At 43.3% G+C, this 72,089-nt stretch overlaps 1 protein-coding gene and 1 long non-coding RNA gene across 2 annotated transcripts in view; one reads left to right on the top strand and one right to left on the bottom strand.

Annotated features, from left to right (window-relative positions):
- Positions 1–16,606, bottom strand: part of LOC115640799 — a 24,684-nt gene extending 8,078 nt beyond the window's left edge. The window contains exon 1 of the long non-coding RNA XR_003997925.1: positions 16,567–16,606. This is a non-coding gene — a long non-coding RNA (uncharacterized LOC115640799). The remainder of the gene's footprint in view (positions 1–16,566) is intronic.
- A 22,415-nt stretch (positions 16,607–39,021) lies between these two features.
- Positions 39,022–71,445, top strand: FAM180A (family with sequence similarity 180 member A). Its single transcript, XM_030543787.1, has 3 exons — positions 39,022–39,183; positions 68,796–68,899; positions 69,920–71,445. The coding sequence occupies exons 1-3, from the start codon at positions 39,108–39,110 to the stop codon at positions 70,262–70,264; spliced, it is 525 nt and encodes a 174-aa protein (XP_030399647.1). The 5' UTR covers positions 39,022–39,107; the 3' UTR covers positions 70,265–71,445.
- Positions 71,446–72,089: the final 644 nt, after the last annotated feature.

The raw sequence follows: 72,089 nt of genomic DNA, 5'->3' as shown, positions 1-72,089 counted from the left end.
TAAAAAATATAGACTTATTTTTGGTGTGAAATCCCTCTCCCATTTTTTCTGATCAGTTCTAAAGATGACATTGATCAGGGCTAGATTTTCAGAACTGCATCAGGCTCACTGAGAGTTCTTAGCTGCTTTTGAAAATTCCACTCCTGAATGTGGCATAACTAAAGGAGGCTTAGGATGGGATGCTTAGCCAATTTTAAACTGTCACTGTTCTATTGTAAAGCACAGTAGAGCCCAATATCTTCAATAAATAAAAATAACATCCCAGAATATGACTAACTAAAAGTTCCTCCCTGGTAGTTTTAAACTTTCCAAAAATACACCCCAAGTCTCAGCCAGTCAATGGTCATTTTCTTTTCCTTCCCTGCTTTAGTCCCCAGTTAGAACAGTGCATTGCAACACTCAGGCCCTGATCCTCAATGATATTAAGGTGCCTAACTCCCACTGAAATCAATGGGAATTAGGTGCCTAAATATCTTTGAGAATGTGGGTCTCAGTGGCCATGTGTAGCACATCAGGGACAGAGGGCTCTGTGGAGTAAGAGGTGCTATATTTACTATTTCTCCCATTGATGTGATCCACTAAATAACCACTCCATAGGCTAGGTCTTCTGCCCCTGTAAATGATTTACACCAGCTAAAGAGCTGACCCATATTTATTCCACATTGTTCAAGTCTGGTAACAGCTATTCTGCTGTCCCTTTTCCTGGCGTGCACCGCGCAGATAGAGATGGATCTGAACCACAAAATTTGGATCTAGATCTGAACTTCCCTGAAGTTTGGGGTGGCAACTGGATATGCAGTTTTACTTTGGGCTTTTGTCCACTCACAAGGCTGGTACCTGTAGAAATAAAGTTTTTTTAAAACTGAAAATACATCCTAAGTTTCAAACAAGCCCATATGAACCATTTTTCGTTAAACAATCTTATTCATATAGTCTGGAATTTCAGAGCAGGTTAGCACCCGACTCCTATTTGCTTTCAGTTGGATTTGGGTGCCTAACTCCTTAGGTTCCTTTGAAAATGCCAGACATAAGATTTAAATGTAAAACCCCTTGTTCTAGGAAAGATCATCTCAGCTTCCTCTTCTGTCCCTCAGCACATCCCTTCTATGGTATCCAGTGACAAGCATCACTAGCTGACTAGTCTGGTTAAAGAAATACACTGCCTGGTTCCCTTGCAGCTGCCATTGCATACACCACGTTCCTTCCGACCTCCCTTTCCCTCTGTGTAGAGAAGCATGGTGAAGTGCGGGTAGAGTGAATATGTTAACTTCATCCTAGATGTGTGCTGTGGGGAGATTTCAATTAGGAATCCAGGCATTCAGTAAAGTAGCACTAATAAGGACTCTAGGCCAGCAGGAGCCCAAGAGGATTGCTAGCAGGTAAAAGGAAGAAGTAAGTATGTGGCTGGGGGTCCCCGGAGGTCTCAGATCAGAATTCAGAGACTCTGGCTGGTAAAATATAGGAGTTTTGTTTTTCTCAGAAAGAGAAAGTAGGTGACCTTGTTTCAATTCGCAAAAGTTTTCACAATCCGTGGTAAATGTTCTCCCAGCCACTGTACTGATAATGAGATCTCTTTTCTGCGTTAGATGAAGGGGTGATCCATACCGTGCTCTTTCTGTGCCTGGCTTTTCAGAGGCAACAATTAAATGTGAACTCTCCACTTCCTTTCCAAGATGGCACATTGTACATTGTATACAGTGTGTAATATCCAGATTTCAGTTTTACCCTACATTGCAGACAAGAAAAAATACTTTCATACTGCTGATGGCTGAAATTAATTCACTTCTGTGAAGACAGCCAGCAAAAGACCTGTGCACTCTTTAGGGCAAAGTGTGGCCTTGTGCTGAGCCTCTGCACTAGGGTGCAATTCATCTGATGTGTGCGTACTCCATGGGGATACCTGTAGAGTGGCCATGTGTCCAAGACAAAAACCCTCTGTAACTCAGTGCTGTTGTTTGCCTTTGTTCCCCCATCCCTTATCCTTTATGTACCGCTGCTTACTAAATTTACTTCTCATTCCCCCACTGAGTAGTGCAAGCAGGAGAAAGTAGGGTATTTTTACCCTGCTGCCAAAGTCCTCACTTCCTGTTTATACTTTCTATTCCTGGCTTCAAGTCCTACCATTATGCATTGCTGCTTTGGTCTACATCCTCTGATTTCTTCCCTGAGAATTTTCTATTCTAAAGTTATCTCTGTCCCCTCCATTTTCCAGATCTCCTTTGTCGTCCCCCAATACTCTTTTCCCACCAGTGCCTGAAAACACACCTGAATGTCCTCATCTCACTGAGCTTGTGGACTAGGAAATGGCATTTATGCTGCTGCTGCTGCTGCCACTGTGTTTCAGCTACAGCTCTCCTCTCAAATGTAGTTGAATTCTGTTCCTCCTTTGTTGATCACCTGAGAATCAGCCAATGCACAACAGATATGGAGGTGCAACTGAAGGAACTTTGGGAGGCATTGGTCTGTCAAGAACATGCTGGAAAATACTGAAAATTGAGGACACAGACAGGAAGCCCCCAGTGACTAGACAAATTGACAGAAGTACTGACTGAGAATTGCCCCTTAAAACCAGAGCAATCCTATTAAACCAATACTTATTCTAGCCTTCTTTCGTTCATTACTCCCCTTGGCTGCATCACTGACAAGTAATGAGGTCAGTCAATTTATGAAAATAAATGTGTTCAGATATGCATTCAGAACTCTGTACTCAGATAAATATACATCTGTAGCTAACAGATACATAAAAAAATCCGATTGCTAACAAATGAAAACAGTAGAGATGAGCTTTAACCACAATATCCACATCCAGATCAGGATCTGGACCTTCCTAAACTTTGTTACCAAACCTACAAAAATAAACTATATTTAAACGGTTATAAACTTCACTGGTCTGAGTAAGGACTATAGGATTTGGCCCCAGCAAGTCTGGTGACTCAAGAAATCTTGGCCAATTGCTCACCTTTTGGCTAAATGGTCTCCCTAGAGGAAGAACCTGACTTCAAATTCTTCAAAATGGGATTCTGATGGAAACTCTGGGACTTGGGAAATTCTACCACTTCAGTATAACCCAAATTAATTGATTAGATAATTGTTCACTGCTAATTTGTAAATCTCCTACTGACATGTTTATATCATTAAAACATGTAAGATTAACACTTAAATCATGCAGAAAAAATAGATACTATTGATTTGGGAATTACCGTATATACTCGTTCATAAGCCAAATTTTTTTAGTAAAAAAGGGAAGCACCAGATATGGGGGTCAGCTTATGAACGGGTATAGAGAAGAAGAGGTGGGACACAGTCCCTCCCTCCAACAAAGGGGGCAAGGAGAGGCAGCAGAGCCAGAAGGGATGATGCAGGGCCAGAGTCTCTCTGCTTCTGGCCACACTGCTGTCCCTCAAGCCATTGAAGCAGCTGCAGCTCCGGGGCTGGCAGGCTGCAGCAATGCCACTTGGCCCCACCCCCTAGAGCAGGCTGTGGTCATGCCTCCTGGGTGCTGGAGCAAGGTGTGGCCATGCTGTGCAGCCCACTGGAACATGCTGCAGCCACACTGCCTGGTCTGGCCTGCCAGAGAAGGCTGCGACCGTGCTGCCCAGCCTGCTAGAGCAGCTCCAGCCAGGCCAGAGGCATCCTCCCCTGGCCCTCCCCAGATAAGGTGGGAAGGGATGGGATGGGGAGAGTGTGGGGGTCCCAGGCTAGGGGTGGGGTCATGTGGGGGGTAGTCACAGGGGTTACTCCCCTGACTCCCAGCTTCATCCCCCCAAGAAATTTCCCCACCAGTTGCTGTCCCAGCCCATCAGGGCAAGCAGCTGGCATGCCAGGACACTTTGTTTACTTAGGTTTACCTCCGTGCCTGCGGATGCTCAAGGTAAACAAACTATCTCAGCCCACCAGCGCTTATCCTGATGGCTTGGGAGCCAAAGTTTGCTGACCCCTGAATTATAGGGTCGGCTTATGAACGGGTTATAAACAATTTCCATTTTTACTTATCCATCTTGGGTGTGCTGGATTATAAACGAACCTGCTTATGATAGAGCAGGAGACGGCAGCCTTTCAGAGGTGGTGTGTCTAGTCTTCATTTATTCACTGTAATTTAAGGTTTTGCGTGCCAGTAATACATTTTAACCATTTTAAAAGGTCTCTTTCTATAAGTCTATAATATATAGCTAAACTATTGTTGTATGTAAAGTAAATAAGGTTTTTAAAATGTTTAAGAAGCTTCATTTAAAATTAAATTAAAATGCAGAGTCCCCCGGATCCTGGCCAGGATCCAGGCAGTGTGAGTGCTGCTGAAAATCAGCTTGTGTGCTGCCTTCGGCACATGTGATAGAGTATATATGGTAATTGTCTTGGGTCTCGCTTTAGTCAATAATACATTGTTAATCATTCAGCAAAATAACGTTCAAATCAATGATAAAATTGTCATTCTCATCTCAAGCCTTGATCCTCACGTGTGACGTTACACTCTTGAGTAGAACGACTAAGTCTGTTGGACTAGTCATGAGCTTGAAATTCCATCTATGTTTCAGTCATTGCTGGATCGGGGGAGTAGACTATGTGTGTATTAGTAAAGTCGTAACAGTTTAAATCTATTTGAAATCAATCTAATTAAACTCATGCAACCCTCCTAAAATGGACGCTCTTAAATCTGTTTAACCCACTCTTAAATCAGTTTGGTTTGCATCAGTAAATCACTGAATTGAGATAAAGAGTATTAAGCAAGGGTTAAACCAACTTAAGAGTGTCTTCATTAGAGGTTTGCACCAGTTTAACTAGACGAATTTGGAACTGATTTAATTAAAACAGTGCAGCTTTCCTCAACAAGGAAGGCTTTAGTCTCTCTTCATAATTTGTGATCTAGTAGAATTATGTCAACACGTTGAAAAAACAGAGAACAACTGAAAATAGACAACCTTTTGGTTTGTAATTTTCTCAATATTTGTATCAGTTAAATAAGGGCAGGATCCTGTAAACCTTATTGGCGTGAATAGCTTGAGTTAATTTAGGACTGTTCACATGAATGAATAGAGCATGCTTACATAAGTAATGGATCGCAGGCCAGGCTCCTTAAATTGTGTAACTTGTCTTAAAATGTTTAAGATTTAGTTATAGGATAGATGAAGAAGCATATTCTCATTTAGCATATTTGTTAATAAACAATTCACCATTTTTTACAGTCAAATATTTGTCTGGGTTTCCAGCTGGAAATGATGGTAAGATTACATCAAAGTTAGTATTTTAAAAGAAAAAATATCTTGTTTGTTAATTTTGTATACCCAACAAAGAGAGACTGGATTTTAAAATCCTGTCCACAGTGCTGATCTAAATGTTTGAGAGATCATAAAATTTGTTTTCTTTTCAGGTATAATGCTTTCTACAACTAACTATAGACTATATATGTATTTGTTTGCTGAACTTAAACTAATAAATGAAACCTACTTGTTGCAAAGTACTGCCTCAAGACAGACTGGAATGGAGTAAAAGGACTCAAAGAACCAATCCCAGATAGATGAGACTAAGGCTAGAAGAAGATATAGGAAAGTCTTATAACCCAGTGTAAGATAACTTCATCTCACTGACCAATTCACATACATTATTCATAAAATTATTACATCTCCGTAGTCTCGGGTTATTACTTAGCAGCTCCTTGTCTGTCACTGTAAGAACAACTACATATATTTTAATCCATCATTTCTCAAACTGTGGGTCAGGGGCCCATTTTAATGGGGTCACCCAAGACAGGATTAGATTTGCTGGGACCTAGGGCTGAAGCTAAAGCCCAAGCTCCACCCCCACCTGAGGTAGTGAGGCTCAGGCTGTTGTCCCCTCTCCCCTCTACCCGGGGTGGCAGGGCTTGGATTCCGCTCCCCGCCCCTCTCACCTCAGGGTCATGTAGCAACTTTGTGGTCAGAAGGCGTTCTCGGTACAATTAGTGGAGAGCCCCTGTTCCAATCAATAGATTACTCCTGTACATTGTATAAAACTGTGTCTCATTTGGGGTCTGACTCTGAAAAGTGCTCTGTTGAAGTATCAAGTTATTTTGCTTATACTACTCAAGAAGCCTCACCCTAACACTTACATGAACTCATCTTGGGGGACCATCTGCATGTGAAAAGATAGTTCAGCCTCCATGTTGATTAAATACAGAGGATTTCCCAGATGACTGTGACTCAGAGGGATATTTATGGTTCTGAGTTTTGTTTATAACTTTCAAAAAATAATCAGAACTTTAAAAGTCCCCGTGTTCCCCCTATCCCTCTTGCTCTCATGAAAACACATTCTGACTTTTTGCTGACATAGCACAAATCAATTTACGTGCAACTACCTTTTGTTTCTTTTGGGCTTATTTAATGTTTTAGCTAAACCAGTCTGTTTACCTTCCTGGTCAGGTCTAATTCCTGCATACTTTAAACTGATTTTTCATGCTCTGACCTCTCACAAGGGCTTGTCTTTATCGCAACAGTTCGCTCAGATTAGTACACTCTAGTTACTCCAGTCAAGTTGCCTAGCTCAAGTGAGAGTGACTGCTCTGCAGAGGCAGATTAAGATTTACTGGGGTCCTGGGCACAAAAAACACTTGGGCACCAGAACCAGGGAGGGGGCCATGCTCTCCCACTTTTTAACATGGACATAGTAGCCTCGGGCAAAGTCCATGAAAGTCAGTACGTACTGTTTTCCTCTGGGTATCTTTTTTGGGAAAGGACCCAGAATATCCACAGCTACTCGCTGAAATGGGACCTCAATTATGGGGAGTGGCTGGAGAGGGGCCTTGACCTGGTCTAGGGGTTTCCCACTCTTTGGCACACCTCACAAGACCGGACATACTTGGCAACGTCCTTGCCCATCCCCTCCCAGTGGAAGGACTTCCTCAACCGGTCCTTGGTTCTGTTCACCCCAGCATGGCCACTGGGATGATCATGGGCTAAGCTTAAGAGCTTTTCCCAGTTGGAACCACCAACTGTTTTTGCGGATGCCAGTCTTCCTGGTGTCCACCAGAAAGAGTTTCCTTGTATAAAAGTCCTTGTTCTACAATAAACCGGGATCGATTAGAAGAGCTGAGAGGCGGTGGGGTGTTCCGTGCCGCTGCCCAAGCTTTCTGAAGGCTGTCATCTGCTTCCTGCTCAGTCTGGAACTGTTCCCTTGAAGCTGGAGACACCAGTTCTTCCTTAGACTGTGGACTTGGGCTTGGTCCCTCTGGAAGCGATGTAGGTGATGGGGTTGTTTCCGTTGCTGGTGAACCGCTCTCCACTGGTGCACCAGGGGGTATTTCAGGCTCTGGCTGAGCCTCTTGGGTGTGGTGGTCTGCTGCTTCTGCCGGTTTAGGCTCACTGGCACCCTCTGGCATTGGTGTTGAAGATGGATTTGCAAGCACTCTCGTCAGTGCTGGCACCGGTTCTGGTGCTGGCTGCTTTCCCAGTTCCTGGTCTGGGACTGGAAGCACTGTGGCTGTTTCCGTTGTTGGCATGGGATCCAGGTCCACTATCTCTGTCTGGGTCTCTCGTAACACAGACGGGGCCTCCGTGGACGGCTCAGGAACAGGAATGGGTCTGGAAGCTTGCCTGGTTTGGCTACATGTAACCATTCCCACTCTCTTGGCCCACTTCACCTGGTTGGCCAAATCTTCCCCCAGTAGCATGGGGATGGAATAATTGTCATAGACTGCAAAAGTCCACATTCCTGACCAGCCTTTGTACTGGACAGGCAGTTCAGTTATAGGCAAGTCTACATCTTGTGACATGAAGGGGTAAATGGTCACTTGGGCCTTTGGGTTGACGAATTTGGGGTCAACGAAGGATTGGTGGATAGCTGACACTTGTGCCCCCATGTCTCTCCACGCAGTAACCTTCTTTCCGCCCACTCTCAAAGTTTCCCTTCGCTCCAAGGGTATTTGAGAGGCATCTGGGCCTGGGGATCTTTGGTGTGATGGTGGTGTAATGAACTGCACTCGGTTGGGGTTCTTTGGACAGTTGGCCTTTATATGTCCCGGTTCATTACACTTAAAGCATCTTCCAGCTGACTGGTCACTGGGTCGAGGTGGGTTACTGGAGACTGGTGAGGTGGAAGAATAGGGCGTCTGTGGCTTTCCTTGGGTTGTCAGTGGGGTCTTGTGCTGCCCTCGGTTATAGGATTTATTGTCTGTGTGCCCCCTGGGGTATTCGCTCCCCTTGACAATAGCTTTTTTCTTTTCTGCCACTTCCATCCATTTGGCTCCAATCTCCCCCGCCTCAATTACCATTTTGGGCTTTCCATCTAGGATGTACCTTTCTATTTCCTCAGGAACACCATCTAAGAACTGCTCCATTTGTATCAGGAGGTGCAGCTCGTCCAGATTGTTAACTTTTGTTCCTGATATCCAGGCTTCATAATTCTTTGCAATGTGGTAGGCGTGTCGGGGGAATGACACATCTGGTTTCCATTTTAGGGTTCTGAACCGCCGACGGGCATGTTCAGGTGTTATCCCCATTCGGTATCTGGCCTTGGTTTGAAAAAGTTTATAATCGTTCATTTTCTCCTTAGGCATTTCAGCCGCCACCTCTGCTAAGGATCCACTGAGCAGTGGCCTCAATTCTACCATGTACTGGTCTTCAGAGATGGTGTACCCAAGGCAGGCTCTTTCAAAATTTTCTAAGAAGGCCTCAGTGTCATCACCTGCCTTGTAGGTGGGAAATTTCTTGTGCTGCAGAACAATTATTGGCGAAGGGTTGTTAGGATTGGCTGGGTTCTGTTGCTTAGCCTTTTCTAATTCCAGGGCCTGCTGGTAGGTCTTCCTCTGGAGTTCCAGCTCTCTTTGGTGGTCTGCATCTTTGGCTGCTTGCTCTCTTTTGTAGGCTGCCTCTCTTTCTCTTCCTCTTAGCTCCATCTCTTTTTGTTTTATTTCTAATTCTTGTATTTTTTTTCCATATCTCGCTTGTGCTTTGCATCTTTGATTTGTTCCTCTGCCTCCTGTCTCTCTCGCTCCTGTTTCAGGGCATCCTTGGTAGTCATGGTTCCTGCTTTCTTGGGTTGGGGTGCCTTTTGCTGGTTTACTGTCTGAATTACTGTTCCTCTGCTGCCTGCTCTGTTGCTAAGCAACAGAGTGTTTCTAACAAGCCTTCCTGAATTAAACTAGAACAAAAGGAAAATCTTCATTTGCATGTGTGTTCTGCTGGTGTAGTTGACTCACAGCTGGAGTTCTATTGTCTAACAAAAGACCCCTGTTAAACTTAATGGCCCTTGCCTGAGGCCATATCTATGCACAGCTAGAACGAAGCAAGGAAAAAAAAATTCTCTGGTTGCAGTTTAAAAAAATAAACCCCTTCCCTCTGCTTATAACCAGCTAGTAGAGAAGCAAATTAATAATCTTACTGGCTTTTGGATTCTTATCTTTCTCACACGCTGCCGCCATGTCATAGTATAATTCCCAAATCTGGACCTTAGCGTCCAGGATATGGGTACTAGCATAAAGTTCTCTAAGCTTAATTACCAGCATAGATTCTGTAGCGCTGCCACCAATCAGGAATTTTTAGGGCCTGATACCCTCTAGGCCCCCCAAACCTTCTCAGGGGACCCCAAGACCCAGATTCCTTGAGTCTCACAACAAAGGGAAATAAACCATTCCCTCCCACCTCTTTACCTCCTCCCAGATCTTTCCTGCCTGGGTATGCTAGGAGATACCGTGAATCAATTCCTTGAAACACAACACAGAGAGATCCAGTTTCTCTCTCCCCCTCACCCAGAGGCAATACAGATTCAAGCTGCGTGAATCTAACACAAAGAGGAAATTTACCTTTCCCTCCTCCCCACCAATTCCCTGGTATATACAGACTCAATTCCCTAGAGCCTCAACTGGGAAAAAAAATCAAACAGGTCTTAAAAGCAAAACTTTTAATAAAAAAAGTAAAAGGTTTATCTCTGCACTTTAGACGGTAAAAAGTTACAGGGTCTTTCAACTTATAAACAATAGAAAGATACGTTCTCCAGCAGAAACACAATTTAAGCTACTTCCAGCAAGTACACATATGCAAATGGAGAAAAACAAATTAAAAGACTATGACCGCCTTTTCTTACTTACAATTCTGAATAGATAAGAGACTGTAGCAGGGAGATTGGCAGAAACCTGGTTGCACCTCACGCCCCGTCCAGGACCCAGAGAGAAGAAAGCCAAAACCAAAACCCACAAACAAAGGCTTCCCTCCACACGAGATTTGAAAGTATCTTGTCTTCTGATTGGTCCTCTGGTCAGGTGTTTGCAGGTCACTGTTTGTTAACCCTTTATAGGTGAATGAGACCTTAACCCTTAGCTATCTGTTTATGACACAGCCTCATTTGCATTTCAGTAATGTGTCAGTTTGGGGCATTTTGGTTAAAATGCAGTTAAGTCTTGCCTTTCGGGGCAATGTAATACTATTATCTCTGTTGTGGGAAACGAAAGGCAAGAGATCTGTACCCAATGTACATGGGTTGAGGTGTCATTCTGATCAGATTACAGCGTGGTACAAATGGGTAAGGGAGATGAAGGAAAAGATTGGCTGGTTCTAATGATTCTGTTAAAGGTTTCTATGTGCACTATGGATCACTTTCTGAAGATTTAGTATAGAGGTAGCTTCAAGCCAGCAGATGGTTTTGAGGTGGTAGACTGAGCTGAGGTTGTTTCAAAGTAGGTGATGGTGCTCAAGTAGCTGGGGCTTGAGCTGTAGCTTATCTGAGGGACTCTGGTGTGGGCTCCTTACTATCCAGCAATCAAAGCTGAAATCACTTCTGCTTTTAGTGGGGTAGAGACTGGCCTGCTCGAATTCTTGGACTCCACTAGCCCTGCACAGTGAAGGGTGAGTGGGGGAGTTGAGAAAGAGGGAAGTGACTAGAATGTGTTAGCCTCTCACAGATGCAAGAGGAAGACTGAGGTTGGGACTCTTGGAAAGATACCCGGATTGGGGGAGAGGGGTTTTTGTTAAATAGATACTTTTAATCTATTGATTGCTGGCTTGCCCTAGTTTGGTCTGTTGTCCCTCCCCCAACCAGGGAACTCAGTGCTTGTGAATGGAGAGTATAGACACTCAAGGGTGCCCAGAGTGGTGTATATAGTTTCTCAGGTCCCTGGATAGGGACTCGGGCAGATGTTGTTTAAGTTTTCAGAAATACCCCCTAGAAAATTGAACCTGGCCCTTTTGGCTGCCAAATATATCTGGGTTACATAAGGATGCAAATGTTCTGCAGGTCTCTAGAATTGCTATAACTATACCAGTCTTGTACATTGCTATAACTGTACCACCATACAGAGCAGAATGAGCTCCATGTAATTATTTCACTTACTGATTAAAAGTGCTATATATGAGCTAGGTGGTATTATTATTAATTATTCCTACCTGAAAATATTTTCTTCTAAGCCTCCTTCCATTGTATTACTTTCAGGGGTGCCTGTGTAGTTGCAATAAAACAGTTCAGTTATCAAAGTGACTATTCTTTCCCAGAGTGCTTAGTCAAGACAGAAAACATTACACTTTAGGAAGCCGCTTACTAAGCCTATGGCTAAGGCCAGGCTGAGAGTGGGCAACCACTTTTGGGTGTTTATTTCTCTATGTACTGTCTCTTGGAAAATCAGTGATGATAGAAGGCATGAGTAGAATCAACACACTCTGTGCTATTAATCAGCATGTTGACATGTTAGCCCCTCTGATCCCAATGTTATATAAATGATGAACCTAGCCAAAATTCCTCTGATGTTTAATGTTAGGCTACGATTTTATCCCATCTTCTGTGAATACCCGTTTCTACCACAGAGGGGTCACAAGACAATAGTCTATTTTCTGCTCACTGAATTTTTCCACTATTATTCTTTTATCTAGCTTCATAAAAAGTAATTTTTAAAATCAGTTTACCGGACATGTGGAATGTGCAATCTGGGAGTGGAAATTGGCCTGAAAGGCAGACGGGGCTTAAAAAGAAAACTTGGAATTTTTTTTTTTAAAAAGGGTGGGGTTTGAAACTGAATTCTTCATTTTACCACATCAATTGTGAAACCAAAAGGCTTGAGGCGGCTGCTGCTTCCAATTAAAATACAAAATGAAGAAATACTTGAAGGGTCACCATGCTGGTGAAATATGAAGAGTGATCTAACTGCCAGATGAAGACCCATTTTAGTTTCTTTGCTGTGCTTTGTGCATGTTTGTTCTAAATTTGTTGTGATGCTTGATTCAGGAAAGCTTGCTGCTAAGAGGCTTTATAAAGACCATCTTTGTTTTGGCACTTACATTTTGTAATAAAGGCAATAATCTGATTTTTTTTACCAACCATGTCTTCTTGAGGTTAGGATATGAGAAAGTGACACATGTTGTCATGATTTCAAAGCCCACAAAAAAGTGTGAATAAGAAAACATCAATCACGGGGAAGCAGGAGTCTGGATCGTAAGGCCATATGGGAACAGTCCAGAAGACCTGTAGATGGTAGTCACACTTGAGCCACCCGTCTGACCAAGTGCGATGTTGATGGGCTCTGGTGAATGCTGCCTCCAAGTCCAAAACCCATCTTTGATGGAAGGCAGGATAGCCCAGTGTGGAACATTACAGGGTTAGGAGGAATGAAGTAAGAAACAGAAGGATCTTCAGTGGGGGAAGATGAAGTGCTTTGACCCAACAAAGTGACATTCCCTCTTGTCGTTACATATATTGTGCGGTTCAGAATATGTCACTATCCAGGACAGAGTTGTCTTACTATCAAGGTGGTACTTATACAGCCCCCATCATCACTAAAGTATCCGACTGCCTCACTAGCACTAATAAATTTATCCTCCCAACACGTCTGTAAGGCAGGGCAGTTTTGCTATCCTCATTTTACAGCTGAGTGCAGAGGGGCAGATTAATCCTTGTGCTGATACAGGTGGTGATGCAGGGATAGGGGAACATGCCTCTGCCACGCATGGTTCCAAGGCCTGGTGCAGCCTCAAGAAACTTTAAATTTCATCCCTGTTTCATTGCCTCCCGCCCCCCCCCCCCCGGGACTTGCAGGTGTGTGAATTGACTGAGGTGCAAGTTTGTCATGGCCATGGCGCTTTGAAAACAGATTCACATCTTCTCTCCTCTTGCCCATCCCTACTCTACCTCTTTCCCACACTGGAATGCCGTCAGCATGTTGCACAGAGGTCTTTAGTCTGCTGTATGTCCCCATTCTGCCAGCCTAGCTGAACAGGCCTGGGCAGCTCAAGCAATATTTTTTACTTTCGTAACTGATGTGGCAAGCCCAGAGATTGTCAGAGCTATGAACTGTCAAGCCCAAGGGGGTTAAGGCTCAGCCCTGGCACAAATTAAGGACTTGGCCTGGGGTAGCAATGTATTGGATCCAAAGTGACCTGCCTAACATCATACAGGCATAGGTAGGACTTGTACTCAGATCTCCTGAATCCTAGGCCAGAGCCTTAACCACAGTTCCATCCTTCCAAGTTGCAGTAGCCTCAGTACAGGGCCAGTGCAAGAATGTTTCACGCCCTAGGCAAAACTTCCACCTTGCGTCCATCTGCCCCCCCCCACGACCCTGCCCTGAGGCGCCCCCCTGCGGCAGCTCCCCCCCTCCGCCCTGAGGCATCCCCCTTGCAGCAGCTCCCCACCCTCTGCCCTGAGGCACCCCCCCGCCCCAGCTCACCTCTGCTCTGTGCACAAGCGCTAGCACCTCAAGCACGCTGTCGCGACTTCACTTCTCCTGCCTCCCAGGCTTGCAGCGCCTAAGCTGATTGGCGCCGCAAGCCTGGGAGGCAGGAGAAGTGAAGCAGCCACGGCGTGCTCGGGGAGGAGGCGGGGCAGGGGTGAGCTGGGGCAAGAAGTTCCCCTGTGTGCTGTCCCCCCCGCTTACTTGCTGCAGGCAGCCCTCCCCCCGCTCCCCTGCCCCAGCTCCCTCTGCCTAAATGCTGGTGGCAACTGGGGCAGCAGCCGCCACAGTAGGTGCCGAAGAAAATGGTGCCCCCCCCAAATCCTAGTGCTCTAGGCAACCACCTAGGTCACCTAAATGGTTGCACCAGCCCTGCCTCAGTATAGCTTGTTTAGAAGTGTTTTGTTTAAACATGGTTTATTGCACTTTGGCTGCTGCAGTTTCCTTGGCTCTCATTTTAACATTTCACTTTTCTGTTACTACAAAACACAAACGGATTAAATTACCACAAAAGTCCTAATATACCAGAAGTGTGAAATAAATTCTCTCTCTTTTAATGGGCCTAGTGATTGTCGTGCAACAAATAGAAAGAAGATTGGCTTTTTTGCATGCCAAGTAGATGGGCAGTTAGTTAACTTGAAAGACAAAACATAAGGAGTCTCCCTTAAATAGTATATCCATCTGAGAAAAAAACAAAGCAAGCACCAGAGCATGTACTTGCTGCCTGCTGCCATTTCTTTACTGAGATGTTTCTGCTCTTGCCTGACACAACCCTCTTTGGGTCAGAGGCCAGGCTAAATACAGCAGCTCCTGTTTGGGAAATTACAGTACTAGGCAAATGGAAATGAAGTTTGCGTTTTTGCACAGTTATTAGAGTAGGGGCATGAAGCCAAACCTCAGGTCCAAACAACTTTGGGTTCCAGGGAATTCAGCTCTGAACTTTGCTGCTCCGTGCATCACTATTAATTAACAATTGCTTTCTCATTACCAATCACTGACTGTACAGAGCTCTTTTCTCTAGTGAGCCAAGGAATTATTGATTCTAGACAACCTTGAGTAACGTCCTGGTAAGGGTGGAGGAAAGAGAGTGCTCTTTTAAAAAAAAAATTTCTGTTGGTGAATTACAGGTTATTGAAATTACTTTGAATTAAAGGACTCAGACTCAGCGCTTGTCTACAGATGAAAAACTGCAGATGTTACCTATGCTGATGGGAGGGATTTTCCAATCGTCATAGGTAATCTACCTCTCTGAAAGGCGGTAGCTAGGTTGATGGAAGATGAGGATTTAGGTTGGGCTTGGCATAACTATGCCACTGAGGGATGTGGATTTATCGCACCACTGAGGGATGTAGTTAAACTGACCTAATTTTCTAATGTAGACCGAGTCTGGGTAATGAAATATATTACTATGAGCTTTATTGATTATATCAACACTGTGTGAGGGTTCAACAGCACTATTCAAATTCTTAAGGCCCGATTCACCTCTGCCTTTCGCCTTCTGTAGTCATTTTCATCTGGGCAAAGTGAGTGCAAAGTGGATGTAAAATGCTACCAATTCCAATGGTAGTGTTATACACCTATTTTGTGCAGTTGTAAATGACTCCAGAAAGTGCAAGGCAGTCAAGACTCAGGTCTCTAAGTTCCTGCCCCACGTGCAGCGTGATAGATTGTCTGATGGTGAGTCTCTTCATCAGTTGTTCTAAGGTCCTCGTCAAAATCTGGAGAGAATGTCCCCAGAAAACTACATGTGTGTGTTCATGTTCTTTTTAAGGCAATGAATTCAGCAGAATGCCTTTCTCACTTGAGTAGGTGTGCGTTGGGGTCACACACTGGTGTATTCTGTGCTGTTGTATCCCTCTTATAAATTTATTTTCAAATTAAACATGCATGGAGCTTTATTTTTGACTTTTAACCTTTATCTTGGAAAGTGTTATGTCCACCACATTCAGAAAATTCAAGCATCTCCTCAGGATATTATGAAATATCTAGAGCATAGTTGCATGGACTTGTCATGTCTGACATACATACATGAGTCTGTATTTGGCCAGATAATTAGTGGTAGTGGATATGTTCTACTGATCAAAGCGTTCCTCCATTTCAGTGAGGACTACTGTTTATATGGAGGATGTGTGGCAAATGGAGCAGGAGAGTAAGAAACCATTGATACAGATTAACAAAGGATATGGTAAATTCTCCATCTCTTGCAGTCTTTAAATCAAGAGTGGATGCCTGTCTAAAAGATATGAAAGAAGGTGGTTGAAGTAGTATCTTTATTGAACCAACTTCTGCTACAAAAGACAACTTCTCAGAGCTCTTCTTATTGCTACAATAAGAATGCAAACAACATCTAAAAGATATGCTCTTATTTAACCACAACTCATTGGAGTAGATACAGGAATCACTGGGTTAAACTGTGGCCTGTGCTACACAGGAGGTGTCAGTCTAAAAGATTAAATGGTCCACTCTGGCTTTAAAATCTATTAAGTAAACACTAACAAGAATGTCTAATACCCATTTTAACATTTTACTGCTGGTCCTCATCCACACACCTCTTTTTCTATTGTTGTAACATTAATTGCTAAGATACACAAGTATTTAGCAGCACAGCAAATTTATTATGGACAAAATTAGAAAGGCCAAGGCACTAAACAAGATCAAACTAGCTAGAGACATAAAGGGTGACAAGAAAACATTCTACAAATACATTAGAAGCAAGACGAAGACCAAGGACAGGATAGGCCCATTAATGGGGGGGGAGGGAATAGTAACAGAAAATGTGGAAAAGGCAGAAGTGCTTAATGACTTCTTTGTTTCGGTTTTCACCAAGAAGTTTAGTGATGATTGGTCACCTAACTTAGTGAATGCCAATGAAAATGAGGTAGGATCAGAGGCTAAAATAGGAAAAGAACAAGTTAAAAATTACTTAGACAAATTAGATGTTAACTCACCAGGACCTGATGAAATGCATCCTAAAATACTCAAGGAGCTGACTGAGGAGATATCTGAACCATTAGCAATTATCTTTGGAAAGTCATGGAAGATGAGAGAGATTCCAGAAGACTGGAAAAGGACAAATATAGTGTCCATCTAGAAAAAGGGAAATAAGGACAATCCGGTAAATTATAGACCAGTCAGCTTAACTTCTGTACCTGGAAAGATAATGGAGCAAATAATTAAGCAATCAATTTGCAAACATCTAGAAGATAATAAGGTGATAAGTAACAGTCATTATGGATTTGTTAAGAACAAATCTTCTCAAACCAACATGATAGCTTTCTTTGACAGGATAACAAACCTTGTGGATAGGGGGAAATAGTAGATGTGGTATATCTTGCAGGGCCGTCCTTAGGCATAGGCAGAATAGGCAGCCGCTTAGGGCCTCACTCTCCCTGGGGGCACCACTCTGCAGGCAGCCCAGACAGTGTAGAAGCAGGGCTGCTGGGTCCTAGAGAGAGTCGAATGCAGCACAGTCTGAGGAATGGGATTGGCTGCTGGGGTCTCTGGGAAGGGGTGGGAGTAGGGGTTGGGAAAGGAGCTCACCTGTGAGTGTGACTCTTTCCCCCCGGCTGAGGTGAGGCGAGGCAGGCTCTGTGGCACCTCTCTCTCCCTCCTCCCTCCCCTCTGTCAGGGCTGGGTTGAGTGAGGTGCTCGTGGGGAGGGGAGGCTGGCTGGCTGCTTGCTGAGGAATGAAAGTGAAAGTAACTCACTTCCTCGGCAGGCAGCCAGGATTGGAATGTCACACAGGGCTGGGTTGGGATTAGCCAGATGTGTGAAAAATCAGGATAGGGGATTGGGGTACAGTGATCAGATATCCCTATTTTATAGGGACAGTCCAAATTTTGGGGTCTTTTTCTTGTATAGGCTCCTTTTACCCCCCCCCCACCCCCACCCCCACCCATCCCTGTCCTGATTTTACACACTTTCTGTCTGGTCACTCTAGGTGGGGGTAATTGGTGCTTATATAAAACAAAGCCCCAAATATCGGGACTGGCCCTATAAAATCAGGACATTTGGATCTGGCCACCCTAGCTGGGGAGCGCCTCTCCCTGGGCTGGCAGCTGCCAGCGATCCATCTCATCCGGGAGGAGCGGCACAGGGCAGGATGAGCTGCTGTGGCTCCATGGGTGCCCTGTCCCTGAGATCAGATGCTGTGCTAACTTCACCATGGTCTGTTGGGCTGGCGGCGGTGCCCATTGACGTGTGATTGGACCTGAGGGTTTGCTGCTGCTGTTGCCACTCTGCACCCCAAGAGGTGGATTTTGGGGTCCTGCAGTTTTCCACCTATCTCCTCCTCAACTGCAGCTGTTGGATCAGCAGGCTGGGAGGTGAGCCAAGCATGAAAGTAGTACTGTGTTGCCATTTAGATTGTCATTTAACAACTTTGTTTGCCAAAAATTCTTGCTAACAATCCTGAATCCAATTTCAATATTTTTTTTTAAATCAATATCTTAGCCAAAAACAGAAAATTAAGTTGTTGACAATGATTAGTGACAGGTTTGGTTTGAGACAGGGAGTGGGTCAGTTTTCATCAGAGAAACAAAAAATGTTGACTGACTTTGCTATAGCCTGTTACTCCTGATAAGAGCCCTCCAACAACTGTAATATGCTCATCTCCTTACTAGTGTATAAAGCAGGGTTTGGCAACCTACGGCACACGTGTCAAAGGTGGCAGGTGAGCTGATTTTTGATGGTATGCAGCAGCAGGCTGAGCGGCTCAGCCCATCACTGCTCTGGGATTCTGGCTGCTGCCCTATTGCCAGCTGGAATACCAGCCATCGGCCCCACTCAGCACCTGCTGCTGGCCTGGGGACCCCCAAGGAACCCCAGGCTGGCAGTGGGCTGAGCAGGCCAGTTGAACTACTCAACCTGCTATCAGCCTGGGGTTCCATTCACTCAGCCGGCAGCGGGCTGAGTGGGCTGGTGGCGGGCTGAGCAGGGCCAGTGGGGGGTTGAGTGGCTCAGTCTGCTGCCAGTCTGGGTTGCCAGCAGCACTCAGCCTACTGCTACTCCGGGGTTCCGGCTGCCGGCCCCTTGCCAGTCAGGAGCTCAGCCGCCAGCCCCACTCTGCCTCCTGCCAGCCTGGGTGAGCAGAATCCCAGGCTGGTAGCGAGCTGAGGGGGGGTTAGCGGCTGGGATCCTGGCTGGCAGGAGTTGGTGGTCAGAACCCCAGACCAGCAGCAGGCTGAGCAGGGCCTGGGATCCTTGTCTAGGGTTCCAGCCACCAGCCCGCTGCCGGTTTGGGGTTTCATTTACTCAGCTGGCAGTGGCCTGAGCAGGACCGGTGGCCAAGACTTCAGATAATAACAATAGTTTATTTATATAATATAGACATAGAGAGAAACCTTCTACAAACATTAAAATGTATTACTGGCACGAAAAACCTTAAATTACAGTGAACTTGGCACACCACTTATGAAAGGTTGCTGACCCCTGGTATAGAGTGACCATATTTGTACTAAGAGTCTCCTGCTTTTTTTTCCCCTTGTGAGTCAGTATAACTTTTGCCAGCCCAGAAGTTGGGCAGCCAATGTTTTACGTTTTCACAATGTTTTCTCCAACTTTCATAAGTAAATACATAGTTAATATGAGTTAAAAAGGCCAGGGACACTTCTTTGTGAAGAATCTGTACAGCAGGTCATGCCCATAGATGATCCAGAAAAGAAATTTGAGGTTGAATTTTTAATGTTGTGATGGATAAAGCAGTATCTGCTGCTGATAAAAGGTTTAATACCTTGCAAGTACACCATGAACAGTTTGGATTTTTGTATGACATAACTAAATTCAACGAAATAGGAAAACAAGAGCAACTAATGACAAAGTGCAAGAATCTAGAGAGCCTCCTGAAGCTTGGTGATAGTTTTGATTTAAATGGACTTGAACTGTATGAAGAATTGAGTACACTGTCATCAATGTTGCCACATGCAAAATCGGTGATGGACATTGTACAGTTTATTCATACCCGCAAACCTGTTTACATATATCCTAATGTGTACATTGCCACTCGTATTCTACTGACAATTCCTGTAACAGTAGCATCAGGAGAATGGAGTTTCTCAAAACTAAAGCTCATTAAAAACTATCTCCGCTCTACAATGAGTCAGGAACGCTTGACTGGTCTTGCTGTTCTTGTGATCGAACAAGACACGACTTTGTCTTTGTCATACGATGACATTATTACTGATTTTGCAGCCAAAAAAGCCAGAAAGATTGCTTTTAATTAAAAACAAATCTTTGTTTCAATACCTCTTCATACAAATTTTCAATAAAATTTTGATAAATTAAAAAAATATATTATTTGCATCATTCTGTCATATCAGAATTTTTTCTAGAGTGCTGCTTCTTTAGTGCTAGTCCATCAGCATTACATTGTGCTCAATTAAGTTAAACTGGTTTTAATAATCTGAATGTGGCAAGTTTTCCAATACTATAAGCTTATGTTTGTGTTGCTAAGAGCAGATCAGGCACAGGGGCACCAGTTTAATAATCTCGCCTAGGGCACCATAAATCCTAAGGCCGGCCCTGATATCTTGACTTTAGTAAAGCTTTTGATACTGTCTCGCATGACCTTCTCATAAACAAACCAGGGAAAGGCAACCTAGATGGAGCTACTATAAGGTGGGTGCAAAACTGGTTGGAAAACTGTTCCCAGAGAATAGTTATTAGTAGTTCACAGTCATGCTGGAACGGCATAATGAGTGGGGTCCCACAGGGATCAGTTCTGGGTCTGGTTCTGTTCAATATCTTCATCAATGATTTAGATAATGGCATAGAGAATACACTTATCAAGTTTATGGACAATATCAAGCTGGGAGGGGTTGCAAGTGCTTTGAGGATAGGATTAAAATTCAAAATGGTATGGACAAACTGAAGAAATGGTCTGAAGTAAATAGGATGACATTCAATAAGGACAAATGCAAAGTACTCCATTTAGGAAGGAACAATCAGTTGCACACATACAAAATGGGAAATGACTGCCTAGGAAGGAGTATTGGGGAAAGGGATCTGGGGGTTATAGTGGACCACAAGCTAAATATAAGTCAAAAGTGTAACACTGTTGGAAAAAAAAGCAAAATAATTCTGGGATGTATAAGTAGGAGTATTGTAAGCAAGACACGAGAAGTAATTCTTCTGTTCTACTCCATGCTGATTAGATATTAACTGGAGTATTATGTCTTAACAGGAGTATTGTGTCCAGTTCTGGGCAACACATTTCAGGAAAGATGTGGACAAATTAGAGAAAGTTCAGAGAAGAGTAACAAAAATGATTACAGGTCTAGAAAACATGACCTATGACGGAAGACTGAAAAAATTGGGTTTGTTTAGTCTGAAAAAGAGAAGACTGAGATGGGGCATGATAACAATTTTCAAGCATATAAAATGTTGTTACACGGAGGAGGAAGAAAAAATGTTCTTCATAATCTCTGAAGCTAGGACAAGAAGCAATGGACTTAAATTGCAGCAAGGGAGGTTTAGGTTGGACATTAGGAAAAACTTCTTAACTGTCAGGGTGGTTAAGCACTGGAATAAATTGCCTAGGGAGGTTGTAGAATCTCCACCAGTGGAGATTTTTAAGAGCAGGTTGGACAAACACCTGTCAGGAATGGTCTAGATAATACTTAGTCCTGTCATATGTTCAGGGGACTGGACTTGATGAGCTCTCGAGGTCCCTTCCAGTTTCATGATTCTATAATTATGGGGCTGTCTCTAGAACACCTGGAAAAGAACAAGTGTGATAGTTCAGGATGTATCTAGGAAATTCAGAAGCACAATATATTGAAACTTGAGGATATACCAAACTATGTGGCATTGCAGCAAGTGCATAGTATGGGAAATACCTAGAATGTTGGGTACAAGTGGGTGTGCAGTGTGTCATGATGTATCTGGAATATGTAGGAGCAGGAATGAAATAATTAAAGAGATGGGTACCGTCATACTTCATTTAAGTTCAGCTCACTTTATGGACATTATACTGGCTTTTTAATTAGCTTTTAAAAGTATACATTGTTTCCAGAGAGACAAGGTGAATGAGGTAACTTCAGTGGATCAACTTCAGTAGGTGAGAAAGACAACAGAAGTTGTTCCAATAACAGATATTACCTCACCCACCGTGTCTGTCTAATATCCTGGGACTGACACGGTTACAACAAAACTACGTACATTATTTCTGCTCATTTAGTTCAGTACATGTTACAATTTTGGAAGTTTCATAAGTTCCAGCTGATACAAAAGGCTCACTTATATGTCTTTCTGTTTTTGTTTTACCACATTGCACTTAGGGTGACTTTTTGTCTCGGTCAACTCTTCATAAAAGGGATAATATCAATTTGCAAATCTGAATGTAGTAATTTTTTTACAGCCCAAATGCAGAGTGCAGATCATGTTTTGTGACTAATAAAATATTTCAAATCAGGGCATTTTGATGTTTAAATTATAATTGTAGTGTTTCTCAGGAATTAGACTGTTAAGTTTTAATGAATGTGCAAAATATGTGTTTTTGTCTGGTGCTTGAATGAGAATTCAAATAAATAGCTTTGTTGCATAAAAGGTTTTCTCAAGATGACTTTAAACTGAGAGCAGAAAAGTGTATTAATTTTAAAATAATAGGAACATGAGATGTATTTATTTGTTTGTAAAGACAAGAAATAACATTCAGACTGAAATCTAAATAAGTCTTAATCTACTGTTAAAGTTCAGAATTGCTCAGTAGCCAGGAAATGCTGTGTTAAGATTGACATCTCAGCCTCAGCTCTGCCCCCATCCTCTTCACTTAAAATTTAGGCCCACTTTTCCTCTCACACCAGGTTTGCACTAGTGTAACTCCATTGACTTCAAAAGGAATTACTTCTGACTTACAGCTATGTAAGAGAGTGGAGAATCAGGTCTTTTACCATGATGAAGTATTTGTCAGCTAATATAGTCTATAATATAACACATGTTGGAATGTGTAACACAACCTTCCCTGCACCCTCCTTGCACGGCTAAAGTTTACTGGAATGTTGACATTGACCATAATGGAAGCAGATCAACCCCACTGACTTTGCTGGAGCTCTTTAAGTAACAGGATACTACCTAACATGAGCAAGAGTGACAAAATCATGACCGAAGTGATGAGAGGTTGACATGAGGCTGCTTGAATACAGAGGAAACCTATAATTTCATGTGAGTTAAAAGTGAAGGTGACTGCCATTTGCATCAGGCTATGCAAAGAAGGGGCATCTCTCAGGCTCCTGGCACAGACCCCCAGGTTAATTTAGAGCATCTGATATATTTAATTAAAATATCCTGGTATACTTCCCTCTTCTAGTTTCAGCTAGCCATGGTTGATGCCTGTAACCAACACTTGAGGTGTGGTGTGTGTAACACTAGCAGGGCATGGGACGTTTCCTGCCTTGAGACAAGCTAATGTAAAAGTCCAATGCTGCCACCTGGTTTCACAGATTCTTGGCTGGGAGGCTAAAGAAGGAAACAGATGTGGAGCTCTTTGAACAGTCTGGTGGCTGTGATTTGCTCAGAGCTGAGATCTGAGCAGATCTCCTTTCTTCTGTAAGCCCCTCCTGTCTGCTCCCCTCACAAGACCCTCTAATTAGGGTCTACAGCATCCTTACAGAGCCAAAGCAAGTAAGTTGCCTATTCTGTTAGCTCATTACATTCCTTGAGGTATTCCTTCTCTTAGCATTTTTGCAACTCTAGTGAATTTCAAAACATGCCAATGAAAGAATTGAAGGGATTATCTTGTTAATAATTCTCATCCTTTTACACTGTCAGGGAATTACCTATTCCAGCTCACTGATTTTGCTTCTGTTTATGAGACCTTTCTTGTACTCTGATTCCACTTTGATGAAGGGAGGAGATGGAAGTAGTTTCACTACTTTTGGTTGGTGGGAAAAACATGCTGTGAAGCCCTGTGTTGTCAACACAACTGTACTTATGTGTCTGTAGCCACCCTCTCAGCTCTTAGTCAAAGATTGCCTTACAAGTAGGCAGTCTTCCACTGAGATGAAAAGATTTGCTAATGATTAGCAGTGCTGATTCTAATGGCTTGAAAGTCCACTAAAAGTTGCAGGAGGGTGTCTCACTTGACTGTGAAGGTTTGCCATAGAACTGCCTGTTAAATTTAACACCAGTTTGCAATGTGCTAATAGAGATAACCTTAAAATTCAAGTTAACTGGTAAAAAGAATGAGGAGTACTTGTGGCACCCTAGAGACTGACACATTTATTTGAGCATAAGCTTTTGTGGGCTAAACCCCATTTCATCAGATGCATGGAGTGGAAAATTTAGTAGGAAGATATATATACACAGAGAACATGAAAAAATGGGGGTTGCCATGCCAACTCTAATGATATTAATCAATTAAGGTGGACTATTAGCAGCAGGAGAAAGAAGAACTTTTGTAGTGGTAATCAGGATGGGCCATTTCAAACAGATGACAAGAAGGTGTGAGAAACAGTAGGGGAAAAATTAGCACAGGGAAATAGTTTTACTTTGTGTAATGACCCATCCACTCCCAGTCTTTATTCAAGACTAATTTAACGGTGACCACTTTGCAAATTAATTCCAGTTCTGCAGTTTCTCGTTGGAGTCTGTTATTTTGGTTGAATCTGCCATCGTCAGTCATAAATTTATTAGATTTTCCATTGAGGCATCATGCAATGCTGTTTGTCATGCTGATCATAATTGCCTTACTTTTACCTTGTGCTCCCCACACCCCATCAGTTATATGCCCTTGTTATCTCTCATCTTATTTTTAGAGTGTAAGGTCCTGAAGACAGGGACCATCTTTTTGGTGTGAGTTTATACAGCACCTAGCACAAGGGTGCCTCATACACAGCCCTGAGCTTATGGCATGGCTTGCCCTTCCCATGGCTACTGCAATACAAAGAATGCTGCTTATTTGCTGAGCACTGATGATGTGTTCAGTCTAGTGCAAATACAGTACTTGGGGATGCTTGAAATCTATATCAATAGACTGTGATTAATCTGCTTGTGAGGCCCATTGTTCTATCCATAACCTGTCAGGCAGTGGAGTTTAAGTGACTCAAACTCTCTTCTCATTCAGATGCTATCTCTGCAACCAGTATATGTTAAAATATCATCTGACAATTGAAAGAAATGGGTGAGTGAAAAAGGCATAAAGAACTCCATGATAGAACATAAATTGAAAAGCACAAAAGAAACAATACATGCACATCCCAATGCACATTACTCTGATACTAAGAGAAAAAAAATCCTACTACAGTGATGCAAAGATTGTAGGACAAAGTATGTAAATATTACCTACTGCACAGATGAACAAAATCTCTCTCTTTCCTAGCCTGAAGGCTCTCCTGGTTTCTCCCTACAAGACAGCACTAGTCAAACGTTTTTGAAATTTAAAAAGAACCAGGGGAAAAGGTCTAATTGTCATGCCTCTCTGCCTTTTTCAACCAACTATAAAGCTATTTTTTAAAGCAGCTCTGCTCATTAAGTTTTATAATATAGCCCTCAAAGTCTGAAGATTCCTCTTCCTCCTCCTCTAGTGTCAGTGAAGCCTCTGCCCCTGTAACTTCAATGAAGCCAGGATAGTAGCCATCTTTTCTTTTGATGCATTTAGTAAATGTTTCTCCATTTCATTACACCTTTGCTTGAGTCACAGTAAAACAAGCATTTTCTTTCTGTCAAACAATTTAACCTTTGGCATAATAGATTTTTCATAGTGTATGTTAGTTCTTTGTAAACCTTTTCCAGTGTGTATCCAAATACTGCTTTATTTGTCACCAAAATTTTCCTTTCTTTTTACTGTGCCTGCTATAGCCTTCCTATGTGTACATGTAAAGTTTCCCCAATTTTTTAAATAGGGCCTCAGATCTGCATGCAAAATTTTACTCCTGCAATTAATTGTGTGCAAAGTTTTGCATCTACACTACAATTCATTCAGTCTTTTGCCTGGGCCTCAGATTGAGAATGCTGCTATTTATTGTGGTTGCACTATTTAATGGGCAACCAGTTTAAAAATGAAACTTCCAAATTCGTTAGTGTGTTGATTTCCTTAGAACCTCTGTTAAACAATGCTTCATTATCATGTAAATAGCAACAGCCCTTGGGCCCAGGCTAATAGTCATAACTAAGGCATAATATTGAGAATATAATACTAAATCCCCCAAGATTTATATAACAAATGCAATTCATATCAGGCAGCAAAATACCCTGCCAACTGCCATAGTTATGGATGCTAAGTATGAAAGGCCTTATTTCCCCCACCACAAACAGCCAGCTTAAAACAAAATATAAAGCTCTCCCTTCAAAAATAAACAGGGTGTACTTAAACGGGATTCCTAGGCTGCATGCCAAGTCTGAGGTTTTGAAGAGTTCATTTGTGGTTGTTTTCAGTGCCTCTCTCTCTCTCTCTGCCTAAATGCTCTAATTAGTTTTATCCATTTAAACAAACAAAAAAAAAAGCTCTGAACCAAAGTGAGGCTTCTCATTGTGGTTTGTTGTGGTTTCCTAGACAGGTTGCCCTTGTGAAGGACAAGCCATGCCATAATCCCAGGGCTGAGTGTTGGGTAGAGGCACATCCCACAAACTGTTTTTCCAGGGTTTCCTGATGCCGTAGTTTATTGATGCACAGATAGCTGCCGTGAGGAGACTTGGAAAATCATCCACTTTCCCCTCTTAGCCAATGGAAATATGCTTGCAGTAAAAATCCACAACATCGAGGCAGAAATGGCTGGGAAGTTGGGAAAGAAGTAGCCCTGGAATGATGAGGGGGTGGACAGTGGCTGTTGCCTTCTTTCAGAGTTGTGGACACCCAACAAGAGGAAAAACTCAGAATAATTGAGACAGAAACAAATAGAGTGTGTGTGTGTTGGGGGGGTGTTTACACAATTGCATTTATCAACCACCTCTTGCAGATATTTTGAATGGTTTTGCTGTTGGGAAGCAGAACTTTCTATTGTTTTACATGTGGCGCCTACAGGTCCCAGTTGAGAAGGGCCCCATTTTGCTAGTCACAGTACAGAGACACAATAAGACAGCTGCTCATCTAAAAAATGTATTTGTTTTGCCTTTCACTGTCACAGTGTTAAGGGCAGGGCAAAAGCTACTTACATATCAATAGACTTTGGATGAAGCCCTATTGTTTGGGCTGCCTGTCTTCTTCTGCCATCAGAAACAACCTCTCCTCCTCTTTGTCTGGCCCTGTCTCTCACACACATACATATAATCCATATGTTGCCTCCTCTGTCAGTCCTGGAATTCAGGAATGGCTTGATGTGCATACCGAGGACTGTTCAGGAAGCCGCAGGGTGATAGCAGACTCTGGCACATCAAATCTTATCAAAATGAACAAACTAATTAGAGCATTTAGGCAGGGAGAGACACTGAAAATAAGCTGTCCAAGACCTCAGACTTGGCATGCTGTCTATGAATCCCCTTGATTCGTAAATGTAAAGAAACTTTTGTGTTGAGCTGGATCTCAGTGGGAGCCAAAAGCGGAAGACAGCTTTCAGATTTAGAGTGGTGTGACAGGAAACCCCTAGAAAAAGCAAAATATGAATTTCTTAATTTATTTTTCCAAGGGACATTCAATGAAACTGAATGGCAGCAAAGTTAAGGTTGACGAAATAAAATACTGTATTCACTCAGTACACAATTAGCCATCAGAACTCGATACCTCATGATATCATTGAGACCAAGAGTTTAGCAGGAATCCTGAAGAAGGATTAGACATTTATGTGGATAATAGGAATATCCATAGTTCTAATAGTGAAATGTTTTTAAAGAGAGTGTTGGCAAGAAAATAAACTCATGCTTCAAGGCACAAGTCAACCCCTAACCAATGGGGGTTAGGCAGAACCTTTCCCTGGAGTCAATGACCCCATAACTAACTACTATTGTAGGCCTTCTTGCACCTTCTTCTGATGTCACCTTGTGCTGGTGGAGACAGCACACTGAACTAGATGGACACAGTATGGCAATTCCTCTGTTTCTATATAAAACCTAATTTCCCAGTCTAAAATCTCTTTAGCAGCTAAATGTTAATATTGGGGGCGGAAACACAAGATCAGGTGGGTGATGTCAGATATTCAAAGAGTGACTTTAAGGTCAGAGACGTGCAGCACAGCTCTTGCTGGCATGGTCACTGGCAGGCTTTTTGCATACCTGATAGAGCATTGGCCTGTGTATCACAGGGGTCTTGATTTGAGCCTTAGCTCTGGTAAGGTGAGCAGTCACACACAGAGCAATCCTGGCCACTGAAGAGAGTTTAAATCCATTTTGCTTCATGGCTGCTAGCTAGCAGGCAAACTAATGGACCATAGCCTCTGCTTCAGCATCTCCTTGCTATCCCTCCACCTCTGCAATCAAGCACAGATGAAACCGCATCATTCCCCACTTAAGAATTGTTAAGAGACCTGCAAACCATGGTTCTAATCCTGCAAACCTTATTCATCAGGATAGCCCTTACTGGGAGAGGAATCCCACTGACTAATATGGGACTCCTCTAATAAGTAAGGGCTCCTGGCACAAATAAGGAATGCAGGATCGACCCCTATTTTTCTAGAAGAAAATTTGAATAACTTCAGAGCTATTATCTCCCTGGGACCCATTTATATTCCAAGTGACTTTCTGGTTTCCAACTATTAGACCACAGAACATGCACATCATAGACGAAGGGGGAGGGAGGAGAAATAGAAGGAATGAAAGAGTGTACTGTTACAGAGGCAGTAACCTGAAAAATCTGTAAAGCTGCCTTCTTACTTTCCCTTTGTTGTTGTGTGTTTCAGTAACCCAGCTTGGTGGTTGGTGTTTTCCATTAGGCTTACTGTCAAAATAAAAAGGCGAGATAGTGGGTGAAAAAGAAGGAGAGAGGATCAGCCATCTTTATTTTATAATTTCAAAAAGGATTATGTTAAATTTTTGCTTCCCAAGTTGCTAATGTTTCTATTTGATCTCACTCTGAAACTGGCCAGCATCTGTTTTAGCATAATCTCTCTCTGTTATTTTGACTGAAATAAGGCACAGACATTAGAATCATTCCTTTATTTTTTTCCCCAGATTTACTGGACAGATAGAAGGAAAATTACTAAAAGATCATACTACATGTATGATCCATATTTTTGGTGCTCCATATTTTTGGTGCTGAGGTTTATTTTAGTGATCAAAATATTAGTTAGAACAGATTGAAATTGGTTTTACATTGCATCTTTCCTACACTGTTTTCCCCTATTATTTTACAAAGCCATGACTTAAAGACTGATGCAGACACTGTACATTCAGTAATAGCTCCTGCACTGCCTTGGTTTCAGAAGGAAATGTGTTTATTCCCTACTCTTTTTTGAAAAATCACTATAGGTCGCCAAAGCTTGTTCTAGTGTCAACTACATCACAGCTTCATTGACTTCAATGGAGCTGCACCAATTGACACCAGCATAGAATCTTGCCCAGGATCTTTAACATCCATCTTGAACCCCACAAGAGACTAGACCACAGTTAAATGTCACATTTAAAGGATGGCAACAGTGCAGCAGCAATTTAGCACTGCACATCATGGTTAGCACTGAGTGTGGGACTGACCCCACATCATAATGGCCAAAAATAGAGCGTGTTACCAACTCAGCCTCGCTGCCACTGTGTGAGTACATTGAATATGAGTGAGCGATGGATTTCAGACAGCTCAGAGTTCAGTAGGGGTAATCAGCAGGGATGTTGTCTATCGGAGGATACACATCATCATATGCATAGAAATGCCATCTGAAGTATAAAAGTGCATGCACACATTTTTAAGGGACTGATTCAATGCTGCATTGCTCTAGTTTACATAGGCGTAACTCTATTTACTCCTATTGGTTTAGACAGTGAGCACCAGACACATACTCTGATCTAATTATCTGTTTTGGAGTATCTGGGGATAGGAGAGATCTGTATTTTTGACCAGCTGGCAAGTACAGATATTCAGTTCTCTAGCCGCAGAGAGTGGGTGCACCACTGGTGGGACTGAAGCATGAATGGAGAGAAGGCAGGAGCAGTCTGCATTGCCCCCTATGCCAAGGTAGCACTGCGGTTATTTGTATTTGTTTCCCACCTCCAACAGTATTCTTCATTCTGGTTCAGACCTTTGCTTCTTAATAGGAATTCTTCCACTTTCCCTTCTCTATAGAAGCTTGTACCTCTGTTTGTCCCTTCTCTTTTCCTGTGCCTTGCTCCCTGGCTTAGAGTCTGCATTCCAACCTAATGGGAATTCCCCCACTATTTCATCAGCTTGTCTCCTGCTCTCCTTATTTCAGGTCTGCACTGCAGCATTACAGATGCAATGAGAGTTGTGAGAGAGTTATAAATTATGAGACACAGATCGGCAGTTTGCTTTGCATTTAATGTATGTAGGTAAAGCTAGTCTTTGTTAATTTAACACAAGTGATGCAGTTTAATGCCATAATGTATAAATCCTATATTCCTATATAGATATAAAATCACCACTACTTTATATGGACCCTGCCATATCAATGTTAGTTTAAAGAAAAGCCAAAATTGGAACCATTCATCCAACCCTCTGCTTAATTCCTCTGAGCTTTGTGGGCTCAGATAAAATGAGAACCAGATCCAAACCATCTCTGGATTGGATTTTAGAGCACAAAACCCCACCTGATGAGGTTTTTCAAACCTGGTTTTGCTCATCTTATCTCCAGTTACAAGGACATAATGTGCTCCAATAATTTTCCTGGGATTTGTCCTGTTTATAAGAACACTTTAAAAATTGAGACACCTATTTTCTCACCCTCCTTCTTTTTAAATATACTTTAATAGTATACTTCCTGCTAGTGACTCTTTCCTATATTTCACTAGCTATAAACCAGAGTCAGACAGGCCTCCCCTATTATCATGTATTATTTGTTTATTTGTATTACAGTAGTGCTCAGGGCCCCATTGCACAACAATTGTGATTAGTTCAGCTTGAAAACACAAGGGGATGCTGCAATTATCTCACACTGACCAGTGCCCTTAGTGTACTAGAGGTCTTTTCAACGAGCTGGGTGCTAATCAAACTGTTTTTGGTGTCTTGGCACATGAATATTCAGTATACAGTGCAAAAAGCTGCTGAGGTAATTTGAAGAGAACCGTGAATGAGGATGCAAGCTGCAAGGAGAGTTGAGTAGCTGCTGCAGTACGAGATGTTCCATACTACTGTACTTTCCACGCATAAGAACGCCTTTCATTGCTGCTAAGGGTGTTGCTATAAGCAGGATACTATATATAAATAATAATTCCACAGGAAAAATGGAGGTGGGATTTGCTGTTTTTTCCATTACATCAGCTTTCAAGCTCTTGTGCCAAACTGAGGGTGGCTGGGGAGGCAGAGAGAGAATCTGCGTCAAAAAGAAGTCAGCCCACGCCCTTCTCAGCAATGTGAAAGGTGGTTTGGGGGTGTTGCCCTCAGTACATTGCAGCACTGACCAGTGAGACCCATCTGCTATAAAACTGGGGACTTTGGTTACAATCATAACAAAACCAGCCAGTTCTTCAAAGGGTCATGAATGCACAGTATGGCATGGCATACTGCTTTGAATTTCCCCTGAGGTGACATGAATTATGGCAATAGCAGTATATTCATCCTTTAGGAACTGAGCTAGTAAATGTCCAGCTCTCTATCCCTAACTACTTCTGCTTTGCTAGTGACGATACTGGACCCAATTTGGCCTTAGTGTGAGTGAACACATCTAAAATGTCTGTAAACTTGGAATATTTTGGGTTAGAACTAGGCTAATTGTTCATATCTAATAATTTTTAAAGAAATGTAGCCCTCTTTTCTGTGTACACATTAGCCATTGAGAGATTTAGATTTTTATGAAGCGTTCATTATTTGAAAATGTTTCTATAAATATTTTATGCCAGATTCTCCACCAGGCTTTGGTGCCTTGGTCTAGCCTGCCACCACAAAGGGTGTGACTCTAGCCAGCTAAAGAGTCTCCCATTATGGGGTATCTGAAGTGATAATATGATCCTCAGGAGAGGAGAATCCTTGGGCTATGTTAAGTAGCGAAAATGCTTCTACGCTGCACCCTCTCACAACCTTAGCCATGGCAGGCAGAGGTTGCAACACTCCAGCTGCCAGATGATCTCTTGGAGGCTGTTGTGTTTGAGTGTAGTTTAGAGAAGCCTTCAGGCTGCTCCACATTGTGCCAGACCAAGAAACCCAGTAACCCAGTCTCTGGCTGAAAAAGCTTGCAGCCCATTAGACAGGAAGACAAAGAATGAGGAACAAAGAATATTCTCCTACTTATGTTACAGATGGGGAACTGAGGAAGAGTCAATGAGTTAGTCAAGATAACACAGGAAGGTGTGTGGCAGAGTCAGGCTGCCATTCCATGTCTGCCATTCTCTTGAAATAAATAAAGCTTCCACCTCATTGTGTCCGATAATGAGCCTGTGTTTGACATTCAGTATTTCTCTTTGCCCCAGAAATGGCACCAGTTAGTCTGGTTTTCCATTATCAAGTCCTGTATTCTTTGGGTTTGAATGTATAATGTATGGTGGTATTTACTGAAGAGAGACTTCTCAGCTGTTCCGAGGAATTAAACCTTAATCCCTCTTCTGCGAATGTGCAGGGCTGTGGTTGACTTTATGGGCTGGAAGGCAGGAAATTCTCTGAATAGCTGACCTTCCTTTATGATTTTAGCAGTGATTTGAGGCATGGCACTCTTGTCTGCTTCAGTTCGGCGCTCATCCTGCAGTAGCACTGCTGATAGCGTTTTCTCTCATTTAACTGTAAGTCATGGCCTTGGTGTTTACATTGTCATCCTGCCGTTGCAACCTACTAGCCTCCTGTAAAGAATCCAGAAACGCAAATAAGATTTTGGAGACTTTTAAACTTAACAGATAAGAGTAATGCTGCATTGTACTCTGAAGGCAATGGAGACACAACTATTTCCTCCACCTGAGGGTCTGGCCCAGTGGTCACAGATAAGAGTTACCTGTATATAGTTTACACAGCGGTGGAGAGGGAGACCAGTCAGCCACCTTTCCTCCCTTCACCACCAGTCATTTGCCATAATGAGTAACTCTTGCTACTGTACCTTCAGCCTCCCCTGTCTTTGCTTCCTGTTTGTGCTAGTGTCGCAAATGTCATTTTGGCTAATACCCCAGGAACTGTACCATGGACCGTTAGGGCTGAAACCATGAGTTTCTACAGCTCTAGCTAAACAGCGAGCTCTGTAGCTAAGACTCACATCCCATGTGAATCAGGAACATGGGTGGTGGTGAGGCAACATATTAATACCTTCCTCTTAATAGCTCTACACAAATTGGGGTATACTAGACTAGTGCCATGTTTCTCCCTTCAGGAGGCTATTAATTTTCTCAGACCTATTGTCGCCTTGTCCAATGGATAACGACACTGAAACATAAAGTTAATTCCAGGCCATAGTCAGCAGGCTTCCCAGACGTTTTGTGAGATTTTTTGCCTCCAGTTATTGCAAGCAGCTGTAAACCACAACAGAAATATTTGAGAGGCTAACAAGAGCCATTAATTGCTCAATTGACAGTAATCTGCTTCTGAAATAACCTTTTTTATCCTGAAAGTCAATGAACTGTTATTTGAAGGGGGAAAAAAGATGACTTTGGTGGGGCTCCTGACTAGAAAGTTCCATAATGTCTTGATTCAGTCATATTTGGCTATTGGGGTTTGGCACTGGTGTTGTATGTATTGGAACTGGAGTACATGGGTGTACCAGAAGAGCACTTAACAGTGGCAGTGGTAGTCACAACTCTTGAGTGCTAGTCTCAGCTCTAGCACTGACTCACCTTGTGAGGCCTTGAACAAGTCACTTAATCTGTCTGTGCCTCAATTTCTCCACCTGTATAATGGAGATGATGATGCTAACAGCCTACCTCACATGAGTGTGTACAGACTTGTTTAATGTTTGTAAAGTGCTGTGAGAGACACAAGTGAAAGGAGCTTATATAAAAGTACCAAGTTATGATTATTAGTGGCATAGTACAGATGGACAATGTCAGAATACTAGCATATGGGAGGCACCACGGTCTAAGGAACAGGGCCATTGATTGGGATTCTGGAGATCTCTGACCTTGGGCAAGTCACTTCACCTCCATTGGCCCTTCTATCCATTATCTATCTTGGCTTTTTTAGACTGCAAGCTCTTCAGGACAGAGACTGTATCCCATACTGTGCTTATACAGCACCCCACACAATGGGCCTTAGCATATATGGGCAAGAGTAGACAGTGGCATCGTGAATGTAAATCCCTACCCAGTAGTGCCTGTTGATGTTGGGTTCATCTGAAAGCAAGGAGGTGTCGTATGGCTCCTGCCCAGTGGGAAAAGTCAAGCTTCAAGGCCTGCCCCTCTTCCATCAGATTGTTTGTGATGGGAGGGTTGGAGCAAGCAGCATGGAGAGCAGAGGAACATCAGGCTGTGGGGATAGATGCCAGATTTCCTTTGTCACTATAGAAAGCTTCTGCTGCTGCCACAGTATATGGAAAAGCAGCTGCCAGCTTCTTGGGTGTCCTCAGTTCACCTATCACTCTATTGCTTCCAGCCACAGAATATAGACTGTGTTGGAGCACCAATGTATATTGACAGTAATTGCTAGCACTGGTGCTGGTATACAGGAATGTTTGTCCCAAATGGAAAATGGATTCTTTTGGGTTCCAGTAATATTGTTGTGAGTCCCAGAAATGTCAAATTTCCTGCACACTCATAACACCTGCCAGAACTAAAAGCTTGGCACACCCTCTCCTTCTCTGCCCACCCTCCCTCCCCCAGGGCCTGAAGTCTTTCACAGATGCTGGGAAAACTGAAAGACTCTCAATCTCAACAACTGAGCAGCTCATAGGAATAAATTATTTGGCCCTAACTGCTTTATAGCTCTAAATTTAGGGGAATATGCTAAATTTATATTTCAATATAATTGTCCCCACTAGAGATTTGCACCATTTTACCCATATCTATTTCTAAAGCAAGACAAAGACTATGTAGAACAAGTTGCACTCTCATATGTCAATTTTTTTTTTAAACCAGAGCTCCTTCCATGTGACTTCTGTCTCCATAAGGGAATATCCTCAAAGTGACTCCAAGGTAGGGGGTATAATTGTGTTGAATGCTGGAGACTTGCCCCAGTTTCAGCCACTGGTGTAGCTGCACTGGTTCAAACTCTTAGTACAGGCAGGGCAAGCTGTGATTTTGCATCAGACTGGAACTGGAGCAAGGACCCAGGACAGTTGTTAAAATGAATAGAAGATGTGTGGCTAAGTTTCCTGTGCTTGTTTGAAAACTGGTTTATCCTGAGGTTTCTTAATAGCAAGGATGTTGTGTGTGAGAGAGAAAAAGAGTGTGTGTGACACCTAATATCGTACTGATTGTTGGGACCATTTACACATTTGTACAGAGCAATTTATACTAGTAACATTTGAAGGAGAATGGTTCCCTTATGTTCTATTTTTAAGCTGGCACTTTATAACTACAGCTGCATTTTCTTCATTAAAAAACACCCAATACAGAGATGACAGGCAAACGTGCATCATTTATAGCCCTAATATAGAATCAGATCTAAAGGTGCTAGTGTGCTCAGAGAGGCTTGCAAGGCTGAGCAAACACTGCACTGAGAAAGTGAGCTTTGCAGCTCACTGTTACCATATGTCTCCTGGGTGCTGTTTGCAGATGCGATGCTGCAGTGCTACACAGCAGCATCCCCTTGCCTTGCCTTGTGGACGGCAGACAGTGCAATATGACTGCTAGCTGTCGTCGTTGTCCCATGGGTGCTCCTGGCTGACCTTGGTTAGGTTGGTCGGGGGCACCTGGGAAGACATGGGTGCTCCTGGCTGGCCTCGCTGAGGTCATTTGGAGGCGCCTGGATAAAAATGGGAATGACTCCAGGTCATTCTCTTCTTTAAGTTTCATCTAATGGAGATTCAGTCCTGCCTGGAATATCATGCCAGCTGGAGGCTTCTGCCTCAGGCTGCTTTCCCAGTTGGCAGTACTGCATGGTCACACCTACCCCAGCCTACCCCTGGCTCCCATGGCTCATGAAGCCTGGACAGTAGTAAGGAGCAGTTCAACTATAGGGTGAGCAATGCATAATGGTGATAGAATGTGCCTTTAGATGTTTAAAAGCTCGCTGGTGCAGTTTACTATCTCGGTTAGATCTCAGTGAAACCAGTATTCCCATTGTTATTACTGCTTGCTGTGTGATCCACAATATCTGTGAGAATAAGGGGGAGACATTTATAGCGGGGTCGGAGGTTGAGGCAAATCTCTTGGATGCTGATTACGTGCAGCCAGACACCAGGGTGATTAGAAGAGCATAGCAAGTGTGCTGTGCATCAGAGAAGCTTTGAAAACCGGTTTAATGACTGGCCAGACTATGGTGTGAAAGTTCTGTTTCTTCTTGATGAAAACCCGCTCCCTTGATTGACTCTTCCCTGTAAGCCAACTGCCCTCCACTCTTCCAATTGATCTCTGCTTGCAGAGACAATAGAGTCATTGATGTTTCAAATTCTTGCATTCTTTATTAATTCATCACATAAATGGGGGGAATAACTTCCAAGGTAGCCCAGCAGGGGTGGGGGAAGAGGGAAGCACAGGGGTGGGGTAGTTGTTGAGGCATCCCTAGAATGGCATGCAGCTCATCATAGAAGCGGCATGTCTGGGGCTCTGACCCAGAGTGGCTGTTTGCCTCTCTGGTAGGCTTCACACACTGCTGCGGGTCCCTGTTATAACCTCTGTCCTTCATGCCCTTGGAGATTTTTTTCAAATATTCTGGCATTTCATCTTTTGGAACGGAGTTTGGATAGCATGGATTCATCTCTCCATACAGTGATCAGATCCAGTACTTTCGATTCAGCCCATGCTGGAGCTCTTTTGCGATTCTGGGACTCCATGGTCACCTCTGCTGATGAGCTCTGCATAGTCACCGGTGCTGACCAACTCGCTACGATGGCCAAACAGGAAATGAAATTCAAATGTTCACGGGGCTTTTCCTGTCTACCTGGCCAGTGCATCTGAGTTGACAGCGCTGTCCAGAGCACTCTGGGATAGCTCCCAAAGCCCTATACTATCGAATTACATCCACACTACCCCAGATTCAACCTAGCAGGGTTGATTTCAGTGCTAATCCCTCATCAGGGAGGAGAACAGAAATTGATTTTAAGAGCCCTTTAAGTTGACAAAAATGGCTTCGTTGTGTGGATGGGAGCAGGGTTAAATCGATCAAACGCTGCTAAGTTTGACCTAAACTCGTAGTGTAGACCGGGGTAAGGGACTTCACACCACTGTAGCTGTATTGATGTAATCCAGTGGCTCTCAAACTTTTTTTACTGGTGACCTCTTTCACATAGCAAGCCTCTGAGCACGACCCCCCTTATACATTAAACACTTTTTAATATATTTACCACCATTATAAATGCTGGAGGCAAAGCGGGGTTTGGAGTGAAAGTTGACAGCTCGAGACCCCCGCCCCATGTAATAACCTTGTGACCCCCTGAGGGGTTCTGACCCCAATTTGAGAACCCCTGATGTAATTAAAATAGTACTGCTAAATTGATACAAACCCATAAACTCCATTATATACTATGCTGGCCTAAAAGGGTTTATCCTAAATCAGTTTACTTACTGGATTAAGCTGCACCAGTGGTGCAATGCATTTATGTTAGGGTTTAAATTTCCTCGGTGTAGACATGCCTCAGACTCTTACCACTGTGCAATGTACACACCCAAGCGTTTGCCTGTCATCTCTTAATTGGGGCCACTATGAGCCTGATCCACTACTGCATTATTCCTATTTTACATTGGTGAGTTCAGTGGTGTTACGCTGATATAAGACTGGACCAAGACAATGATGAATTGGGCCCTCAGAGTCAACCCTTACACAGCCAGGTTCCAGAAGAAAGGAGAGTAGCAAGACAAGCAACTAACAAGAGCGTGTAAGAATACATGTGTTAGAGACAGTTATTCTCTGCTTTACTTTACATCTTCCATCTCGTTGGCATGGAAATTACTCCCTTACAGTCACATTGCATTAGGTGAGCGTAACGACATCTGGGAAAGTCTGCATTTAGGAAAATTCAAGTCTGTTGGAATAGAATTCACATCACCTTAAGCAACACAACTGATTTTTCCCCATTGTCGTTTCCCCTACCTTCCCACTCCCTTTTCCTTTACAAACAGTTATAACAGTTTTGCTTGAATTTGGTACTTGGGCTGGTGAAGGAATTGTAGCCTTGGCTAGAGCATGGTATCTGAGAGACCAGGGCTGTGCAGGTTTTTCCTCTGTGCAGTCCTGCCATGGTCATCACTCCTGATTTGAAGTATCCTCTGCTATTCCTTGGCCCTTCCCTGTAACTCTGCTAATCTATGTAATCTGAGCTAGATTCTCTTCAATTTTACCCCAGTGTGCCTCCACTCACTTCATTGAAGTTGCTCCTGGCTTACATATGTATAAGTGAGAGAAGGATTAGGGCCACTGTCTATCTCTGTGTCCATCATGGGTTTCTAGGCACTAAATAGAAAATAGAGAAGCAAATGAATATTTGCGTCACGCATTGATCATCTTAGTATCCACATCCCACTACTTCTTCCCTGTGTTCTGATACGTAGCAACCCCTGATACTTCAACCCTGTGTGCTCTCAGTGCACCTCAGTCATGACCTGAAGGGTAGTGGTGGACCATCCTACAACTCTGATAGTATGCCTCATTTTTCTTTACCTGTATACCCCCAGCTGTTTCCATTCTGGGTCTCTCCTTAGTAGAATCTTTCAGTGACATCAGAATGAGTGTATTTTGTTATGTGGACCAGCATCATCAAGGCAGCAACTATCAAATACCTTTTCACTTCACAAATGTTGACTCCTTTAGACACTTTCCACCCAATGCAGTAGGTGCTGTGCAAACACAGAACAAAAAGATGGTCTCAGTCTCAAATTGCTCACTCTAAGTATTTTATTTTTTTAAGTGTTCTTTATAAATGAGCGATGCCCGTGAACCACAGTGGTAAAAAGTTCCTTCTGTGAATATGCCTCACTCCTTGTATTATGCATCCCAGGAATGCAGCACACATCACCACAGATCTGGCTTTTAGCTGAGCTACATGTTAACATATGCCCATGCGCATAGCAGAAAAAAACCTACAGAACGACCATTTAATAGTGTTCTTTCATAAAGCTGCTCCTGTCTGTTTATTTGACATTAAAAAAATGGCCCTTCTAACAAATGGAGCTTGAATACAAAAATGTAATGACATTTATTCTCACAGCTGCCAGCAAACTCACATGCACCATGAGTCATTCCAGATGTGGATAAAAACAAAGTGTGCCTAAGAAAGCAAGTTTGCTGATCCCTAGGAGAGTTGGTTTAGGGGAAGAGCTGCTGCATTGACTTCAATAGCACTCAAGAGAACAGACACGTTCTTCTTTGGGGGTGGGGAGATAGTCATCTCTTCCAGAAAAGGAAGCAAGGAAACAAATAGCTAATATACAGATATAGAGAGAGATTTTAAAGTAAAGGATGCACTGGAAGACTTTGCTACTGCTGCTTTTCTATTATAGTACTCATGCCACTGTGAGCCCGAGGTGGAACAGAGGTAAGATTTAAATATTACAAATAAAAACTATTTATGGGAAAACTCTGAAATTGCAGAATGGCTCTGACATTATGATTTTTCTTTATTTGTCACCTCCAGCTCTTGAATTTTTTCCCATTCACAGCAGGTTAAATGGAAAAAAAATCTCCTCACTTTCTTTCTTCTTCCCCCTTCTATTAAAATAAAATTAGAGGCAGCTTTTTCAGGACATGGAATGCAGAAGAAAAATCTTGGCAGCCACAAGGGGCATAATTCTATCTTCTCTTCTGGGCAGGTGTTAGGGGTTTAAAAGAAATAGCTACATAGGACAAAATTTAAAATCCCTTCAGGATACAGGGCACCTAAGTAATAGGAACTCTGAATCTGGGGGACTAGCATGTTTCATATACAGAAAGCTGTCAGTATGAAGCTACATGGCATTACCTATGTATATTTATATTTTTTTCCAGTGACTTACAAAGGAAGTGTGTCCAGCCAATTCAGGAATTACTTTATGTGGCCCCATCCAGTATCTTTACTAATGATTTTTTTTTAACTTTCTCTTTTTCTTTATTCTCTCCACTGGAATTTGGCTGTGGTTCTGTGACTGGTTTGGTAGCACTGTCTGGAATGGGGAAAGGAAACACCTCCTAACCAAATTTTTTGGGACTGAACCTAACCCACAGACATTTCAAGGGAACTTTGGCACCAATGAAGTATGAGTTAAATTTATTATTCAGTCCCCTCTCCTCCTTCTGTGGGCTTAATTCCTTTCTAACTGAGTCTGTGCTTTATAACAAGAGTTGGATTTTTGAAGGGGCATCAGTGAATGAAGTTGGATGAGACTAACTCTTCTTTAGGAGGCAGTGTTGCCTAGTGGCTAGCACGCTGGGCTGAGACTCAGAAGACCTGGGCTCTATTCCCAGCTCTGTCACTGGCTGCGGGGCATTGAGCAAGTCTCTTCGGCTCTCTTAGTTTCCCCATCAGTAAAACAGGGATAGTGATACTGGCATCCTTTGTAAAAAGTGCTTTGAGATCTACCAATGAACAGAACTGTATTAAGCATTATCCCATCTGTGTGTCACGCTGATAAGAAGATAAAAAGGAAATAATTATGCATTGTTCTTTGAAATAAATCTTATCTCTAGGTGGATCAGGGCAGAGAAATTGGGCATCTTTTCAGGACCAATGTCCTTGAAGTAGAGAGGACAACAGTTACTGCTATACCTTTAATGCCCTTCTTTGTTTTTATTGATTCAATTACTTTAATTTATCAAATTCATGTAATTACTAAAGTCCAAGGATCGTGAACAAAATGTGGAGAGAAAAAGAAGAGGGCCCCATTCTCCCCCTAGTAGCTTTTAGAGCATGGTAATGCTGAGAGTTTTAACTCCATTTTCTGGCACATTTTTGGGGTGAGTATAAAGGTGGTACTGCCTGGTGAGCCCTACATAAAAGAGGTCAGAAATCCAATTCCCACCTGCTGATGTAGGGGTATCAGCTTGAGGCAAGGGGCTTCAATGGGAAGGACTCCCTGACTGTTCACTGGCACCTGGCCCTCTCAGCTTCATGGCAGCTGCTAGAGCTGTTTCTAGGCACTCTTGCTACCATAGCTGCCTCATTAATTCCTCCCCCACCCCATGAAATACCAACATGGCAGCCCCTCCCTTAGTGGAAACCTGAGAATAGAGTGTTGAGCCTTACATCTTTCCCTAAATGTCAACAGACTTGGGCTCTGTCAGAGCAGTAGGGGAAGCCAGTTTCAGTCAGGGGCCTTCCACTGAAAATAACCTATCCTTAGTCCTAGATGGCTAAACCTGGAGACTGCTAGCTGGAGCACCATCAGCTGTGAAGATCAGCTGCCGTGACTGTGAATAAGGGGGTGGAGAGCTATCTCAGATGGCCAGGACCCAAACCATTCAGCAAAGCCAACAACCTGCATGGTATCTGGAAGTGAACAGCATGATGGAATATGTTCTTTGGGGTTGTGACAGTTCTGGGACTCACCACCGCATCACCTCCCACTGGTCGCTCCAGGAATTAATTCAGTCCATCAGGAGCACCCTCTGCTGGCAGTGTCCCATCCGTCTCTTGTCCTCCATTGGCATCTGGACCCACATTGCTCCCCACTTGACAGTGTCCTTCTTCAGGCCACTGCCCCTCCAGCAGTGCCCACTAGTCCATCCTCACCCCCTTCTGGGGGATGGTGGTGGGACATTAGCAACACTCCTTGCACCTGCCTCAGTGGCTAACCACAACCCCCAAAGTCTAGCTCCTTGTCTCAAGAGCTGGTTGCAATTTGTCTTGGCCACCGTGTGGCCAGGTGCAGTACTGCCCAGTGCAAGGTGGTGGTCTCCTGCTCTAGAGACAGACCTTCCCCATGAAGATCTGGTACAGACTGCCTGCTGCTTTTCTGGGCAGCCATTATATAGGGCCTAGCCTAGCCCTGATTGGCTGGCTCTAATCTCAGCCCTGATTGGCTCTCAGTAGGCCCTTTCCTGATTGGCTGCCAGCCTGCGCAGCCATTCTGGCCTACTCCAGCCCCCTCTCACATGGTTAATACCTCTTTGCAGAGAAGCAGGCACCTTCCAGCATCTCCTGTAGCTTTGTAGTAGTCTTCCAGGGTGACCCATGGTGGAGCCCATTACACAATCCAGTCTCAAAGGGACAAAGGCATGAATGACAGTAGCAAGATCCTGATGTGAGAGAAATAGTTGCAACCAGATGTAGATAGGGGATGAAAAAGCCCCCTTGGCCACCAATCTCTGTGTGTGTCTAGGACCATTTGGGATTCCAGATGAAAACATATTTGTATCAATAATGAAGACAGGACACATTCTTAGTACACACTCAGAATCCTTCCCTCAACCTTCAAGCATCACCTCTGTCTTTTCTGAGCAAAACCTCAGCCAGCTAACTCTCATCCAAGTCCTGATCTAGGCTTGGCGCTGGGAATGCAAAGGCAGCACAGCATTTGGATCTGATGAAAACCTGGAGCTGCATATCATCTGCATACTGACCGGTAGCATGAATTGTTTAAAGCAAACACTCCCTCACAAAACAAAAAGTCCCTTGTTAGTTAATAGTTGGCCTTCACAGTAAGGATGAGCATTGGAGGTTTGGCTAAAATGGTACCTGGATCAGAATCCTGCTGTCAAGGATTTGGCCTGTCTCTGCTCCGAGATAGTGATGGGCTAAGATGAGAGACATTTAGTTAAAGCACCGAACTTTGAGAGCTCTTATAAAACAGAGTGCTGCAGTCATATGCACATAACTAAGAGTGAGCACGTAACCTGCAGGAACCCAAATCTAAATCTTTCTGCCCCTGCAACAGGGCAGTTGAGAGGAGAGACCTAGGGAAGCCTTAGGGTGAGTCTCTCCATAGTAGTCAGGAATGGCTACCAAAGGGAGGTAACATCTCCTCTCCCCTCTCAGCTGTGGTGGAAGCTGGGTAAGCCTTGGGAGGTTAGTACTGAGTATCCTGAATGTATTTGCTCTTGTTTTTGAGCGATTGTTTGAAGGAAAAGAAAAAAAAAAGGAAAAGGTCTTGGGCTGAATGGTGGTGGGAAGCTGTATTCTACCTCCCCCTCCTGGTGAGTTTCATCACTGGTTGGTGTGCACTATTCTTAGCCTGGGCTTTACCAACGTTTAAAAAAAGGCAAACAAACATCTTTCTTTCTTCTTGCTCATCCCTATTCTATGGTAATGTTTGTAGTGCCATATGGAATATCACACCCACTCTGTCTCATGTACCTGCCCATTTCCAAACGTGAGATGTATCAGGAGGTAGCCGTGTCAGTCTGTATCCACAAAAACAACATGGAGTCTGGTAGCACCTTAAAGACTAACAGATTTATTTGAGCATAAGCTTTGGTGGGTAAAAAACCTCACTTCTTCAGATGCATGGAATGAAAATTACAGATGCAGGCATTATACTGACACATGAAGAGAAGGGAATTACCTCACAAGTGGAGAACCAGTGTTGACAGGGCCAAGTCGATCAGGGTGGATGTAGTTCACCCCCAATAATATATAAGGAGGTGTCAATTCCAGGAAAGGCAAAGCTCCTTTTGTAATGAGCCAGCCACTCCCAGTCCCTATTCAAGCCCAAATTAATGGTGTTAAATTTGCAAATGAATTTTAGTTCTGCTGTTTCTCTTTGAAGTCTGTTTCTGAAGTTTATTTGTTCAAGAATAGTTACTTTTAAATCTGTTATAGAATGTCCAGGGAGATTGAAGTGTTCTCCTGCCGGCTTTTGTATGTTACCGTTCCTGATGTCTGATTTGTGTCCATTTATTCTGTTACATAAGGACTGTCCAGTTTGGCCACTTTACATGGCAGAGGGGCATTGCTGGCACATGATGGCATATATCACATTAGTAGATGTGCAGGTGAATGAGCCCCTGATGGTGTGGCTCATGTGATTGGGTCCTCATGTTTGTGGGGATGGTGGGGCAGAAAGAGAGTCTCTGAGATAGGATAGACTCTTCAGCCCGGCTAAGTGTGTGGTTGGATAGATTAACAATATTGTTAGATGAGCTGAGGGTACCACTGTTGTAGCCCCCTGTGAGATGGGAACATCTTACAATGAAGGCAAAGCTTGACTAGGAGCAACATTCAGAACAGCCCAGTGAGGAGCTTGAATGGAGATGAGGCACATTTCTTTTACACAGCTGAAGTTTTCTAAAGCCTCAGTTCCACTCCTTGGCATTCTGATTTCTCTTATTTACTCTGAGAAACAGCAAGATAATAACAGGTCTTTTGCAGCAGATGTAATTTTGAATCCGTAATAAGTGATTCCCCAGCCCCTCTGTAACAAGGTACAAATAAGAGGTGTGATTATTACAGATGAGCTTGAACCAAAACTCTAGAGCTGCATAGATGTTCAAAGTGACCAACTTCCAGTAACTATAGAAACCATGGGCCAAATTCTGTTTTGTTTTTTCTATAAACCAGTATAAATCTGGATTAACTCCATTGACTTCAACGTAGCTGAGAGCAGAATTTAGCTCATTATCTGTATTCTTGGAATTGCTTGGTTTTATAGTAGAAACCCTCAAGCCAGGCTTGCTTGCACATTTCAATTCACTTAGTTATATATTATTAGCATTCAGAGCTTCCTGATCAGAATTAAATACCACACAGCCAATGAGGTGTGTCTGTAGTGTGGTTCTCTGGGTGAAGATGCAATCTGATTCCTCAGGGGTGAGCTTCCGTCGACAGTGAGGAAGCAATTGTGTCTGTAATTTCACCCACCATTAAAGGCTGTGGAAGGAGGAATGGAAAATGTAAGGTTGGAAGAAGGTCAAGGTTTTCTCACTTGGTCCATATGCATTGCTATAAATCTCTCCTCCCACTCTCTGCAAAAGTGGATCATCTATAATTCCATAAAGCTATGGATGTATTTGTTCCCTGGATACATTTCCTGTGTTTGCCGCTGGGGAGAAAGGATGCCCATCTACCTTGATTTCCCCAGAACAGTCCTAATTCTTAGTGTTACATCTAGTGTTCTGGCAATATAAGTATTGAACCTGAGTGAATGGCTATTGTTCAAGTCACTGCCATTTCGAGTTACATGCTGCTGCCTATAGTGCTGCCACAGCTGCAGAAAACTGGCTGTTTTCTGGAGCCAAGTGGGAGAGGGAAGTGTGTCCATGCCCAACCAGTCATTTCACACTTGAGGTAGGGTTTAATTCTTCATCTGATCCATGACCAGAGGCCCATACCAGGTCCATGGTGGTCCTGCCACGTGCACTGTCTATGTAGTCCATCCTGGCAAAGGAACAAGGTGAATCACCAAAACTTTTTATATTACTCTCCTCTTTCCCACCCTGCTCCATATTGCCCACCTCCTTTCTGCAGCAGCCTCTAGGATTCCCTGCTGACAATAATACTCATCACTTCTGGCTTGGATGGCGCAAGCAAAGAGAATCTAGCTTGAATACCGCATGTAATTACCACACAAATGGACACACACACCCAGTAGCCCCACGTGTACTGGGTCATGGTTTTGGCTTGTATAGAACATGATGATGATTGTAAAGGTCTGGCCCAAGAAGGAAAACAAATTACACCAGCTGGTCTTGGAACAAGAGCTTTTTAAATAAATATCCTTTTCGCTTGCTCTGATTTCCATAGAGTACTTATTATCTGATTCATAAAAAATGTATATACAACTATGAAGGATTTGAAATACTATGAAACTTAGCCAATTTTCTTTGCTTGTGTGTAAAATTTGCTCCTTCTCACACAGTAAAGCAGTGTTTCCCAAACTTGGGACGCTGCTTGTTTAGGGAAAGCCCCTGGCGGACCGGGCTGGTTTGTTTACCTGCCACGTCCACAGGTCCAGATGATCGCGGCTCCCACTGGCCGCGGTTTGCTGCACCAGGCCAATGGGAGCTGCTGGAAGCGACAACCAGTACGTCCCTTGGCCTGCACCACTTCCAGCTGCTCCCATTGGCCTGGAGCAGCGAACCGCAGCCAATGGGAACCACGATCACCTGGACCTGCAGACACAGCTGGTAAACAAACTGGCCCGGCCCGCCAGGGGCTTTCTCTAAACAAGCAGCATCCCAAGTTTGGGAAACACTGCAGTAAATAAAATACTTTCCTTTTATCTGACTTCCATGCTTGCCTTGAAGGGTGCCTGGATCCCATATTATTTTGCTTGTATGATACTGTTGGGCTAAATTTTTCTCTAGTGTAACTCCACTGAACTCCATGGACTTATGCCAGCAGAACATTTTGCCAGTTATATCAGTTATATCACCTGTCCTGAATTTCACAGGTTTATACCAGTTCTTGGAGATCTATGATTGTTACAAGTATCTGGAATCTCCTCATTTCATGTTAATTTCTTAGTAGTGACAATGCAATTCACAACATTGTGACTTTGTTTAAAGCAGTGTGGGCTAGTGCAGTGGTTTTCAAAGCCGGACTGCCACTTGTGTAGGGAAAGTCCCTGGTGGGCCGGATCAGTTTGTTTACCTGCCACGTTCGCAGATTCCGCCGATCGTGGCTCCCACTGGCCGCAGTTTGCTGCTCCAGGCCAATGGGGGCCACAGGAGGCGGCGCAGGCCGAGGGATGCTCTGGCCACCCTTCCTGAAGCCCCCCATTGGCCTGGAACAGCGAACCACAGCCAGTGGAAGCCGCAATTGGCCGAACGTGCGGATGTGGCAGGTAAACAAACTGTCCTGGGCCACCAGGGGCTTTCCCTGAACAGTCGGTGGCCCTGGTTTGAGAACCACTGGGCTAGTGGCTAGAACATTGGACAGTGATTCAGGAGACCTGGATTCTACTCCCAGCTCTACCATCGGGCTGATGGGTGACCTTGGACAAGTCACCTCACCTCTCTGTGGCTCAGTTTTCCCATCTGTAAAATGAGAATATTGATTCTTTTTCTCCTTTGAAAAGTGCTTTGAAATGTACTGATGAAAAGTGCCATATAAGAGCACGTTTTTAAAATTTGATGTCATACAAACAGTGCCTCTACAGACACTTGATGGACTTAAATAATAGACATATGGAATCAAATAAAGAATAAATAAATTTAAAATAAAAATGACCAAAAGGAGAGAGAGTGAATATAGAAAAGAAAAATAATGGAGTGTGGAAGGTGGGGAATGTATTTTCAGGTAGGGTCTGAAAATGGAGTGAGAGCTGATGAGGTAAAGAACTACAGGGAGGCTGTCCCACATGGCAGATGGTTCAGAGGAGAAGGCTCTTGCACCAGCAGTGGTGAGAATGTGAGTTTGTAACGAAAGGAGACTATTGCAGAGGGAGCAGACAAGGGACTAGAGGGATCCTGAGGTAGGGTAGAGAAAGCCCAGACAAGGTTAAAAAGGGGCCAGATCCTGATCCCCATTCAGGCTCCTTTGTTTCACCCCAGCAGCAGAAAGTATTGGAAAGCCAGTGAACTTAATCCTTGGAGAGTTTTACCTACACAGGAAATCTCCTAGTGGTGTAGAACTGGCATAGCAGCTCTATACCAAACCTCATCCCAGCATGTTGCTGGCTCCTGAAACAGCGGGGCCATGGGTAGCCAGATTTAAGTTAGAGGAGCCTTTTTTCCAGACAAGTGGTAAAGGCTGTTTAAAAAAAAAAATGCGGATCAAGCATTTAGTGTAAGCCTGTTGCAGATGAATCAGATAATACCATCAGCCTGGCATACATAGATGGGACACTGCTGCTAGAGACAGGCCTGCACTAAAACCCTGGAGCTACACACACAAACATTAAGAGTGTTTTGCTCTGGGTCTGAAATTTGTGAATCAGTCTATTTCTTGTTTAAAGTTCCATTTACTAAGTACAATCTCAGCCTCACTGAAGTGAATGGGACTTTTGACATTGATTTCAATGAAGCCAAGCTTGAACCCATTATCTGTTACTGCATGTCCCATAGTAGGCGAGAATGATCAAAGACTTCCAGCACATGCATGAGGAATTGCTGGGAATTTGCTAAAGGTGTCTTCATCAGAAGTGGCTTTAGCACTTTTGAATGCCACATGTGTAGGTTATATGGGTGTCAGAAGGTAATAGGGAAAGGAGTTGTTGTTCTGTAGAATCACAGAATGAGAGAAGAAATGTTTTCCCAATCAGCACTGAGTATACAGACCACTGTTACCTGCAGACTAGCTTTGTGGAGAGGGGAACAAGCCAAAGTCCAAAATGGTAAACTTCCTCCTCCCATTAAAAGGAAAGGCAGGAGTATTGGGCACACATTCCACCCACCTTTCTCCATCTATTTCTCTTCCCACTACTCTGAGGTAATAATAACTAATCATACTTTGTACTTCTATATCGTATGACACCTGTTCCTTGGAGAGATCCTCCCCATGGGTATTCTGCCTTTCTGACGGTTGTGTATCTGCTGGATCTGAGACATAGTCCCTAGAACCAGCCTCAGTCTGTTACATAACATGAGCTTACTAACCCATTAAGTGGCTTAACCTTTAAGAAGGAGCAGCTTTTATCCCCTCAGAGGTTCTGAGGAGAGTTAGTGCTGTAACGATGGCTCGGTTGCTATTGTCTCATCATCAGCGTGGTGGTGATGGTGGGAGTTCAGTATTGGAGTTGGGACCCGGAAGATGAATGTGTGAAAAAGAAAAAAGTAGACTAAAATGATAACCATTGCTCACTTTTGTTCCCACAGAGGGTTCTTTCTTTCATTAAAGCGTAGGCAGGGGCATTTCTCAGCCCAATTTGCTGGCTATGGTTGGCAGCTCACCAACTCCCTTGAGATCAGCACTCATTCCTTTCATTGTTTTGAAATTCCTCACCAGCCACAGTGAATTAGGTCACCAGCCACAGTGACTTAACACTGCACATGCGTCTCCGCTTGGAGGAGTCATGTTGGCTGTTTCCCTTCCCTCCTCCCCCCACCCCCCAAAAAAAAAGGTTGGATGAGGAAAAAGAAAATTCCTGAAGGGACAGGGCATGCTTGCTCGGCTGGAGACTCAGGTTAGATTCCCTGGGGAGTTCAAGTGGCAGAAAGAAGCATTTCCAGGCCAGATACCCAAAGCTGCACTGCGGTGGCACATATATTGCCCACACCCTCATGATACTTGAGGAGTAGAATGATGAGATTACATGATGACACGAAGTATTTGCATAGTTATGAACCTGTAAAGCTGCACTGACTTTGACCTGGAAATCTGCTTGCATGGGTGAGACATGGGTTTGAGTGGTGTGGTCTATTTTGTGGGCTTCAGGATAGCATGGACCAGTGTCCTGGTTTCTCTATTGTTTTGGAAATGGATACTGTCTTTCCAAACTGGCAGTGTTTATATGAGCCAGATAGGAGGAACCACATACCTATCTATAAAATGGACAGGCTGGGCAAGGGGAGTTGGGAAAAAGGCACAAGACAGACACACAGAAAGACTAGAGGAAGGGCTGGAGGCAAAAAGAAAACAGAGCAGGTGAGAGGGCAGAGGATAATCCATGAAACTAAAAGGGGAGGGAAAAGTAGAAGATGGAAGGAGAAACAAAGACTTTGATAAATATAAATGGTGGGAAAGATTAAAGCATACACAATTTTATAGTTATGGCAATTGTAACCCACAGAGCATGTTGGTCTGTTACAGCTGCACCCTGTTCCTTCCCATGGGAGCCTGCTTCTTTAGCTTAAGATGCACTGACATCTGCTTTTAGGTCTGGAAGTCCCCCGTTCATTCCCTCGTGTTGGCCATCCTGGAAGATGTTGCACAACTTTGTTTATTCCTATCCCTGGAGAGGAGAAAAATAGTTGTTTTCTTGAATTTTTATTCATGAAATGCAGATTGTATTCCTGTGGGTATTGTTTGTGTCTCTAACACAGGGGTAGGCAACCTATGGCATGTGTGTCGAAGGTGGCACGTGAGCTGATTTTCAGTGGCACTCACAGTGCCCGGGTCCTGGCCCCCAGTTTGGGGGGCTCTGCATTTTAATTTAATTTTAAATGAAGCTTCTTAAACATTTAAAAAACCTTATTTACTTTACATGCAACAATAGTTTAGTTATATATTATAGACTTATAGAAAGAGACCTTCTAAAAATGTTAAAATGTGTTACTGGCACACACAACCTTAAATTAGAGTGAATAAATGAAGACTCGGCACACCACTTCTGAAAGGTTGCCGATCCCTGCTCTAACACCCAGCTAAAATAGAAAATTAATGTTAATACATGTAACTGTACTATTTATTGCTATTGTCCATGGTTTGGCACTGGACAAACACCATTTCTAGTTACTCACTACTTTTTAAAATTGCAATATCGATGTTTAGGACATCATGCCATAACTGGAACCGTACATTTCTCGTAATTGCAGGAACTTCTGCTTCTCCAGACCTGCATTCCAAGTTGGCAGAAAGTTCTGGGAGCCAGAAGGTCCAGTAATTATTAAAACACAAAGGATTTTTTTCTCCTTACTAACTTTATAAACAAACAGAACCACGAGTTACAGGGGACCGAGTTAGTATAGCCTCTTCTTGGACTGGAAAGTTTAAGGCTCAGTTGTGTCTGCACAGAAATGAAAGGGGAGAGGACAAGGGCACAAAATTTTTCTTTGCCCATGTGCCCCAGTGGAAAGGTTGGCTTAGGTAGCCAAAGGACTCTGGAAATCCAGAGAGGACAGGAAATGTCTAATAATGTCATGACCCTGCTTCTATACAGATCAGCAGAGCTAGCCCAATGTGGAACAGAGGGCATGCTGCACCCATCAAAGGGATGCTTGGTGGCCATGCCCCTGGTTTAGATGAGTGAACTGTAGAACTGTCAGATGTCCTCCATCAAACCCACTAAGATCAATGAACAACAGAGACCTACTTCCTGGAAATGTTTGAAGCTCACTTCTGCATGATCTAACACAAAAACTGCTCCTCACTCTCTCTCATCTATCTGTCTGCTCTCACTCATGCATTATCCTGTCTCCGCTCAAAACCATCTCAGCTGCACAGGGCCAGACTGGGTTTTGCAGAACCCTGAGTAAAGTATGATGTAGGTGGAATGAGGTTGTAGCCCACATAATGTAACTGGAGGGAATAGTTCTGAGGAGAGGATCATGGCATTTAGCACTAAGGGTCTAGATAGGAAAATGTGTCAGTTGTTAGTAGGGCATGTTGACTAGGCTGCTTGTCTTTGTTAGGCCATAGGATGTTGGATCTCCTGTGCAGGAAGGCAAGACTGTAAGTGGGTGTTGCTAAGAGGTCATTAGTGTGTTGGCGAAAATGGAGTCTGTCACACAAGCAAGTGCCTCTCCACTGAAGTCTTTGCAAACCAGTGCAGCTGATTGTACCTTTGCAGCCCTACCAGTGAGTTAGAACATAAGAACGGCAATACTGGGTCAGACCAAAAGCCCAGTATCCTATCCTCTGACAGTAGCCAATGTCAGGCACTCCAAAGGGAATGAACAGACAGGTAATCATCAAGTGATCCATGCCCTGTCACCCAATCCCAGCTTCTGGCAAACAGAGGCTAGGGACACCATTTCTGCCCATCCTGGCTAATAGCAATTGATAGATCTATCCTCCATGAATCTATCTAGCTCCCTTTTCAACCCTGTTACAGTATTGGCCTTCACAACACCTTCTGACAAGGAGTTCCAGAGGCTGACAGTGTGTTGCATGAAAAAATACTTTTTGTGTTTGTTTTAAACCTGCTACTTATTAATTTCATTTGGTGGCTCCTTGTTCTTGTATTATGAGGAGGCATAAATAACACTTCCTTATTTACTTTCTCTATACCACTCATGATTTTATAGACCTCTATCATATGCCCCCTTAGTCACCTTTTTTCCAAGCTGAAAAATCCCTGTCTTATTAATCTTTCCCCATACGGAAGTCGTTCTATACCCCTAATTATTTTTGTTTCCCTTTTCTGAACCTTTTCCAATTCCAATATATCTTTTTTGAGATGGGGTGACCACATCTGCACATAGTATTCAAGGTGTGGGCATGCCATGGATTTATGTAGAGGCAATATGATATTTTCTGTCTTATTATCTATCCCTTTCTTGATGATTCCCAAGATTCTGTTAGCTTTTTTGACAGCCGCCGCACATTGACTGGATGATTTCAGAGAACTATCCACAGTGACTCCAAGATCTCTTTCTTGAGTGGTAACAGCTAATTTAGACCCCATCATTGTGAATGTATAGTTAGGATTATGTTTTCCAATGTGCATTTCCAATATGCATTATCAACATTAAATTTCATCTGCCATTTTGTTGTCCAGTCACTCAGTTTAGTGAGATCTTTTTGTAACTCTTCACAGTCTGCCTGGGACTTAACTATCTGGAGTAGTTTTGTATCATCTGCAAATTTTGCTACCTCACTGTTTACCCCTTTTTCCAGATTGTTTATGAATATGTTAAATAGGACTGGGCCCAGTACAGATCTTTGGGGGACACCACTATTTACCTCTCTCCATTCTGAAATCTGATCATTTATTCCTACCCCTTGTTCCCTATCTTTTAACCAGTTACCAATCCATGACAGAACCTTCCCTCTTATCCCATGACTGCTCATTTTGCTTAAGAGCCTTTGGTGAGGTACCTTTTCAAAGGCTTTCTGAACATCTAAATGCACTATATCCACTGGATCTCCTTTGTCCTCATGCTTGTTGACCCCCTCAAAGAATTCTAGTAGATTGGTGAGGCATGATTTCCCTTCACAAAAACCAGGTTGACTATTTCCCAACAAATTATGTTCATCTATGTGTCAGACAATTTTGTTCTTTATAATAGTTTCAACCAATTGACCTGGTATTGAAGTGAGGCTTACTGGCCTGTAGTTGTCAGGGTTACCTCTGGAGCCCTTTTTAAATATTGGCATCACATTAACTATCCTCCAGTCATTTGTTACAGAAGCTGATTTAAATGATAGGTTACAGATGACAGTTAGTAGTCCTGCAATTCCACATTTGAGTTCCTTCAGAACTCTTGGGTGAATACCATCAGGTTCTGGAGACTTATTACTGTTTAGTTTATCAATTTTTTCCAAAACCTCCTCTACTGTCACCTCAATTTGGGACAGTTCCTCAGATCTGTCAGCCAAAAAGAATAGCTCAGGTTTGGAAATCTCCCTCACATCCTCAACAGTGAAGACCAGTGCAAAGAATTCATTTAGTTTCTCTGCAATGGCCCTATTGTCTTTTAGCGCTCCTTTAGCATCTTGATTGTCCAGTGGCCCTACTGGCTGTTTAGCAGGCTTTCTGCTTCTGATGTATTTAACATTTTTTTTGCTATTTCTTTTGGAGTTTTTGGCTAGCTGTTCTTCAAATTCTTTTTTTGGTCTTTCTAATTATTTGGTCTTTTCTAATTAGAAAAGAGTTGTGTTAGCTCTTCTAAGGTCATCTTGGTTGGAAAAAGCTATTTGCATTTTTTAAAATCTTTTTGCAAAATGCAGCGCATTTTGTGCAATGATACTTCAAGGATCATTTTCTAAATACAAATGATAAAAATAATCCAGAAAACTACAAAGCACCATCTGAGCAACCTCTCACTGACAAACTGGTATGCACTGCTCACTCTCCTTATATAGACACGCAGTATTAAAGCAGTGTGCATAGTCTGGTGCTCATGAGCAGCTCAAGAATAACAAATCAGTGCCTATTATTATTTTATTTCTTTATTTGCATTATGGTAGTGCCTGGAAGCCCCAGTCACGGACCAGACCCCCTTGTGCTAGGCGCTGTACAAATACAGAACAAAATGACGGTCCCTGCTCCAAAGGGTTTACAATCTAAGTAATAATCCAGTGTTCATGAGTAGCCCTATGTAAACAATCTAGTGAGCATATGAGATGATGGAAAAACAATCCTCTAAGGAAGAACATTTCAGATGGAATGTTCTAGGCAGTTATCATTAATGAAAGGATAAATAACATTAATCAAAGTTTTTTTCTCATTAAAGAGGAACAATACATTCTTTTAAATCCAGGCTATTTTATTCAAGGCTTCTTCAGCAATTGTACAACTTCTCCAGCTCTAATAACCCCTAGAGGGTGGGTGGATATCATGGCTGCACTCAGTCCGTAATGCCCCAGACTCTGCCTCACATGGAAGGAGCAGTCTCCTGAATTTGGTCTTCCTAATTTTATAACATCATGCCATTATCATTTTGGCCTAAATATTTACTTGAGTCATTTTCCTGGAAGCCAAAATCCATTTTTCAAGTTCAGATCAACAAACTCCAAGGGAGGAGTGACTGGAGAAAGGGGATGCCTATCACTGAATTGAATACACATCAACAAATGCCGCAAAATCCACTCAGGCTGAGATAATGTGAGATGGCACCTGCAGAGTGAAGTCAGGGACTGGAAGTTTTCATTTGTTTCAGTGGAAGCAGCAGGTGCTCAGCAGCTTCAGAATTGGCCCCATATATGGATAATTGAGAAAAGTTCTGGTTATATTGTTGAGCACAACACTTAGCGAACATAAACCTCAACTCCTCCTCTCTGTGCTCCAGATATGGTCCCTTGGATGCCAGGGCTCTTTGCATGACCTTGCTTTACTCCATATATGGCACAACACAATGCGATTTGTAGTGCAGTGCCTTTATGTAAACTTCACCAATGCTGACTTTAATGAGGCGATGCCAGTTTAGTTCATCTGAGGATCCATCCCAGAACATCTAGCTGGCTTTAGCAATGCGCTTTCTTTGAGTTGGCTTGGCTTTCTGCACTTGAAATCCTAATAGCAAGCCCAGTCTTACTTCAAACTTCAGCTTTCACTCATTGGGATATGAAATCAGAAATATCTGAATATTCCAACTTCAGAGCAGTGTGAAATTTATTGTGGAGAAAGGACAGCCTTGTGGGTAAGGCACTCTGCTGAGATGCAAGAGAGAGGGATTCAGTTCCTGACTCTCCTGCAGTCTTTCTATGTGACCTTAAGCATGCCACTTGGTCCAGTGTTTCCCAAACAGAGCGTCACGGGAAGGATTCTAGATGGATTGCATGCCCAGTGCACAGGGGAGGACCTGGGGTCAGGGGGATTGGAAAGCCAGCCTGCTCAGCGCTCAGCCCACAATGGCAGGTTCTGTTCTGTAGGGCTGACTCCCAGCTCCAGATATTGCAACCAGGCACCAGGGCTGGCTCTAGGCACCAGAAAAACAAGCAGGTGCTTGGGGCAGCACATTTGCAGAGGGCGGCATTTGGGCTTTTTCTTTTTTTTTTTAAACTCACTTCCTCCCCTCTCACAACCCTGCAGAAGCAGAGCCACGGAGCAGACGAGGATCCAGCATGGGAACTGAGAACCCATGGGACCCTGGGAGCTGTAGTTCCTTGCCTAGCTCCCTGCCCATAGAGTCAGTCTTGGAGCAGGGGCACTGCTGAGGGTGGGGTCAGTGCCCGCTCAGTGGGATGAGGAGCAGGCAGAGGTGGAGAAGGATGCTGGCTGATGATTTTGGGCCAACCCACATGAATTTGAACGTTGGGAGGATTGCAAAAAAGATAAATGCAGTTGTTGGTCACCTCAGAAAAAAGTTTGGAAATCATCAGCTTAATCTCACTGTGTTTCAGTTCCCCTTCTGCTTGCATATTTTATCACTTCTTCCCCTCCTTTGTCTGTCATGTCTGTCTAGGTTGTAAGAGGTTTGGGGTGGGGATTGTCTATTCGCATGCACAGCATCTGGCACATGGATCCCTGATCTTGGTTGAGGCTTCTGTATTAGAAATAATACATTTCAAATCCAACTTTCAAGCTTTTAGTACATTTTTGGCAATACCCAAAATGCTGGTGAAATTCCACTGGTATACTATAACATGCATACACTTTGCAGTGTGTTTAAGATTTTACATATCTTTGCAATCATCATCTGTTATCCCATCAATGTCACTTTCATGCTAGACGTTTGCAAAGTTATGATGAAAATTTGATAGAATGAACTCTCTTCCTCTGATTTTTATTTCAAATGTGCCACACCTCACACCCCTGGCTCTGAGTTAAGGACTTTTAGGTGGTTCTTACTCTTCAGATTATTCTGAGCAGCAAAATAGCTGTGCAATTCCAATTCATAAAACACATCTACATCAGACTTCTCCTCCCATTCTTGGGAAATATATGATGCTTTGGAAAGACTCTGTTTCCAGGGACAATTCATTTCCTCAGTGAAAGGATCTTATAGTCCCCTGCAACTTGCTCAGTGGACAAGGCTGGTTTCTACACTTTCCCCATCTAGCACATCTTTATGTCATTAAGAAAACTAGCAGCAGATGCACAGACATATGGAGATCAGCTAACATCTGGAAAGACAGCTGTGTTCTTCCTATTTCTGAAGCAGAAATAAAATCCTAAAGCAGGGGAGAGAAAAGAGAGATTAATGTTTTCTCATTCTACAAATTTATTTAAATTTGTAGGGTGCTGTGGGAGGGAGAGGGGAACAACTCTGGTCCTTCCTAATCAGAGAAAAAAATCAGCAATGTAAAGGAAATCCCTCGCCAGCTTTGACCTGTGTGTATTGATACCTGATATTACTGGAGATCAGCTTACCCCATCTGTGGATCTAGTAATGTGTGAGTACTTCATAATAAACTATTTATTAAAAGAATTTTGCCTCTATTTCTGTTCCCAAATAGTTTGTGGGTAAATTGTTATATTTCTTAATTTATTCATGACATGGAATTATTTCTAAGAAACTAATCTCTTTGGCAAATAATTCTTGGAGCCAGGTTCTGCTATTCTTTCTTACATTAAATAATTGCTTGGTGATCTCAGTGAGACATCTCATAGATTAAGGTGCTAGTCAATGTGAGTAATAGCATCTAGATCTTAGTCTGCAGATTGTCTGTGGTAAATTCATAGATTTAAAGGCCGGCAGGGACTATTAGATCATCTAGTCTGACCTCCAGTATATCACAGCCATAGAATTTCACCCAGCTACCCTTGTACTGAGCCTAATACTTCTGTCTGGCTAACGCTTATCTTCCTGAAAGGCATCCAGTCTTGATCTGAAGCCATGAAGAGGTGGAGAATTGGCTACTTCGCTTGGTAGTTTGTTCCAATGGTAAATCATCCTTGTTGTTCAAAATAATTGTGCTTTATTTCACTGGAAACTTTTGAAATCAATGCTGTGTTAGTTAGTTACCTAATTATTGTCTTATTGTTTCTGTCCCCTGATTTGATGTCTAATGGAACTAACCAACAATAGTGCAAATTTAAAATGGAATATTTGAATGCAACATTGCTGTTTGTGACTCAAAATCCAAATTGTTGTCTGATTAGTTATGCAATTCAGAATTAACTTTTGATTAATTTTTGAGTATTTACAATTTAAATGAGCTGGGGTGTGTGCGTGTGCATGCACACACGCTATCGAAGCGTGTTTGTTGGAATAGTTAAGGGAACTAACAAAAACGGAGAAATACAGCAGAAGTAAATTAGTTGAAATTTCAAATAACTTTGAATGGAAATGTTTTGCCCAGCAATACGGGGAGCAGAAGAAGCAGTAATAGCTTTCAGTGGCACAACGCACAAGGAAGTCTGTGTGCAGTGCCGGCTCCAGCTTTTTTGACACTCCAAGCAGTAGAAAAAAAAAAAAGAAGAACCCGACTGAGCTGCCGCCAAAGTGCCACCAAGGAGTAAGGCCTGGTCTACACTACGCGTTTATACTGATTTTATCAGCGTTAAACTGATTTAACGCTGCACCCGTCCACACAGCGAAGCCCTTTATATCAATATAAAGGGCTCTTTAAACTGATTTCTGTACTCCTCCCCGACGAGAGGAGTAGCGCTGAAATCGGTATTACCATATCGGATTAGGGTTAGTGTGGCCACAAATCGACGGTATTGGCCTCCAGGCAGTATCCCACAGTGCACCACTGTGACCGCTCTGGAAAGCAATCTGAACTCAGATGCACTGGCCAGGTAGACAGGAAAAGCCCTGAAAACTTTTGAATTTCATTTCCTGTTTGCCCAGCCTGGAGCTCTGATCACCATGGGTGATGATGCAGTCCCAAATCCAAAAAGAGCTCCAGCATGGATCGTACAGGAGATACTGGATCTGATCGCTGTATGGGGGGACAAATCTGTTCTATCAGAGCTCCATTACAGAAGACAAAATGCCAAAGCATTTGAAAAAAATCTCCAGGCTATGATACAGAGTCCACAGCACAGTGCTGTGTGACAAGCGTAACAGAAATCCAAAGAATTAAATGGACGCTTATGGAGGAAGGGGGGTGGGGACTGAGGACTCCAGCTAACCCACAGTCCCCGCAGTCTCTGAAAAGCATTTGCATTGTTGGCTGAGCTCCCAATGCCTGTAGGGTCAAACACATTGTCCGAGGTGGTTCAGGGTATATCTCGTCAATTTACTTCCCGTCCCCCCACCGTGAAAGAAAAGGGGGAAAAATCGTTTCTTGACTTTTTTCAATGTCACCGTATGTCTACTGCATGCTGCTGGTAGACACGGTGCTGGGGCAATGAACAGCAGCATCCTCTCCCTTCCCTTCCCTGGTGGCAGACGGTACAGTGCAGTAGGACTGATAGCCGTCCTCATCATCAGCCTGTGAGTGCTCCTGGCTGGCCTCAGGTGAGGTCGGCCGGAGGCGCCTGGGTAAAAATAGGAATGACTCTCGGTTATTCCCGGCAGATGGTACAGAACGGCTGGTAACCGTCCTTATCATAGCAACTGGGGGCTGAGCTCCATCAGCCTCTCTTTCATGTCTAAAGAAAAGATTCTGTACTGCCTGGACTATCATAGCAACTGGAGGCTGCCTCCTCCTCATTTTATCTCACTAAAAAGTCAGTGTTTCTTATTCCTGCATTCTTTATTACTTCATCACCCAAATGAGGGGACCCTGCAATGGTAGCCCAGAAGGGTTGGGGGAGGAGGGAAGCAACGGGTGGGGTTGTTGCAGGGACACCCCCTAGAATGGCATGCAGCTCATCATTTCTGTGGGATCTGACACGCAGAAGCTGTGCTCTCTGGTTCTCTGATACACTGGTTCTCTAGCACACTTGCCCCATATTCTAGGCAGGACTGACTCTATTTTTAGATACAACATAAAGGAGTGAATGACCCGGATGGTCATTCCCATTTTTGTCTTTGCGCCCCCGGCCGGCCTCAGCAAAGGTCAGCCAGGAGCACCCGTGACAGCAGCAGACGGTACAGAATGACTGATAACCGTCATCTCATTGCCAATTTACAATGGCACAGCAGAGACGGTACAGAACAACTGGTAACCGTCTCTGCTACCTTGCAAAGGCAAATGAATATAGCTCTGTAGCGCTGCAGTACCGCCTCTGTCAGCGGCATCCAGTACACATATGGTGACAGTGACAAAAGGCAAAATGGGCTCCATGGCTGCCATGCTGTGGCATCTGCCAGTGCAATCCAGGGAAAAAGGGCGCAAAATGATTGTCTGCCGTTGCTTTCACGGAGGAAGGAATGAGTGACGACATTTACCCAGAATCACCCGCGACACTGTTTTTGCACCATCATGCATTGGGCTCTCAACCCAGAATTCCAATGGGCGGGAGTGACTGCAGGAACTATGGGATAGCTATGGGATAGCTACCCACAGTGCAACGCTCCAGAAATCTATGCTAGCCTCGGTACATGGACGCACACCGCCGAATTATTGTGCTTTGTGTGGCCGCGTGCACTCGACTTTATACAATCTGTTTTACAAAACTGGTTTATGTAAAATCAGAATAATCCTGTACTGTAGACGTACCCTAAGACAGCGAGTGAACAACTTGCTGCCGAATTACCGCTAATCTGGATTGGGCCAACAGAGGTGCCGCCGAAGTGCCGCCACTGCCGATCCAGACATGCCGCCCCAAGAACGGATGCACTGCCGCCCATTTCTATTGGCCGCCCCAGGCACCTGCTTTCTTCGCTGGTGCCTGGAGCTGGCCCTGCTGTGTGGTAACTGTTACATCAAAAGGCATGGAACCATGTGGATTCCAGGGTTTAACTTTTCCAGGCTGGGCATTCCCCTTCAACCCCATTAGGTGTCATGTGTCCTGGAATAACCATAATATTGCATCACAGCCTGAGTTTTATCATACCTGCACTGGAAGTCCTTCATCCAGAGCAACTCTGCCAGTGCACAAACTGTGTCAGTGAATCAGAGACTGTTGCACAGCTACTGTCTCCCTTACCCACCAGCAGAGTGAGGAAGTCTGCGTGAATGACCGTATATAACTAAGCATGTAAGTTAGATCCTTCCTTACAATCTTATATGTCACCTATGAACAGTCCACAACAGCCCTCAAGTGCTGCAGTTGATATGAACCCAATTGTTGTTGGCATAAGGCTTGAATGAACTGCTCTCTGGCCCAGAGGTCTGCCGCTTGCAATTGCTACGGTAAAAGGGTGTAGGCTTGAAAAACTTTTTCTAAGGACCTGCCCTTTTCAGTGAGCAAAGGAACAGAATGATGCTGCTTTTCAGAGCTGGTAGGAGTCAGTGGCTTTGTTGGTATGGTTTCTTGATTTCCATTGTTCCCATTCCCTTGTTTGTTTGAACGTTCCTCCTCCTTGTCTTGTCTGTGCTGAGCTTCCTACTAAGTCCCGCATGTAACATCCCCAGGAGCACCAACATCCAGCTGCACTATCTTCCTCCCTTCCTCCCTCCCCCTCTGCTCCTTGCTGCAAGAAACGACAATAGATCACATCACTGTACAGTTCCGTATGTATTCATCTGTGCAGAGAGATTTCAAGTTCTTTTTTTGGATGACCTTATGGCTGCTACTGACCAGAACTACCCAATAAGGATGGAGAGGAAAGATTGTATTGAAGTTAAGGCATAGTACATGGACATAGAGTGGGAATTGCACCCACAATTTTCTGTTAGAGATTCCTTGTGTGACTAGATCTCTCTGCTAGGGGAGGAATGAATGACACAGGATATTGTTCCATGCTGAGAGGTGTCTGGGACTCTCTCAGGTGAACAAGAGTGACCTGATACAGTTTCTAGGTGAGTGAACATTTCTCCAGGTGCATTCTAGCTGCCTCACACCAGTGTGCTTTTTCCTGCTCAAAACATTTCACCCGGAACAGATACAGGTGAATACTTTATTTAGCTATATAAACAAAATCTCCAGAAATACCTCTCTATTTAAACTACAGATGGAAAAGGCCTTTAACTCTCCCCAAGGGATAAGCTCTACGATGTTATCACTAGCACACAGGAAAGGATTTGCCTCTCCAACCTGTTCTACACTGACATTGCTCTACACTGCTCATCTTCTGATCATCTTCTTTGCAAAAATGGGCTGTTCTTTCATGCATGATACACAAATTAAAGGTAATCTGAAACAATAGTAATTACTTAGATAACTAAAGAATTATATAGTTCATTTTAAAAAACTTTAAAAATAGAATTTATCGTAAAACAGCATAGAAAGTTGGCAGCTTTTCTCATGCATTCCCATGGCAGATGTATTTCCTGTGTCCTAACCTACAAAATCAGACTTTCAATATGGCAGCTTCATTTTTGGATCTTATTTAAAATAATAATAATAATTAATAATTAATAAAAATAACAAACTTCTAGCCTGCCTCTAGCCAACAGAGCAGAAAAAAAAATAATTGTGTTTTTAACTCTTGGGAACTGAGTCCAAGGTGGTAGGCATGGATATAAAAAGCTAGATCAACAGATTCTATTTGCTTTTAGTTTTTTTAATTACTGATTTAGGGTTTTTTTGTTTTTATTTTTGCAGTTATTGTTTTCCTTCATAGGGGATGGAGACTTCATACCCCCAAAATGGGGGCTGTACTGCATGAAGGCCAGTTTCTACAGGTCTTTGTTTAGCACTTGTCATTGATGGACCTACTTGTGTGAGTTAGTGCAATTCCATGTAAGGGCTGCAGAAACTGGTCTTTAGTAATCTGCTGCGTTTTCTTGTATTTATGGTTCAATCCAAATGATCTTTTCTTTCTTTCTCTTATTTCTATCCCTCCTCCAACAGTTTCTCTCCCCATTTCTCTTGATGATGGGTTAGTATTAAATCATTTTTAACCTGGGATTTTTGATAGAGAAGGCAAAATGGCAAGAACTAAAAAGAAGCTATGCCTGACCACACTCCATTGCAATGCCAGTCAGGCAAAGTTCAGGTCCTGGCCTGACAGCCAATTGCATGTGTTCTGCGTGCACTTTCCAAACACCCTGCGGGAACATACATCCTTCTGGGGTCAATGGAAGTGCTGGCCAAGAAGTAAGGAAGGATGGGAATATTGCAGACAAGTCTGCTTATCTCTTATTAATACAGATCCAGTCACCATGAGCTTGGTGGATTTCATTACTTCCTTCACTGCCTGCTGAACATCCCTCATGGGCCACCACCACTCTACCCAGCAAGAGCAACCCTTCTGCCACCAAGGGTAGGGCAAGCTCAGCCACAGATGTACACTAGGTAGTTGCCCAGGGATGCAAAACATCTAGTGACTCTTGATCGAGCAATTGCAGGGCTGTGAGATGCAGATATTTCACAGTTAACTTGAGGTGGCAATAATTCTGGAGCCAGATATGACTGATCAAGTGTTATTCTATTAATGGAAAAACTAAACAAAAGGGCTACAATGACTATTCCTCTAACAAAAAAAAAAATACTTTCAAACATCTAATATTATGGGTCTGACTCAAAAACCCCAAAGGCAGGCATATTCAAAGATGACAGCCAGATGAAAACATTAAGCAGCATGTCTTGGGTTTGAGTCTCACAGCAAAATTTCTGCTCATCTCTAATGTCAATACTATAGTGTACTAGTGGGGTGGGAATTGTGAGATGAACTACTAGACATACCTCAGAGGAGCGGCTAAAGCAAATTCTCTTGTGAACTTTTCTGGTGTCTGCCCAATGGCCCTTCTGAAGAAGCTAGAGAATATCTTCAGTGAACAGCCCTGCAATCGTCTCAAGCATATAGGTTCTATTATCCCAGGCTCTTTGTGAGCTGTTACTGGGTGCATGATGGCTAACACATTTGCCTGCATAGTCACTGCACTGCCAGTATCCAATTCATTTGCTTTGTCAAGTGCTTGGGATTACCTGAAATTAAAAAGATGCTGATTTACAATGAAACTCTGTTCTAGGAAATAAAATAACCTCTCTCAGCTCAGTCCTCAGGATTGCCTGAGCTGCAGTCAGCACGGAACACAAGGGGAGGAGGGCAAAGGTGTTTCTAAGCTACTTTTGTGCCCCTTTCCCCCAGATCCTAGGACTGACAGTACTCATTGCAAGTTACAGCAGAATATGCACCCAGGAGCAACAGCTCCCAAGGAGCCATTCTGGCTGTCGGTGACCCACAGCTGCAACAGCAGTGCTAAAGCTGTGATCTGGCACACCCCCTGCACTGGGGTTGGTGGAGGGTTGGTGTAGAGAGAGCTACACTCTGTCCACCTGGAGATTCCATGATCCCAGGGAAATTCCCAAATACCCAGCTAAGTCGGCTTTCCACATGTCTTGCACTACCAGAGCAGTAAGCAGATAGAACAAGGCCCAGGATATAGCCCTCTATTTATGGTCCTGTACACTGTGTGACAGCCAGAAACAGCAAAAAGCCACAACTTCAAGCAAACAATAAAACATGGAAAATCCCATCAGGCACCTGTGACTAGGCATGCCCTTTCCCACTACCAGGGCTGACCCTAGATTTTGAAGGACTGAAAACTAATTCCTGGGGGAATCCATCCAGCTTCCACCCAAAACCTGACCAGCTCTACCCACCTCTGTGTACTCTCTTTTGTCCACTGCTGGCCACATCTGTTTGTGAAGCTCTGGCAATCCATGCTACAGGTGCAAGAAGGCCAAGAGGTAGAGCCAAAGTACAACTTTCCTAGTGGGGACTAAGGAGGGAAACTAGGGTAGTCCATTGTTGCCATTGGGACCACATGGGGACATGGATGGACAATCAGAGATAATACTCTAGCTCAGGTGTGTGCATAGAATGTGGGGTGTCTTAAGGCTAAGCAGACATATATTTTGCATAAGCCACCCCTCTTCATCACCAGGAGTCTGGAGTGACTTTAGAAGTAGTCCTGATTTATCTTCAGCTGTTAGCACTAAGGAAACCTCCTTGAGAAACATGTAGAGAGTTACAGCTTTAGGACAATGGCAGTAGGAAAGCTGCTTTATCTAACCAAACTCTAATGCTAAAGTGCTAAATTTTATCTCCTTGGAGCATTCCAACAAGGATTTAGGCAGAACTGTTACTGCTTCACTGAGTTAGAGGGGGAGAACAGAGAGGCATGGAACGTTGTCACAACTTTGGGCCAGTTCTATTCAAGTTAATTTATGATGTTGCAGACATCCTCCTTGTGTAACAACAAAAACCACTGTGCTCTAATGGAGAATTACCTCCAAGGAGAGCATGTGGTGTTTCTCTTTCTGGCCTCCTTTGGGTTTATGACTGGGAAAACAGTTCTGTTTCTGTTGGGTACTCCCTACTGTGGCGATTGCCAAAGTGCTCACTGGCTCACTATAGCCCCCCTGAGAGACTGAGCTTGTGGTAACCTCCCATGGCCATAAATTCCCACCCTAGAGACTTTTCTACTCCAGCAGAGGCTATCACAAATAAGGGCTGATTTTGGCATTTCATGTTTTTTTCTTATTATTTAATTTTTAGTGAAGTGAACAAATGAGACTCTTCAGAGTGTAAAAGATCTTTCTGCTTTTCAGTGTGTGGCTTGGGGAAGGACACAATAGCACTGTCAGAAGAGACTTTATAAAATGCATTGGTTTCAAGCACATTATCATGCCGAGATTAAAAATAACGTAACATTTCTTTGTATTCATTGGTATGAGAGGAAACTTCAGAAACCAGTCTGCTCTTGGATAATTTCTGTCTATTACAGCTATCTATAAAATATTTCCTTCTTGTTTCATCATATCGGAGAGATAGGGTCTGATCCAGAACCCACTGAGGTCAAAAGAATGACTCCCATTGAGTCAACGTCCATGGGGTTTTATAATCCAAAGCCTATTGAAGTGAATGGAAAAAACTACCACTGAGTCATGATCCCATTTGGATTAGATTCTTATTTTGCAGCCCTGAAGACTGGAAACAGTATTATGTTCTCCCTGCAATAAACATACTTTGGCATAGTGCTCACCAGTGTCAGTCATAGAGTTCTGTATGATTTCCTGTCTGAAGGAAAGGGAAATAAATGTATAAGATTCACAATGGTAGTAAAAGAATTTGTGTGATTTGCTCAATATTTATTTTGTGTTCAAGTCACTACTGGGATAAAAACAAGGCAAGCAGCAGTCTGGACTTGAAAGAGGAACAAAATATCTGTCAGTTCAGGCCAGTTCTTAAGTGAACTTAAATGGAATTTTGGAAAAGGGAGAAAAATACTTGTCACAATACTAATGAAATACAGGACGTTCCAGCATGCCTACTTTAGAAATAAGAAAACAGTCTTTAAGAAAACATTTTGAATATAAAAGTCTATGACTAAAAGAGAAACTATTGCAAGCTTAACTCTTGGTGGTATATGTAAATATCTAAGCAACGGTGACCCACCATGAGTTACAAGTTGGCAATGCAGTTACCAAGTAGGCTAATGCAGAAGCAGCCTTCATCAAAGTTTGTGGGATAATTCTCAGAGGGAAGTAGTGGCAATTCCATCTCTTGTGTCCTTTTAGAAGTAGATGAGATAAAGCACTACGAAATGTTCTGTATGAAACAGTCTTATGTGGGGTGGACTGGATGACCAAATAAAGCACTTCCATCTCTAATATCTAAAACCATGCACGTACACACCCACACCGATACCCTGAGAGCCTGCTTTTGGTGAGAAGGGGAATTTTGGCCAAGACACATTGTTGAAAAGTGATCAGGGAATCTTTTATGTTGGTCTGTCATACCCCCTGCCCCTTTGTCTGTCTTGTGGATTTAAATTGTAGGTTTTTCAGGATAGGGACTATCTCTTACTATGTTTTGCATAGGGCTTAGCACAATGGGGCCTAGATCTTGGTGGTAGTCTCTAGGCACTATAATAGAAAATGGAGGGGGGAGGGAAGAGAGTCAATAAGAATGTCTCCATTTACTAGATGATTCTTGGATCAGGCATTATATGACAGCATTGATCAAAAATGCCCTTCCTTCAGACCATCACAATTTTTGTGGATGATATGAATCAGTTGTATCATCATCATAAAATGATACATATTACTATGACATAAATACCTAGTAATACTACAGGAAACTCCTTTGGGGCAGAAACTGGAAAAGAGATGGTAAGTCATACAAATGATCCTGTTCTATTCTTTGATATTGCACAGGTAACTCATGTCAAAGCTGTAAGTGTGGAAGGAAGTCAAGTCAGCAGAAAAGTTTCTAAATGAGTTTATAATAATTAAATTCAGACTTTCTTGTAACTGGCTGGCTACAAATCTTTCCCCATCTTGATTTTTGTGCTAAATTTACACTCAGCTCATAAACACTGAGTAAATGAAATCAGAAATCACTTTCTGTAAATGCATACACAAACCCTGAAGGAAATGTAAATCACTGGGTTTAAGAGAATTTAAAGTGTGTGTGTGTGTGTGTGTGTGTGTGTGTGTGTGTGTGTGTGTGTGTGTGTGTGTGTGTGTGAGAAGATGAGGATGGTTAGGGATTGAATTAAAATGCTGAGCAAGAAAAAATAAAAATGCAAAAAAGGAACACAAAGTTTATGAAGATAGAAAAAAGTTTCTAAGAACTGTAGCAAAGGTTTAATATCTGTATTTGGGGCCAGGTGAATAGTTCAGAGAGTTAATGCAAACCTGGCCCGTATAGAGGGGTTTGTATTCTCTAAATACATTTGCAAACAAGAGGCTTGTATGTATCATGTTCAGGCCTTGGCCCCATCAAATCTCACAGCTGAATAAGCAATGTCATCCTGGTCAGTTATTGGATAGGAAAACATTAGGAAGTGCAGCTAGTAATTCAGTAAGAGGCACTTTTCTAAGGATGTGTCTATACTTCAAACTGGGGGTGAAAATTCCAGCTTGAGGAGATATACCCATGCTAGCTGTGATCAAGCTAGCATGCTTAAAGATAGAATGTAGCCACCGTGACACAAGAGATGGGAGGGGCTAGCCGCCCTACATACATACACATCCTCAGGGCAGCTAGTCCCTCCTGCTGCTCCCACCCCTGCAGCTACTCTCTATTTTCAGTGTGCTCACTAAATCAGAGCTAGCGTGGGTATGTCTCCCCAAGCTGAGAATTACACCCCCAGTTCAAAGTGTAGACATACCTTAGGCCTGGCTACACTTGTGAGTTACAGTGCAATAAAGCAGCCCCGGGCACCCTAGCTCACTCCCTGTCCACACTGGAAAGGCACGGAGAGCACTCTGACTCCACAGCTATGGCCCTGCTGTACTCCACCTTGGCGAGTGGAATAACGTTTGCTGCACCCCCTGCTGGAGTACCACGGGGCCAGTGTGAACGACCTGTTGCGTTACTGTGCTGCAATCAACCTCCGGAAATGTCCCATAATCCTGTTAAGTCAAGTAGCCACCCTTGTCACTGTTGTGAAATCAGCTGCAGGAATGTGGAAATGCCTTTTCAAAGCTCCCTTTTGGAGAACCCTGCTGCTTATCAGATCCAAGAAAAAGCAAACATTTACTGTTTGCTTTGAGTGAGAGAGAGGCTGGGAGGGAGGGGGTCTGAACTTATAAGACAGCATGCTGACACACTCTCAGCACGCCAAAAACCCACTCACTCACCCCCCCCACATACACACAACACTCCCTGTCACACTGCACCCCACACCATCCCATTTGAAAAGCACGCTGCAGTCACTGTCATGCTGGGATAGCTGTCCATAATGTACTGCTCCCAATGCCACTTCAATTGCCACAAATGTGGTCATTCCAGTGTGCTTGCAGCTGTCAGTGGGGACAGACAGCAGCGCTTTTTCCTAATGCACTCGACGAAAGCAGGTTTAACTCACAGTGCTCTACATCTGCAAGTGTAGCCATGCCTTTAGGTCAGAACTGTGCCAATTTCCTAACATCGAGAGGGCCTTGCTCATGGAAGTAATGTCTTCTGGATGAGTTGTAAAGTAAAGGTATTGATCATTCTTAGCTAGATTTCAATGTAATAATTCACCCACCTAAATTCTCCCTATGCACTTTCAGCTGGCACTATCATCCTTCACATCCTTTATCAAAAGCTGTTGTACAGTGTCACTGTTAAATAGCAGTTGCATTTCCATGGGGGATAAGTGATGTCTATATGTACATAATTTGCATAGTGCCTGGGAGATACTTATAGATATAAGGTACTATTACAGAAACATGGAAGTGATTCTATAGAAATCGATCTGTCCAGAATTTCAATCTATTTTCTATCCCCCTCTAACTTTGAATTGTAAGTAGTGATTAGTCTGAAAATATACATGGTTATAATAGACTCGGAGAAGATTTTGTTTTCCCCTGGAAACTTGGAAATTAAAAGATAAAACATCCATTCACTCATTCAGATAAAAATAGCCGTCTTTTTAAGTATTACAGCAATATCTTAGGATACTTCGGTCACCTGTTCCACAACCTAGGGAAAACTTAAGAATACAAAATTTCACACCTGTATAGATGTTTCTATGCATGGGGCAGTTTCCATGGAAAGGATGCTTAAAAAGTTATGAATGAATCTTTATTATTTTGACTGGATCTCTGCCAGCTGCTTGGCCATTAACATTTAAATGGCCCAGTGATTAAAGTTTGAATTACTAAACAGACATATCCATAGATAAGTTCATATTAGATATATCTAGGCTTGGAAGAATTCAATTTTTATTTTTTTTTAGAATGTTGACAGATAATCTCGATGTTTATGTTTAAACATTTATTTTAAAAGTAATATATTCCCAAACTGAGGCTCCTTTCTGGTCCTGAATCAGAGAGAAAACCTCTAGGTCATATTATTTTTATTTGTATTGTGGTAGTGCTTAGGAGCGCCACTCTTGGACTCGGGACCCCATTGCGGTAGGCACTGTACAGACACAGAACAACAAGCTGACCCTTACTCCAATGAGCTTATACTCCAATAAAAGCTTACAACCCAAGGAGTCAATTTCCTTCCCTAGTGCAAGGTTGTTCCCACTGTATATTTTCTGCATGAGACTGTACATTGGTTAAAGTTGATACTGAAATGTCCTTGGCTCCCTTAGTGTGTTCTACTCGCTTAAGTCTCTCTTCCTGTTGATTATTTTTCCAGCCGTGCTTTTCCCAGATGCTCAGCGGTTTAAGAGATGGTCGTCATCTGCCCCCGTGAGCCCGGTGCTGCAGAACTCGCTGGATGATGTGAACATGCTTTTTGAGGTTCAGTATGTGGGGGCAATGGGCACCCTTCTGTCTCTATACGGAATAGTGTCAGTGTTTCCCATTCATCACAGCCTCCCCATTTCACCCTATCTCTGAGCTCTGCCCCAGCCTCAAACCTGAATCACTGACCACTGTGCGGTCCCTTATGGTTAGTAGCCCACTGTTGGTACCAAACAGAGAGGGATTGGAGACGTATATACTTTTTAAAGTATAAAATATCTTTATTTCAGATTCTACATACATGTACATTCAATAAATTAAAATATACCTAAATTTGAGAAACTCTCAATTCAAAGTGAACTCCTGATTTAAACAAACAAACAAAACTTCCCAAGAAATGACGTCCCTTCAGCCCATGGGTAAACCTGACATTGGCACCTGGAGTTCAATAGATGTGACTTCTGTCGGACTAACAGGGAGGGCAAGATCCAGAGTCAATGCCCCCCCGAACATACCCCATCTTCTGCCCCCTAACCGATAACCATATAGTGCCATTTTGATTCCTTGATCCAAAGCATCAGTGCCAAATGAATCAGTGCTTAGCAGCACAGCACCATGCCCGGCAGTGCCAAGGAATCAAAATGAAAAACAAACCTCCTGGGACAGCATGACTATTTCACCTGTACAGAGCAGGCTCAAATCCTCTGTTCAGGCCACATTTGAAAATGATTTTGGTGCTTTGACCCTAGTATAGATTGCAAAGCCATTGCATGATCTGCCACAGTTCAGCATGGCTATAAAAGACCCTGAACTGTAAAAGGAAGGGTATCATAGGCCAGTATTAATATGTGTTGGTAACACAGTGTAGTGGCCTCAGAACTGGAAGGGCAGGAATTAAGGTGCAGTGGTGGAATATTAGAGGGCAACTTGCACAGTGTCTTTTTACTCTACCCTGGCTTAGTTCTTTGCTTGCATTTTACCAAGAAAAAGAAATAAGAACAAACTCTAAATTAATGTTTACTCTATATATAGATTCTCAGAGGATAAATTGCTTTCTGTGTTCTGATTTTGTACCAGTTTCTTTTAGCTGAGATTGAAATTGACAAAAATCTGAGGCTCTCCATAAAAGACGAGGAGCTGGCTTCGCTGAGGAAAGCCAAAGAATTTGACACTGTCTGCAATGACATTATCCCCAAGAGCATCACAGAGATTCGTCGGCTGAGTGCCAGGCTGTCTGACTACCCGAGGGTCCTAAAGAAAGAAGATTTTGAAAGGACAGTTTTGACCATGGTCTACACAGCCTACAGGGCAGCTCGATCTCGGAAGCACCAGAAAGACTCTTGGGCTGAATCCTTCATCAGTCTCTACAAGGCCCTGAAGCATGACTTGATGTTCTCATGCAGCGAAAAGCCATTGCACTGAAGAAATTTATACACCAAGAATGCAACAAGCTCTGATGAGAAGGGGACACATAGCACGTCCACCACTTTATTCCGTAAACAATTTAAGTCTATGCATAGTTAAAGATTCTTTATTCTCTAGCTCCCCCTAGTGGGTTCCTGTTATAGAAACATGTTAAACAGGAAAAACATCTTGTGGCTTCAGTCCCTGGCGTCCATTCTCATGTGGGCAAAGAAGAATGTTTTATTACTGAGGTAGAAGGGAATATGTATATTATATATACATATTTAAAGTTATTCCCAAAGGATGAAGGAAGGGCACGTTCATCTGGCAAGTTTGAGGGGAAGTTTTAGAAACCCATTTCCTGTTTTGGAAAGTAGTAGATATTTTGAAATTGCATTAAACAAGTCAATCCCTGGTGTAATATCAACGAAGTTAATGGCTTTATGTCTGGGATGATTTGGGCGTGATCTGTCTTGGGGGTGAAGGGGAGTATGCTACTCCGGTAATTAGTTTGCAAAGCAAGCTCAGAAGGAGAATGCGCTGGGGAATGCTACCTTCCTGGCTAGAAATGGGATGTAAAAAGAGAGAGAGAGAGAGAAAGGCTCACTATAAAATGAAGAAGAGTCGTGGCAATTAGAGCTTGGAGGCTCTGGCAAGAGTAAAATCATCAATATTCTTGTAAATCAAACTGGCTGACTTGCTTCCCAGGTATTGGCAAACTATTTTAATCTCTTGTTCACATACATTGGGTTGAGCCAGGTTTTATTCACAAGAATGTTTGTTTGTGGAAGGACACATAGTTATCTGTGTGTGCATTCTCCCCAGAAGAGCTCTCACAGCCAGTCTATAAAGGTCCTTCCGTTATTTGCACATGTCTCTGAGCCTGCAACTATCTGTCCATGTGGAGTCAACTGCAGGATCACAGCCTAAATTAATGTAACAATTACACATTTTTCAGCTTGTCCCTATAACTCAAAGTCACTGAATTAGTCTCCCGGTTCAGAACATCTCTGAACTTTGTGATGGGTGTAAAAAATCAAGATTTTTATGGATAATTCATGGGATAGAGGAAAGGTATTCATCAGAGAAATTATTTGCAATGAACAGTTCAACCTGTTCTAGTGACAATCAGGGCCGGTGCAAGGAAGTTTCGCTCCCTAGGCGAAACTTCCAACTTGCACCCCCCCACAGCTAGCCCCCCCCCCAGCAGCTAACTCAGCCCCCCACCCGGGGAGCCCCTCCCACAGCAGCTACCCCTCCCCCACCGCGACAGCTAACCCCTCTCCCCCCTATCCCTCCAATGCAACTAACCTTGCCTGGGGAGACTTCCCCCCTTCCCCCAGCAGCTAACCCTGCCTGGGGAGACCTCCTGTGGAAACTAAGCCTGCCTGAGTAGCCTGCCCCAGCTCACCTCAACTCCGCCTCCTCCACTGAGCACGTCGGCACTGCTCTAATTCTCCTCCCCGCCCAGGCTTGCAACGCTGATTGGTGGAGACTTAGGGCTTGGCTACACTCGAAACTCCAAAGCGCTGCTGCGGGAACGCTCCCGCGGCAGAGCTTTGAAGTGTGAATGTGGTCGCGATGCCAGCACTGGGAGAGAGCTCTCCCAGTGCTGCAGGTACTCCACCTCCCCATGGGGATTAGCTTGCAGTGCTGGGAGCTGCGCTCCCAGTGCAGGGGCACTGTTTACACTGGCGCTTTACAGCACTGTAACTTGCTGCGCTCAGGGGTGTGTTTTTTCACACCCCTGAGCGAGAAAGTTGCAGCGCTGTAAAGCGCCAGTGTAGCCAACGCCTTGGAGCCGGGCTGTGTGCTCAGCGGAGGAGGCAGAGTGGAGGTGAGC

This window comes from Gopherus evgoodei, chromosome 1, assembly GCF_007399415.2.
Source record: "Gopherus evgoodei ecotype Sinaloan lineage chromosome 1, rGopEvg1_v1.p, whole genome shotgun sequence".
NCBI classification, from domain to species: domain Eukaryota; kingdom Metazoa; phylum Chordata; order Testudines; family Testudinidae; genus Gopherus; species Gopherus evgoodei.
This window is presented reverse-complemented; position numbering and strand designations above follow the sequence as displayed.

Coding starts and splice junctions, on each gene's coding strand:
- FAM180A (XM_030543787.1), top strand. CDS start 39,108: ATGCACTGGAAGACTTTGCTACTGCTGCTTTTCTATTATAGTACTCAT. Junction 39,184..68,795: donor GAGCCCGAGGTGGAACAGAG/GTAAGATTTAAA, acceptor TTATTTTTCCAG/CCGTGCTTTTCCCAGATGCT. Junction 68,900..69,919: donor ATGTGAACATGCTTTTTGAG/GTTCAGTATGTG, acceptor ATTTTGTACCAG/TTTCTTTTAGCTGAGATTGA.